General features: G+C 33.8%; 1 protein-coding gene and 1 long non-coding RNA gene across 17 annotated transcripts; both read left to right on the top strand.

Annotated features, from left to right (window-relative positions):
* Positions 1 to 9,024: 9,024 nt before the first annotated feature.
* Positions 9,025 to 11,196, top strand: LOC105341175 (uncharacterized). Its single transcript, XM_011447539.4, has 4 exons — positions 9,025 to 9,147; positions 10,160 to 10,195; positions 10,543 to 10,841; positions 11,146 to 11,196. Exons 1-3 carry the CDS (start codon positions 9,108 to 9,110, stop codon positions 10,815 to 10,817), a joined length of 351 nt encoding a protein of 116 aa, XP_011445841.3. The 5' UTR covers positions 9,025 to 9,107; the 3' UTR covers positions 10,818 to 10,841; positions 11,146 to 11,196.
* Positions 11,197 to 13,472: 2,276 nt separating this feature from the next.
* Positions 13,473 to 46,431, top strand: LOC136270546 (uncharacterized). Of its 16 annotated transcripts, none has more exons than XR_010708320.1 (16): positions 13,473 to 13,826; positions 14,199 to 15,427; positions 16,076 to 16,240; positions 16,613 to 17,841; positions 18,490 to 18,654; positions 19,027 to 20,255; positions 20,976 to 24,153; positions 24,802 to 24,966; positions 25,339 to 28,516; positions 29,165 to 29,329; positions 29,702 to 36,777; positions 37,426 to 37,590; positions 37,963 to 43,089; positions 43,738 to 43,902; positions 44,275 to 45,503; positions 46,152 to 46,431. It is a non-coding gene; the product is annotated as an uncharacterized lncRNA (long non-coding RNA). The 16 variants fall into 16 exon arrangements; XR_010708317.1 differs by having other exon boundaries at positions 19,027 to 22,204; positions 22,925 to 24,153; XR_010708321.1 differs by having other exon boundaries at positions 19,027 to 24,153; positions 25,339 to 26,567; positions 27,288 to 28,516.
* The last annotated feature ends 14,737 nt before the right edge of the window (positions 46,432 to 61,168 follow it).

Here is a 61,168-nt window from a genome sequence, read left to right as displayed (position 1 = left end):
GCTGAAACTTTTGTGGAAGCATCCTCAGGTAGTGTAGATTCAAAGTTGTGAAAATCATGACCCCCGGGGGCAGGGTGGGGCCACAATGGGGGGTCGAAGTTTTACATAGGAATATATAGAGTAAATCTTTAAAAATCTTCTTCTCAAAAACTAAACAGCCAGGAAAGCTGAAACTTGTGTGGAAGCATCCTCAGGTAGTGTAGATTCAAAGTTGTGAAAATCATGACCCCCGGGGGCAGGGTGGGGCCACAATGGGGGTTTAAGTTTTACATAGGAATATATAGAGTAAATCTTTAAAAATCTTCTTCTCAAAAACTAAACAGCCAGGAAAGCTGAAACTTGTGTGGAAGCATCTTAAGGTAGTGTAGATTCAAAGTTGTGAAAATCATGACCCCCGGGGGTAGGGTGGGGCCACAATGGGGGGTCGAAGTTTTACATAGGAAAATATAGAGTAAATCTTTAAAAATCTTCTTCTCAGAAACTAATCAGTCAGGAAAGCTGAAACGTGTGGAAGCATCCTCAGGTAGTGTAGATTCAAAGTTGTGAAAATCATGATCCCTGGGGGTAGGGTGAGGCCACATTGGGGGGGGGGTGTTAAAATTTTACACAGAAATATATAGAGTAAATCTTTAAAAATTTTCTTCTCAGAAACTAATCAGCCAGGAAAGCTGAAACTTTTGTGGAAGCATCCTCAGGCAGTGTAGATTCAAAGTTGTGAAAATCATGATCCCTGGGGGTAGGGTGGGGCACAATGGGGGGTCGAAGTTTTACATAGGAATATATAGAGTAAATCTTTAAAAATCTTCTTCTCAGAAACTAATCAGCCAGGAAAGCTGAAACTTGTGTGGAAGTATCCTCAGGTAGTGTAGATTCATAGTTGTGAAAATCATGATCCCTGGGGGTAGGGTGAGGCCACATTGGGGGGTGGGGTGTTAAAGTTTTACATAGGAATATATAGAGTAAATCTTTAAAAATCTTCTTCTCAGAAACTAATCAGCAAGATGATTCTTTATAATTGTTAAGACTTTGGCTCCAGGACAATTCCTTGGCCTCACAAGAAGGTTCAGAGTTTGATGCAGCTAAATATCTTATATATAAACAATTGTAAAGGATCTTTTTGAGAACTGCAATACTCAACATGTGATATGACTATAAAATTGAAGCAGGCAGCTATTTTTTCATTAGAATCTTTTTGTATTACTGTATTGAGTTATTGCCCTTGATTTATTGATTCTTGATTATTTTAATTAATGCATCCACTGTTAACCAATTATTGTGATAATTATACAATAATAGATATTCAATGTTTATAAGTTCTGCATAAGTAGTTTTGGGTTAGGCCGGATTAGTTTGTTTATTTTTGATTTTCAATTTTTAAAGTTCAAGGAGAGGAACTTGTAAGTTGTTAGAACTTGTTTCTGATCCTTTTGTTTATTCAATAAAATATGTTCAAAACAAACAAAACAATTTTTAGATACTATGAATTATTTTAGGCCGGCACATATATAGGGACAGTGTCTATTGCTTTACGACGAGCTACTGTTTAGGGTTAAATTTGAACTAGTACGGATAGATTGAGTGTGTGGACACCCCTGCTCTATCTAATCTTCGTGATTTCTAACCTATGATACAGAGTGTGCGGTCATTCCTGCCCTGTATCGCATTAATACAAGTGTGCGGTCATACCTGCTTGTGGTGATTGCGGCGGAGCACTAGTGTAAGGTCATCCCGGCTGGTGTTCTGGCCTTTCTAGCGCTAGTGTGCGGCACTCCCTGCTTGCTTTAGGTTGAGCTGTTGGCGCAAGTGTGAGGTCATTCCTGCTTGCGTTATCCCTGCTTGCGTGAACGTTGGTACCTGTTGAGTTGCGTAGGTGTGCGGTCATCCCTGCCTGCGTAACGTTGAGTCCCTATATATGTGCAGGAGCGGTGATTAAAGTCTGCTCTAGTAAATATTGGCAGCAATCAGGGCTATCCGAGTTCCAAGGAGGAAAAATGGATTTTATTTATACAGGATCTACATGTATTATTGTACATTGTCCAAATTGTTTGTATTATGACTCCATTAAGCTGACTTTATCATTCCTATTGTTCCTCAGGTGAGCGATGTGGCCCATGGGCCTCTTGTTTACTTTATTTACATTGAAAGAATTCAGTCTGTCTATTTTTTCAATCAGTGTATAGAGTCAGTATTGTCAAATGTCAGTATTTTCAGTATTGTAAATTTATTTTATTATTTCTTCAGCTTTTTACTAAAAGCGTACTACTACTGAAAGCGTACTACAACTACTACTTGCTGTAGAAAATACCATGAATAAAACTGAACATCAAAAGCCTGAGTTGGTTTCAGTACATTGATGTTATTTTTCTGTCATGATAATTTTTCATTATGTTTGCAGAAATAACTAACTTCTCACTAGCAAGAGAATAAACTTTCTCCATTCTTTCCTGTAACAAATAAGCATACTCAGACATGTTTATTTCTATGTTTTCAGGCTCCTGAGGTCGTCCCATCACCAAATCTGTAGGTAACCAGGCTCCGATTTCACAAAAAAAAACTTAAGTTTTTACCTAAGTTTAATCTCAAATCCTGCTTATTTACTCAGCTGAGATTTTTCTCAAATTGCATTTCACAAATCAAACTTAGTCATTTCTCAGCTGAGTCAAATTTTTTACTTAGCTGAGTCAAGAGTTTTTATTGGCACAAGTGGCCCCTTAAAACTTCTCCTGTTTTTATTTTATTTATTCTAAATAAAAACAATCGTCTGCTTATGATTTCAACAGAGGAAAATCGGATTAATTTAAGAAGAGTCATAAAATGTTAATCAGTCATGAAATGTACACTTTGTTATGCTAAGTAAAGATGACATATCTACATGATCTTATATATTATATAGCAAACATGAGACCACATTAAATACATTATGGTTACCTTAAAATCATTGGAAAGTAGAATCACCGCACAGTTATTCCATTTAACACAAACAAATGAATTAGTTCCCTTTGTTTACATTTTTGTCAAGAGAGATAACTCCGCCAAAATTATTATTTTTTAATGAAAAAAATATTTATCAAACCTGCATGAAATATTGCATATACGCTGATTATTGAGTGGAATAGAATTATATAAATAGTGCCTGTTTGGGAGGGTAACAGTTGAAATTGACACCCCGAAAAAACCATTGTCAACCGACGCGAAGCGGAGGTTGACAATGGTTTTCGAGGGGTGTCGATTTCAACTGTTATCCTCCCAAACAGGCACTATTTATTTTGTTATACTGAATGTCTTTTTTAAAATTTTTAAGAAAATTTTACTGCTTTTATATAGGAATAACGTGAATTCTACAGCGAACCGTACGCGCATAATTTTCGCGCATGTAACATTTTTTAATGTTACCCGTTGCCAAGTGCGTTGCTAACGCTGAGGGTAATAGTAAATATTATTAACTGCGTCTTAACCAATCAGATTTCAGTATCTAACATGAAAGTATAACAATAAGAAATGAACATTACAGACAATATAATACACATGTACTGAATTAATGATGTTAATGACATATTCATATTTGAGATTTGACTCAAGTCTGCTATGGAGGTAACTTAAGTTTTTTCTCAAATTGAGTAAAAAACATGACTACGATTTTTTTGTGAAGTGCAGAGATTTGAGTTTTCTCAAATTTGAGAAAAAACTCAAATATTTGAGAAAAAAACTCAGACTTAAGTCTGAGATTTGACTTCAGTTTTTTGTGAAATCGGAGCCTGGTCTCTCTTGCAAGCATTAACATACTAGGTGATACCCCTGTGACTTCATGTACAGAACTTCTATACACCATCATCAAAAGAGGAATATGCTGATCCCAGTCTTTCTGGTTTTTGGATACATAGGACATTATCATATTTTTAAGAGTACGGTTCATCCGCTCTATCATCCCATCCGACTGTGGGTAATAAGGAGAGGTTCTAGTCTTGACTATGCCTAACAAGGAACATACTTCTTTAAAAAGAGATGATTCAAACATTGCTCCCTGATCTGTATGAATTTCATCGGGAACCCCCAAAGGACATATAAATCTTTCAACCAAAACTTTTGCTACAGTCTTAGCTTCCATATCTTTAATAGGGTAAGCATCAGCCCATTTCGTAAAGTAATCACCAATTACTAGGATATGTTTATTTCCAGAAGTACTTCTTGGTAAACCAGACATAATATCTAGAGCTATGCGTTCAACGGGATACCCTACAGTGTAGATTTTCATGGGAGCTTTGGTTACTTTTCCTGGTCCCTTACATTTGCACAAGTATCGCATATTCCAACTAAGTGTTCAATGTCTGCTTTCATTTTATACCAGAAAAATCTCTGTTTCACTTTTTCATAGGTTTTCTTAGTACCTAAATGTCCTGCGGTCACTGAACAATGTAATTGTTCAAAAACTAACGGTAATAATGCTTTAGGGAGGACTATATGCCACTCAACCTTGTTTGGATTTACATCTTCCCATTTTCTGTATAATACATTATCTCTTAGATGTAAGGTGTCCCATAAGTGATAGTAACACTTCACACCTAGACTATGTGAAGATACTTCTGACCATTCAGGTTTTTCACCTGCCATTTTCCATTTATATATGAATTTTATATCTGGATCAGACATTTGTAAATCAACTATTTGTGCTTTGTCAAACTCTTCAATACTATCGGAACTTGTAGTCACTTTGCTAACTGCAAAAGAGTCAGGACACTCATCTTCCTCTGAATCTTTGAACTCATCAGTTATTTCATTTTTATTCAAACAAGTATTTTCTGTCTTAATCGGGGAATCAATATCAGTCACTTAAATGGACTCCTCAGAGTTCACATTTAAATCTAGGTTTTCTTTAATTTCCTGTAAGGTACAATCTACACTAGTTCATGTCCTAGGTAATATATTAACGCTAGGAGAGCAGTGGTTGGTAGGTGTTACTGTACAAGTATCACTAATATACTTCTCAAAGTTGCCCTCTGACCTACTTGTAGATTCTTAGGTAAAGTCATATCTATTCTCATTTCTATAGCAAAGAGTACATCCTGTATTTGAACAGGGACGTCTTGACAGTGCGTCAGCATTTAGGTGCTGTCTACCAGCACGGTATTCAATAGTCAAGTCATAAGTAGAAAGTATTTCTAGCCATCTTGCTAGTTGTCCCTCTGGATTCTTAAATCTCATGAGCCAAGTAAGGGCTCCATGATCGGTACGAATTTTAAATTTTCGCCCGTACAAATAAGGGTGAAAATGTTTTACAGCTAACATAATTGCTAAAAGTTCTCTCCTTGTAACGCAGTAGTTACGTTCAGATTTACTAAATGATTTTGAAAAGTAACTAATCACTTTCTCCTCTCCCATCCGTATTTGTGAAAGAACATATAAGTAGTATACTAGCCACCTTGTTTTAGTTTATCAATATATTTTGAAAATTAACATACCTGGGATATATACTCTGTATGGGAGATGTGCACCTTTTTCTCAGTAGCAGGCTATACACTCTGTTATGAGATATAGGTCTTGTGCTAAACTATAGGACTAAGAGTCCATTCCAAAAGATTGCAGGCAGGGAGGTGGATGTCATTACAATATTATAATTTTATACATGCGCGGATCCAGAATTTCCTTGCGCGGGGGAGGGGGGGGGGGGTTCGGGTGGTTATTTCAGTTAGCCGGGGGGGGGGGGGGAGGGTTGGAGGCATATTTTTGTTATTTTTATAATGTAATTTAAAGAAATTTGAATTTTACCGGACCCCCCTAACCCTCCCTCTAGATCCGCGCATGTTATACTCCAAAATGAATCTCAATTAAATGCATTTATGTGGCTCCTCCAGTATGGGCTATGGTACTCAGGTGACCGCTCAGGCCTATTGTTTCAATCACTATACATTATGAGAACTAGAACCTAAGAGTTCACTGTGTATGGCCTAATATCAAGAAGTGGAACGGAAATTGATATGCTTATTGTAAAGACAGAAACCAATACCGGCCGTATAGGTCAAGTCTTTGGTTATATACAAGTGTTCCTTTTCAGTTTATATACATTGGAATGGGAAACTTTTGTAAGTGTGTGAAAGTTGGTGCTGGCTGGCTTGCATATGGTCTACAAAAACATTCATAGTATTTTGATGTTTCTTTCGCTAAAAAAACCCAGATTTCTACAACAGAGCTCTGGTAACGATATGAATTAAAATTAGATCTCTACAGTAGCGCAATTGTAGAGATGTATGTATTTATTATTTATACAATAAGCATAAAAAGCAAAACAAATTCAAACAAACAATCAAACAAAAAAACCCACCAAACAAAGCAACCGGAAAACACCCCTCTCTCAATGATCACATGTTAATAGAGAAATGGATAAATAAATGAAATAAAAACAACGGATACAATACAATTAAAAATGTAATTATTATACTCTGTACAATTGTTCATAAATATTCTATTTAATAATAAATTACTTCGCACCTTATGCCCAATTTTGTTTTTAACAGATAACATTTGATTGAGTGAATATTTTTAAAAATATGAAAATATTCGACATATCATCTAGATAAGACGCACTGAATCAAGAACACTCTCAGTTCCTATATTGAAAGCAACTGTTCCGCTTTTGGTGGATTTGATATCTAGCGCAAGGGGAGGGAGGTTCGAACATAGTAAAAATCGCCGGAAAAGGGCGAAAAAATTGCACAAAACCATCTATTGTATGTTATAGACCTTTGATTATAATGTTATTTTTCAATACCCACTTTTAGAGGTAACGGCTATTGAATATTTGGTTAACAATTAAGAATAATATTTTTAACTTTTTGCACAGTTGACTATGATTGAGATTTTCTTATATCTGAATATACTACACTTGAAAACTACGGTGTTCAAAAGAAAATAAATCAAATGAAAAAGAGAAAAAAAGAATTACGCGTTGAGTCAACACAAAAATAGTGAGTTTTCCTTCCGCTTCATAGCCACGCAAGCGCAGGGGAATGTAAATACTGCAGCATGGCATACATCATGAGCCAGAAACCTCTCACTGAAAAATGATGTCTTCAAGAACTATATATCTATTTAGATGCATTCTCTTTAAATGCATATTTCTTACCACATTCATCGAATAGCTTCAAATTCAAATTCTTTTTTTTCATTGTGTCAATCACATTGTAACTACTTTAAGACAGAAATCGCAATAACGCGACACTAAACAAATGTCCAAAACAACTCGGTTTGCAATTTCCGGATGAGTTTTAATGACCTGTAAATTAATAGGTGATGACTTTTGATGCGCGAAACTTTTCGCGTGATGCAATTTCGAGTAGCTCTCTCTATTTCCGTTGTCATAATCAAAAAGTAAAACATCTATTTTGAGTCACCGTGCCACTTTAATTGGACATGGGAAACATAGAATATTTTAAATTCTTTAAAAATTCAGTTATATAATTCGATAATACGTTATATACCGGTATTAACTACGAACACACAGACTAACACAGGTTCTTGCTTAAAAGGACAATTCAACAAACCGGTAGTGTTCGAGTATCAAAGCATATTATGGCCATATACAAAGTAATCGCACACAAAAAATACAAAAACATAACAGCTCCAATCTCTATGGTACAGTTGAAATCAAAAAGTCTGCGAAAAAAAGAGGGTGAGAAGATTTTATTAGTGCCCTCTGTTTATAAAAATGGCCTGAGTTTTCTTAACAGGCACTTGTTTTTAAAAAGTACAAGAGTTTACGGTGTTTTACGTAGTAGTACTTTGAGAAGTGAATAAGTGTTCTGTATGAAACCGGCGCTGTATGTACTGGTTTATTTTTCTTCATGGAATTCCATTTCCTGGAATGAAACGAATTATGGAATTATAATGTACTTCCCATGACATGCTTAAATATCTAAAACATTGTCAATGTTCAGTTTTAAACATAAAGAAACAATAACTGCCACACTTGTCTTCACGATTTTAATCGTCTATTTGTGTGCAATTGTTCGCCAAATCAAATCTCTCTCTCCTCTCTCTCTCTCTCATCCATTTATATAATACGAATTTTTGTAATTTTTTGGCCACGTTAAAGTAATAAAAGTGCTGTAAAATGTCAACCTGAAAGATAAAAGCAAAAAAAAAAAAAAAAAAAAATAATCCCCCCAAAAAACCACACACTTCCTGTCAACCTAAGAATTTGTTTCTTCATATTTTATCGTAAAAGAATAAAAGAATTTGGAATGATTCTTTACCATGGCTTCGAGGTGTCCCAGGGCGACTTGAGACCGAGTGGAACACACTAGCCACCCTATCAATGCACGCTGATTGGAATCTTTTTAATTAATGTATATTTATTGTGAAATCACCAAAAAATACATTCTGCCTTTTCGAATTCACTCTTTTTTGTGGAAATAATTTTTAAATATTTTTTAAAAATTTGCAAAGTTTAGATCTGTTGTAATTTTATTAACTGTGAAATAGAAAAAAGGGTAAAAACGATCGATTAAAATCTGACCAAAGAATGTTTTAAAATGAATTATTACTGGCTAACGATGAAATATAAGGAAACAATATAAAACAGGTCTGCGAATTAGATAATTTATCTAAAAAATTAAAAAAAGATTATTTTAAATGTTTGTTAGCAAGGTTGTTAATTTTCGTTACATAAACAACAATTATGAAAGATCATTATCGAAAATAAAAGGTAAAGAGCAATTAACTTGAGACAAAGGTTAGCTATTGGTGAACTTTTGAGGAAAGTGCTTAAAAAAACAATTAAAACACCTAAAACGGAAAAGACACGTGAATTTTTCTAACAAAGAAATCACTGGAATTGTTTAATGCGCACTTTTTATGATGTCCAACATGTAAACACAGAGCTATTGACAAGGTGAGCAGGGTTCATACAAGGACATGGGAGAGGTTCAAACTTAATATGTTCATTATTCAATTAAAAAAATGATATTCCCATCATAAAAACAACATCGAACATCTTTTGATGATTTATTTACAAAACAATGAACTGCGCATGAGTTGTTTTAGAGGGGCTATAAATACGGAGTCGGTCCGGAGTCCGGTACATCGGTAATCAGCCCAGATAACCAGCAGCAAACATGATCCGAACTCTCCTTGTCCTGGCTCTGTCCCTCTACGGTGAGCAATCTTTTATTTACACTCTGTTCAGTTAGTGTTAATACGATAAGCAATCTTGTCTGATAAAGTAACACATAAAGTTTTACGTTAAGAAATTAACGGCACAGTTTAGATTCACTAATATCAATTTAATTTAAGTTCATTAAAGAGTAATTTGCCTTCCTTTCGTACAAAGTAAATGCTTACCGAATTTCTATTTTGATTAATTTGCTTATTTTGGGAAGAGGATCGGGGGAAAAGATTTGTTTTCGGCAGATAAAAAGTTGCACTTTGTATTAAAGCAATATGAGCTGCAATTTTCATGCTGAATTTTTTTTACTAAAATGTTATTTTCTACTAAACTTACAAAAAATATCATGGTTTTTAATTTCTGTAAGCCATATTTTTGTGGAAAAAGCTGTTAAGAAGCCTTAATTGATGCAAAATTGAATTATTGTCGTCCTGTACAAAAATTGAACTGCTATATATTCCTTAGAAGAGAAGTCTTCTGACAAAAATTAATGATTTTTTCAAATCTTATTTATCATAAAAGTTTAAGTTACATACAGACTTAGCATACTAGCAAGTTTTTGCAGCAAAATAAAATTCTAAAAAATACAGCTCATATTGCTAATAATATGAGTTATAACTAGTAATATAATTTATCAGTTAGACAATGCCAGTTTATCTAATTTGAATGCTCTAATTAATAGTAAGAGTTTTCAGAACACCAGCTTGTCGTCTTACCGAAGTATTATTTAAGGAGACTGGATAGTCAACAAATTGCCAAATCTATTTTAATAGTTTAAATATGAATTTTTTAGCCATTATCAAACTATAATCAAGTAATAAAAAAATTGCAAATATTTCGGCTTTATAATTGAAAGATTTGTTCTTTATCTTTATGCGGAACTCTTCTTCTCAAGGAGTTCAATATGGTTTATAAATGCCCAAGACCATCCAGCCCTCTTTACTGTGCATTTTGAATCTAAAATATGAATTTTATTAACAATACTCCTTTCTATTTCTACAGCTGTGAACGCAGCCGGTTACTATGGAGGCGGATATGGTAAGACGCACATTATTAGGTCTCAAAGTAAAGTTTCGAAGTACAGTGTGTAAAATGCGAGAATATTAATCAACAATTACACGTAATGACAAGAATAATGAACTGAAATTGAGTCATTGATGCCGTAAAAGATATTTAAAATCCCTCTGTGTCTGTCTCTGTCTGTCTGTCTGTCTGTGTGTCTCTCTCTCTCTCTCTCTCTCTCTCTCTCTCTCGTTAACAGTTCTGCTGAAAAAGATGACCAAATGACCATGCAATAAATTAACAAACAAAAATTGTTACCTCTTCTAATTCTCCGTATACTAGACCATGCAAATAAAATATGCTCTGTTACTATTTGCCTTCAGGATATAGAGGTGGATACGGGTACGGCGGATTAGGCGGACTAGGAGGAATAGGAGGCGGTGGACTAGGCGGTCTAGGTGGTATCGGCGGTATTGGCGGAATCGGTGGTATTGGTGGAATCGGAGGCGGTCTCGGTGGATTAGGCGGTCTTGGTGGAATCGGAGGCGGTCTTGGTGGAATCGGAGGCGGTCTTGGAGGAATCGGAGGCGGTCTTGGCGGAATCGGAGGCGGTCTTGGCGGAATCGGAGGAGGTTTTGGTGGAAAAGGCTACTACTGAGGCTCAGGTCGTATAGAAAATCCGGTAAGGATTCAAATACTCATGAGAAACATACATTATAAATTGTCTGCTTGAATGAATTGACATTTTTCATGAAGACAATACTTTTTAGAAAATAAATATACCATTGACGAGAACCAGATGAGCTTTACGAAATTAGCATTAATTTTTCATTATCCTTCACAAAATAATAAAGTTGTATATCTTTTGATGCATTATTGACATTGAGTTATGGACACAAAGGAATCTTAAATTTTTACGTAAGTCTCATATACCTGGGTATACTTTGAGCGGTTATTTAATTTTAATGTTTTTTTTTCTCTTGTAGATGATGGTTGTGCACAACGTATTGTAAAATAAAACCTCTGAAATATGCTTATCAAGTATTGTCTTTCATATTTATCATATTAGTAACCGGCCCTGTTGTTATACACAATCTAAATTAATAACTTTGTGATCAACTCATCCTCCCCTTCTTTTTACGAGTAGTGGAGCATTATCATTTCAAGCGAAGAGTTTTACTCTCACATTTGAGTGTTGATAAAATAACAACTTCATTTAACAGTAATGGTACAATTTCAATATAAATATATGGACAAAAAGAGGTCTTACAACGAAAAAACAAAAACATGCGACTGCGACTAGTATGAAAAAATATGTCTTAGAATTAGCAAACAAGTATACGAGTTATCGTTCTTCACTTATAACGCTCAATACAATAATAGTTCGTGTTCCTTTCATAACAATAATAAATGTACGTTGAATTCCTATCCATGATCGTTTGAGGAACTCGCTTTTAGCCGTGAACGAATCTTTCGACCAAGATTAGGCATGTTTATTTGTATGGCGGGCCACATTGCCCACGTATGCGAAATGATCCAAAGCTGAAGTTATTCTAAATAACACATGGTTGAAGAAGCAGTTCTTTTGCAACCTTACTTGATAACCTAAATGACAGTAATCAGCATTCGTCTATTCTTACACAGCTTTAACGTACTTCGTGCAATACAAACCTAAGTTAGCTGTGATAAAGTACCTTGACCAGGGCTGCGTTCATGACCTAGCTCTACATAGCCGATATGGTCTTTTATTGAACGATAAGCTAGCTTAATTAGCATTAACAGCATTATTTCTTTCAGTCCTCTTAAATGCAGCTCTGAACTTTTTAAAGGATTGTAGTAATGCGATATTTGTATTATTTCTTCACTTTTGTATTCCTCAACTGAACCACACCCTTGTGCAAACTTCAACATGCTTGAATCACAAATTGAATGAAAAATAAAATCAACTTTGCTGATGATAGGTGTAAGAGGTGGGCTATAGAAAAATAAGCCAGTTTTTGGAAGATGCATAACAATTGAAATAATACTTTTTATTTTCTCTTATGAATACAACTGGTTCAAATTCAAACCATCTGTAAGTGATTCGCAGCACAGAAAAAGTTTCAATAACAAAATTCCAAAAGGTTCATGTTTCAGATCCCATCTACATATTTCAGCAATTAAACAGCAATTGAAGTGGTTGCTTTTGGAAACCGAAAAACTCATTGTATTGAAGCAGCTATCACTGGAGGTTATAAACCCAGAAGTTAAACCTTGACAACATTGCTGTCGGCTGTACCCGGTATTCTTAGCCATGCTACATGTATAACAGGAACGAATGATCGTCTAACACATCTAAATGGCTAAAGATGATAGACATGTCACTTATACATGCACACTATCCTAAGGTAAAATAAGGGAATGCGCTTCATATAGATTTCTTCTGACGAATTCATGAAATATACAAGACATAGATACGACTCTTACTTCTAACGTATAGGTGGCACGAAAGAACTGCGAACGCTAACGCCCGTTTCCCGCCTACATTTTACATCCAAATACATGTATTTCGGAATTCCTGTCAGATATTCAAAAAACTAAGTTCTCTACTAAAGAGTATAATCTAATCCTAATCAAATTATATCAAAATAAAATTTGTAATCAAATTATTCATTTTTAAACAAAAGTTTTGCTAACACGGGGTCTAAAAAATTTTCATTGAAATCGGTCTCTATGAGTGAGGAAAATATTATTTAGCGGCCAATATGTGCATAAAAACTTAATAATAACATATTTACGATATATATTAAAGTAAAATTTCATATTAATTCAAATCTGTTAATTAGTTTTCAAAAATTTACAAAGCAAAATTCTTTTTTTTGGAATGTATTGCGGTCTGTAGACAAATGTCCCCCCCCCCCCCCCCCCCCCCGTGAAACAACAAACCATTTAGTAAAAAATATGCTAAATAACAATAATTAAAACCCCTCAAAAAGGAATTTTTGTTTCACAGGGGGGGGGGGGTGTTTTAAAAAACATTTCCGTTTTCCGGTATTTTCTATTATGGAATGAGCTATTTTAACCCAAAACACAAAGTTATCTCTCTTTGTTTGACCAAATCATATATATTAAATGGAAATATACATAAATGTTTACATTATAATAGAAAAATTTACTTTAATTAGACAACTTTCAAAAAATGACTTTTAGTTAGGCGGCTAGACAATGCTATCAGTCCTTTTATACAGTTCACTATACCCAGGAGATGTGTCCTCAGAAATCTGTATCTAGAATTTCCTCAGTTCCCATTCAGCACAAATACCTTTAATTTACTTCTTCAAGGTATCACACCGGTAATCGGCCAATCAAAATGAACTTAGTCAATTGTAGTTCCATATATACTTCAGAATTATTTTTTTCCTTGACTGAATTTTTACATTTTCCTTTACTCAGTTTTAAAAATTTTTGTACCACTGAGTAGGATATTTCATGTATTTTGTTAGGTGATGATTTTTTTTCACAGGGACTACTTCTTTCATGGCACATGCAGCAGCTTCCTGGGGAGTGTGCAGTCTGTTTACATACAAATGGAAAACACGTGGTTTTGAGGGTAGACCTGTTTGGAGCTAGATATTTTGAGAAAATGCAGTATCGCTTGCCCTTTTTATGGTGTTAGCTGATGAGATAGGTAACAAATAACATTTCCTCCGAATATTTTGTCATGAAAAATACAAACTGATTTTTAAGAATTTTTTCCCCTCTATAGTGTTATATAGTGAAAACAATTACCGGTGTGATACCTTGAAGGGCTGTGTGTCAAATTGAAAAAATGCATGCAGGTGCCAGTTTTCAGTATTTTATGTCAAATCTTGTTAACATAAATTAGTTTCTGTAGTCTGAAGATAGAAAAATGCTTTTAAAATTTTGTAATGAAAAAAATATGAAAAAGGATGATTTTTGGTGTGGAAAACATGTAATTTTTAATATATAATAATAAAAACCTTTAAAAATGGGTGATATGAAGTCACTGGAGCTTAGAATATTGGTTTCTGTGTTCTAGATGCTGTAAAAGTGTGCAGATCAGTTGTCGCAGTCATATATGATGCCCTCAGACTTTGTCGTAAGAGCACGCAGCGACTAGTTTTTCATCGAATGACCAATTTTGAGTTTACGTGCAAGTCTCAGAATTAAGCGACAAGTGCGAAACATTGCGAAGAAGAACATGAACAGTCTATCGAAGGATTATTTTGACAAAAACTTTAATTTCTTTGATTTCTGCTCACCTTATGTGAGATTTAATTTCATTTCCTACATAGTCATGATTCAAGGAATTAAGGGATTTGGGCAAATATGTGCTATGTTTATGTTTATTTTACACTGAATTATCCATTTGTAATAGTTTAAGGCAAAAACATGCTTTAACACCATTTACAAGATCACACAGATGCATATTTTGTGTAGAAAAGAGGTTTCATGCATTTAGTTGAGAAGGTCATTATGAGTCAAGTATATATAATATCATCATGATTGAATCTAGGAGCTTTTCATGGTTTTCATCCTTAAAAACTGATGAATTTCAGCTTACCAGAAAGTGATTTTATGCATTATAGCCCAAAAATCAGTTTCTTCCCACATTTTAAGGGGATTTCCTTATTTACAAAATACAAATACTGATATTTATGTTTGAATGACCTAAGATATTGAAACATTAGTCATTGTTAAAATGTTTAGAAGGAGATATTACTATTTTTTATATGGTAACCTCAGCACACCTGTCCTATTCTATGTAATGAAAATCAAAATTTGAATGAAATCATATCATGTAACATGTATGGGTACAATATAGATGCCCCACCCATATCCACAACTATGGGGGTTGGTATGATTCTTGTTTTAGTATTGTGATATGGCATGCACTTATGTGATTTCTCTTGTAAATATGCATCAGAAATGCATTGCTTTATTGAATTACATCATGTATATGCTTATTGCTCTTGCTGTAAATTATCTAACATGTGTCAATCATCATTGATCAGTAATTCTCTTCAAATTCTATAGGGATAGCCTGATGAGGGGTATAATTAAGTGTGTCCAATTGAAATTTCATGGCTACTTTTGCTCTACAGACAGAATGTTACATAAATCACAGAATGAAGTTGCATCCCAGTTGTTTCTTTTACATTTCTTATCATCAAAGCAAGATTTATGTTTGTCAGAGCAGATCTGAGCTCCATTACATGCTGATATCATTTGGGCTGTCCTGTGTTACCATGCTGCTTTTAGATAAAAGTGAGTATGGCAGTGTGTAGACAAGTAAACAGGCTTTACCTGATATATAAATTTACCAGATACAGATTTCATTTTTGACCTGATAATTCACAATATAGTTATGAAATGTGTGAACAATAGGGGTAAATTTCTTCTTTGTTATGCAATGATTGCATAATGAAGTGACTCTAATGGAATATTTTTATTTTGATGTAAAGAAAAATGTATATGCTCTGATTTGGTACCAAGATGATTTTGTATCTTGTTGTTTTAAGGATAAAAATTGGCTTCAGGTCATGCATGGTGTGAGGCTCCAAATGTGTTTCATCTGTGCTATTTTCTTCAGTCTGAGTAAGGGAGATAAATCCTCAATAGCTTAAGAAATATTGGGAGCTTGGGGACAGGGTTTTAGGGATTTGGTGACAGTTGATTGGGAATTCTCAGGTGCAAATTTGAAAGGGATCTGGCATCTTTAGAGTCTCTTCAAGGTATCACACCGGTAATCGGCCAATCAAAATGAACTTAGTCAATTGTAGTTCCATATATACTTCAGAATTATTTTTTTCCTTGACTGAATTTTTACATTTTCCTTTACTCAGTTTTAAAAATTTTTGTACCACTGAGTAGGATATTTCATGTATTTTGTTAGGTGATGATTTTTTTTCACAGGGACTACTTCTTTCATGGCACATGCAGCAGCTTCCTGGGGAGTGTGCAGTCTGTTTACATACAAATGGAAAACACGTGGTTTTGAGGGTAGACCTGTTTGGAGCTAGATATTTTGAGAAAATGCAGTATCGCTTGCCCTTTTTATGGTGTTAGCTGATGAGATAGGTAACAAATAACATTTCCTCCGAATATTTTGTCATGAAAAATACAAACTGATTTTTAAGAATTTTTTCCCCTCTATAGTGTTATATAGTGAAAACAATTACCGGTGTGATACCTTGAAGGGCTGTGTGTCAAATTGAAAAAATGCATGCAGGTGCCAGTTTTCAGTATTTTATGTCAAATCTTGTTAACATAAATTAGTTTCTGTAGTCTGAAGATAGAAAAATGCTTTTAAAATTTTGTAATGAAAAAAATATGAAAAAGGATGATTTTTGGTGTGGAAAACATGTAATTTTTAATATATAATAATAAAAACCTTTAAAAATGGGTGATATGAAGTCACTGGAGCTTAGAATATTGGTTTCTGTGTTCTAGATGCTGTAAAAGTGTGCAGATCAGTTGTCGCAGTCATATATGATGCCCTCAGACTTTGTCGTAAGAGCACGCAGCGACTAGTTTTTCATCGAATGACCAATTTTGAGTTTACGTGCAAGTCTCAGAATTAAGCGACAAGTGCGAAACATTGCGAAGAAGAACATGAACAGTCTATCGAAGGATTATTTTGACAAAAACTTTAATTTCTTTGATTTCTGCTCACCTTATGTGAGATTTAATTTCATTTCCTACATAGTCATGATTCAAGGAATTAAGGGATTTGGGCAAATATGTGCTATGTTTATGTTTATTTTACACTGAATTATCCATTTGTAATAGTTTAAGGCAAAAACATGCTTTAACACCATTTACAAGATCACACAGATGCATATTTTGTGTAGAAAAGAGGTTTCATGCATTTAGTTGAGAAGGTCATTATGAGTCAAGTATATATAATATCATCATGATTGAATCTAGGAGCTTTTCATGGTTTTCATCCTTAAAAACTGATGAATTTCAGCTTACCAGAAAGTGATTTTATGCATTATAGCCCAAAAATCAGTTTCTTCCCACATTTTAAGGGGATTTCCTTATTTACAAAATACAAATACTGATATTTATGTTTGAATGACCTAAGATATTGAAACATTAGTCATTGTTAAAATGTTTAGAAGGAGATATTACTATTTTTTATATGGTAACCTCAGCACACCTGTCCTATTCTATGTAATGAAAATCAAAATTTGAATGAAATCATATCATGTAACATGTATGGGTACAATATAGATGCCCCACCCATATCCACAACTATGGGGGTTGGTATGATTCTTGTTTTAGTATTGTGATATGGCATGCACTTATGTGATTTCTCTTGTAAATATGCATCAGAAATGCATTGCTTTATTGAATTACATCATGTATATGCTTATTGCTCTTGCTGTAAATTATCTAACATGTGTCAATCATCATTGATCAGTAATTCTCTTCAAATTCTATAGGGATAGCCTGATGAGGGGTATAATTAAGTGTGTCCAATTGAAATTTCATGGCTACTTTTGCTCTACAGACAGAATGTTACATAAATCACAGAATGAAGTTGCATCCCAGTTGTTTCTTTTACATTTCTTATCATCAAAGCAAGATTTATGTTTGTCAGAGCAGATCTGAGCTCCATTACATGCTGATATCATTTGGGCTGTCCTGTGTTACCATGCTGCTTTTAGATAAAAGTGAGTATGGCAGTGTGTAGACAAGTAAACAGGCTTTACCTGATATATAAATTTACCAGATACAGATTTCATTTTTGACCTGATAATTCACAATATAGTTATGAAATGTGTGAACAATAGGGGTAAATTTCTTCTTTGTTATGCAATGATTGCATAATGAAGTGACTCTAATGGAATATTTTTATTTTGATGTAAAGAAAAATGTATATGCTCTGATTTGGTACCAAGATGATTTTGTATCTTGTTGTTTTAAGGATAAAAATTGGCTTCAGGTCATGCATGGTGTGAGGCTCCAAATGTGTTTCATCTGTGCTATTTTCTTCAGTCTGAGTAAGGGAGATAAATCCTCAATAGCTTAAGAAATATTGGGAGCTTGGGGACAGGGTTTTAGGGATTTGGTGACAGTTGATTGGGAATTCTCAGGTGCAAATTTGAAAGGGATCTGGCATCTTTAGAGTCTCTTCAAGGTATCACACCGGTAATCGGCCAATCAAAATGAACTTAGTCAATTGTAGTTCCATATATACTTCAGAATTATTTTTTTCCTTGACTGAATTTTTACATTTTCCTTTACTCAGTTTTAAAAATTTTTGTACCACTGAGTAGGATATTTCATGTATTTTGTTAGGTGATGATTTTTTTTCACAGGGACTACTTCTTTCATGGCACATGCAGCAGCTTCCTGGGGAGTGTGCAGTCTGTTTACATACAAATGGAAAACACGTGGTTTTGAGGGTAGACCTGTTTGGAGCTAGATATTTTGAGAAAATGCAGTATCGCTTGCCCTTTTTATGGTGTTAGCTGATGAGATAGGTAACAAATAACATTTCCTCCGAATATTTTGTCATGAAAAATACAAACTGATTTTTAAGAATTTTTTCCCCTCTATAGTGTTATATAGTGAAAACAATTACCGGTGTGATACCTTGAAGGGCTGTGTGTCAAATTGAAAAAATGCATGCAGGTGCCAGTTTTCAGTATTTTATGTCAAATCTTGTTAACATAAATTAGTTTCTGTAGTCTGAAGATAGAAAAATGCTTTTAAAATTTTGTAATGAAAAAAATATGAAAAAGGATGATTTTTGGTGTGGAAAACATGTAATTTTTAATATATAATAATAAAAACCTTTAAAAATGGGTGATATGAAGTCACTGGAGCTTAGAATATTGGTTTCTGTGTTCTAGATGCTGTAAAAGTGTGCAGATCAGTTGTCGCAGTCATATATGATGCCCTCAGACTTTGTCGTAAGAGCACGCAGCGACTAGTTTTTCATCGAATGACCAATTTTGAGTTTACGTGCAAGTCTCAGAATTAAGCGACAAGTGCGAAACATTGCGAAGAAGAACATGAACAGTCTATCGAAGGATTATTTTGACAAAAACTTTAATTTCTTTGATTTCTGCTCACCTTATGTGAGATTTAATTTCATTTCCTACATAGTCATGATTCAAGGAATTAAGGGATTTGGGCAAATATGTGCTATGTTTATGTTTATTTTACACTGAATTATCCATTTGTAATAGTTTAAGGCAAAAACATGCTTTAACACCATTTACAAGATCACACAGATGCATATTTTGTGTAGAAAAGAGGTTTCATGCATTTAGTTGAGAAGGTCATTATGAGTCAAGTATATATAATATCATCATGATTGAATCTAGGAGCTTTTCATGGTTTTCATCCTTAAAAACTGATGAATTTCAGCTTACCAGAAAGTGATTTTATGCATTATAGCCCAAAAATCAGTTTCTTCCCACATTTTAAGGGGATTTCCTTATTTACAAAATACAAATACTGATATTTATGTTTGAATGACCTAAGATATTGAAACATTAGTCATTGTTAAAATGTTTAGAAGGAGATATTACTATTTTTTATATGGTAACCTCAGCACACCTGTCCTATTCTATGTAATGAAAATCAAAATTTGAATGAAATCATATCATGTAACATGTATGGGTACAATATAGATGCCCCACCCATATCCACAACTATGGGGGTTGGTATGATTCTTGTTTTAGTATTGTGATATGGCATGCACTTATGTGATTTCTCTTGTAAATATGCATCAGAAATGCATTGCTTTATTGAATTACATCATGTATATGCTTATTGCTCTTGCTGTAAATTATCTAACATGTGTCAATCATCATTGATCAGTAATTCTCTTCAAATTCTATAGGGATAGCCTGATGAGGGGTATAATTAAGTGTGTCCAATTGAAATTTCATGGCTACTTTTGCTCTACAGACAGAATGTTACATAAATCACAGAATGAAGTTGCATCCCAGTTGTTTCTTTTACATTTCTTATCATCAAAGCAAGATTTATGTTTGTCAGAGCAGATCTGAGCTCCATTACATGCTGATATCATTTGGGCTGTCCTGTGTTACCATGCTGCTTTTAGATAAAAGTGAGTATGGCAGTGTGTAGACAAGTAAACAGGCTTTACCTGATATATAAATTTACCAGATACAGATTTCATTTTTGACCTGATAATTCACAATATAGTTATGAAATGTGTGAACAATAGGGGTAAATTTCTTCTTTGTTATGCAATGATTGCATAATGAAGTGACTCTAATGGAATATTTTTATTTTGATGTAAAGAAAAATGTATATGCTCTGATTTGGTACCAAGATGATTTTGTATCTTGTTGTTTTAAGGATAAAAATTGGCTTCAGGTCATGCATGGTGTGAGGCTCCAAATGTGTTTCATCTGTGCTATTTTCTTCAGTCTGAGTAAGGGAGATAAATCCTCAATAGCTTAAGAAATATTGGGAGCTTGGGGACAGGGTTTTAGGGATTTGGTGACAGTTGATTGGGAATTCTCAGGTGCAAATTTGAAAGGGATCTGGCATCTTTAGAGTCTCTTCAAGGGCTGTGTGTCAAATTGAAAAAATGCATGCAGGTGCCAGTTTTCAGTATTTTATGTCAAATCTTGTTAACATAAATTAGTTTCTGTAGTCTGAAGATAGAAAAATGCTTTTAAAATTTTGTAATGAAAAAAATATGAAAAAGGATGATTTTTGGTGTGGAAAACATGTAATTTTTAATATATAATAATAAAAACCTTTAAAAATGGGTGATATGAAGTCACTGGAGCTTAGAATATTGGTTTCTGTGTTCTAGATGCTGTAAAAGTGTGCAGATCAGTTGTCGCAGTCATATATGATGCCCTCAGACTTTGTCGTAAGAGCACGCAGCGACTAGTTTTTCATCGAATGACCAATTTTGAGTTTACGTGCAAGTCTCAGAATTAAGCGACAAGTGCGAAACATTGCGAAGAAGAACATGAACAGTCTATCGAAGGATTATTTTGACAAAAACTTTAATTTCTTTGATTTCTGCTCACCTTATGTGAGATTTAATTTCATTTCCTACATAGTCATGATTCAAGGAATTAAGGGATTTGGGCAAATATGTGCTATGTTTATGTTTATTTTACACTGAATTATCCATTTGTAATAGTTTAAGGCAAAAACATGCTTTAACACCATTTACAAGATCACACAGATGCATATTTTGTGTAGAAAAGAGGTTTCATGCATTTAGTTGAGAAGGTCATTATGAGTCAAGTATATATAATATCATCATGATTGAATCTAGGAGCTTTTCATGGTTTTCATCCTTAAAAACTGATGAATTTCAGCTTACCAGAAAGTGATTTTATGCATTATAGCCCAAAAATCAGTTTCTTCCCACATTTTAAGGGGATTTCCTTATTTACAAAATACAAATACTGATATTTATGTTTGAATGACCTAAGATATTGAAACATTAGTCATTGTTAAAATGTTTAGAAGGAGATATTACTATTTTTTATATGGTAACCTCAGCACACCTGTCCTATTCTATGTAATGAAAATCAAAATTTGAATGAAATCATATCATGTAACATGTATGGGTACAATATAGATGCCCCACCCATATCCACAACTATGGGGGTTGGTATGATTCTTGTTTTAGTATTGTGATATGGCATGCACTTATGTGATTTCTCTTGTAAATATGCATCAGAAATGCATTGCTTTATTGAATTACATCATGTATATGCTTATTGCTCTTGCTGTAAATTATCTAACATGTGTCAATCATCATTGATCAGTAATTCTCTTCAAATTCTATAGGGATAGCCTGATGAGGGGTATAATTAAGTGTGTCCAATTGAAATTTCATGGCTACTTTTGCTCTACAGACAGAATGTTACATAAATCACAGAATGAAGTTGCATCCCAGTTGTTTCTTTTACATTTCTTATCATCAAAGCAAGATTTATGTTTGTCAGAGCAGATCTGAGCTCCATTACATGCTGATATCATTTGGGCTGTCCTGTGTTACCATGCTGCTTTTAGATAAAAGTGAGTATGGCAGTGTGTAGACAAGTAAACAGGCTTTACCTGATATATAAATTTACCAGATACAGATTTCATTTTTGACCTGATAATTCACAATATAGTTATGAAATGTGTGAACAATAGGGGTAAATTTCTTCTTTGTTATGCAATGATTGCATAATGAAGTGACTCTAATGGAATATTTTTATTTTGATGTAAAGAAAAATGTATATGCTCTGATTTGGTACCAAGATGATTTTGTATCTTGTTGTTTTAAGGATAAAAATTGGCTTCAGGTCATGCATGGTGTGAGGCTCCAAATGTGTTTCATCTGTGCTATTTTCTTCAGTCTGAGTAAGGGAGATAAATCCTCAATAGCTTAAGAAATATTGGGAGCTTGGGGACAGGGTTTTAGGGATTTGGTGACAGTTGATTGGGAATTCTCAGGTGCAAATTTGAAAGGGATCTGGCATCTTTAGAGTCTCTTGAAGGGCTGTGTGTCAAATTGAAAAAATGCATGCAGGTGCCAGTTTTCAGTATTTTATGTCAAATCTTGTTAACATAAATTAGTTTCTGTAGTCTGAAGATAGAAAAATGCTTTTAAAATTTTGTAATGAAAAAAATATGAAAAAGGATGATTTTTGGTGTGGAAAACATGTAATTTTTAATATATAATAATAAAAACCTTTAAAAATGGGTGATATGAAGTCACTGGAGCTTAGAATATTGGTTTCTGTGTTCTAGATGCTGTAAAAGTGTGCAGATCAGTTGTCGCAGTCATATATGATGCCCTCAGACTTTGTCGTAAGAGCACGCAGCGACTAGTTTTTCATCGAATGACCAATTTTGAGTTTACGTGCAAGTCTCAGAATTAAGCGACAAGTGCGAAACATTGCGAAGAAGAACATGAACAGTCTATCGAAGGATTATTTTGACAAAAACTTTAATTTCTTTGATTTCTGCTCACCTTATGTGAGATTTAATTTCATTTCCTACATAGTCATGATTCAAGGAATTAAGGGATTTGGGCAAATATGTGCTATGTTTATGTTTATTTTACACTGAATTATCCATTTGTAATAGTTTAAGGCAAAAACATGCTTTAACACCATTTACAAGATCACACAGATGCATATTTTGTGTAGAAAAGAGGTTTCATGCATTTAGTTGAGAAGGTCATTATGAGTCAAGTATATATAATATCATCATGATTGAATCTAGGAGCTTTTCATGGTTTTCATCCTTAAAAACTGATGAATTTCAGCTTACCAGAAAGTGATTTTATGCATTATAGCCCAAAAATCAGTTTCTTCCCACATTTTAAGGGGATTTCCTTATTTACAAAATACAAATACTGATATTTATGTTTGAATGACCTAAGATATTGAAACATTAGTCATTGTTAAAATGTTTAGAAGGAGATATTACTATTTTTTATATGGTAACCTCAGCACACCTGTCCTATTCTATGTAATGAAAATCAAAATTTGAATGAAATCATATCATGTAACATGTATGGGTACAATATAGATGCCCCACCCATATCCACAACTATGGGGGTTGGTATGATTCTTGTTTTAGTATTGTGATATGGCATGCACTTATGTGATTTCTCTTGTAAATATGCATCAGAAATGCATTGCTTTATTGAATTACATCATGTATATGCTTATTGCTCTTGCTGTAAATTATCTAACATGTGTCAATCATCATTGATCAGTAATTCTCTTCAAATTCTATAGGGATAGCCTGATGAGGGGTATAATTAAGTGTGTCCAATTGAAATTTCATGGCTACTTTTGCTCTACAGACAGAATGTTACATAAATCACAGAATGAAGTTGCATCCCAGTTGTTTCTTTTACATTTCTTATCATCAAAGCAAGATTTATGTTTGTCAGAGCAGATCTGAGCTCCATTACATGCTGATATCATTTGGGCTGTCCTGTGTTACCATGCTGCTTTTAGATAAAAGTGAGTATGGCAGTGTGTAGACAAGTAAACAGGCTTTACCTGATATATAAATTTACCAGATACAGATTTCATTTTTGACCTGATAATTCACAATATAGTTATGAAATGTGTGAACAATAGGGGTAAATTTCTTCTTTGTTATGCAATGATTGCATAATGAAGTGACTCTAATGGAATATTTTTATTTTGATGTAAAGAAAAATGTATATGCTCTGATTTGGTACCAAGATGATTTTGTATCTTGTTGTTTTAAGGATAAAAATTGGCTTCAGGTCATGCATGGTGTGAGGCTCCAAATGTGTTTCATCTGTGCTATTTTCTTCAGTCTGAGTAAGGGAGATAAATCCTCAATAGCTTAAGAAATATTGGGAGCTTGGGGACAGGGTTTTAGGGATTTGGTGACAGTTGATTGGGAATTCTCAGGTGCAAATTTGAAAGGGATCTGGCATCTTTAGAGTCTCTTCAAGGTATCACACCGGTAATCGGCCAATCAAAATGAACTTAGTCAATTGTAGTTCCATATATACTTCAGAATTATTTTTTTCCTTGACTGAATTTTTACATTTTCCTTTACTCAGTTTTAAAAATTTTTGTACCACTGAGTAGGATATTTCATGTATTTTGTTAGGTGATGATTTTTTTTCACAGGGACTACTTCTTTCATGGCACATGCAGCAGCTTCCTGGGGAGTGTGCAGTCTGTTTACATACAAATGGAAAACACGTGGTTTTGAGGGTAGACCTGTTTGGAGCTAGATATTTTGAGAAAATGCAGTATCGCTTGCCCTTTTTATGGTGTTAGCTGATGAGATAGGTAACAAATAACATTTCCTCCGAATATTTTGTCATGAAAAATACAAACTGATTTTTAAGAATTTTTTCCCCTCTATAGTGTTATATAGTGAAAACAATTACCGGTGTGATACCTTGAAGGGCTGTGTGTCAAATTGAAAAAATGCATGCAGGTGCCAGTTTTCAGTATTTTATGTCAAATCTTGTTAACATAAATTAGTTTCTGTAGTCTGAAGATAGAAAAATGCTTTTAAAATTTTGTAATGAAAAAAATATGAAAAAGGATGATTTTTGGTGTGGAAAACATGTAATTTTTAATATATAATAATAAAAACCTTTAAAAATGGGTGATATGAAGTCACTGGAGCTTAGAATATTGGTTTCTGTGTTCTAGATGCTGTAAAAGTGTGCAGATCAGTTGTCGCAGTCATATATGATGCCCTCAGACTTTGTCGTAAGAGCACGCAGCGACTAGTTTTTCATCGAATGACCAATTTTGAGTTTACGTGCAAGTCTCAGAATTAAGCGACAAGTGCGAAACATTGCGAAGAAGAACATGAACAGTCTATCGAAGGATTATTTTGACAAAAACTTTAATTTCTTTGATTTCTGCTCACCTTATGTGAGATTTAATTTCATTTCCTACATAGTCATGATTCAAGGAATTAAGGGATTTGGGCAAATATGTGCTATGTTTATGTTTATTTTACACTGAATTATCCATTTGTAATAGTTTAAGGCAAAAACATGCTTTAACACCATTTACAAGATCACACAGATGCATATTTTGTGTAGAAAAGAGGTTTCATGCATTTAGTTGAGAAGGTCATTATGAGTCAAGTATATATAATATCATCATGATTGAATCTAGGAGCTTTTCATGGTTTTCATCCTTAAAAACTGATGAATTTCAGCTTACCAGAAAGTGATTTTATGCATTATAGCCCAAAAATCAGTTTCTTCCCACATTTTAAGGGGATTTCCTTATTTACAAAATACAAATACTGATATTTATGTTTGAATGACCTAAGATATTGAAACATTAGTCATTGTTAAAATGTTTAGAAGGAGATATTACTATTTTTTATATGGTAACCTCAGCACACCTGTCCTATTCTATGTAATGAAAATCAAAATTTGAATGAAATCATATCATGTAACATGTATGGGTACAATATAGATGCCCCACCCATATCCACAACTATGGGGGTTGGTATGATTCTTGTTTTAGTATTGTGATATGGCATGCACTTATGTGATTTCTCTTGTAAATATGCATCAGAAATGCATTGCTTTATTGAATTACATCATGTATATGCTTATTGCTCTTGCTGTAAATTATCTAACATGTGTCAATCATCATTGATCAGTAATTCTCTTCAAATTCTATAGGGATAGCCTGATGAGGGGTATAATTAAGTGTGTCCAATTGAAATTTCATGGCTACTTTTGCTCTACAGACAGAATGTTACATAAATCACAGAATGAAGTTGCATCCCAGTTGTTTCTTTTACATTTCTTATCATCAAAGCAAGATTTATGTTTGTCAGAGCAGATCTGAGCTCCATTACATGCTGATATCATTTGGGCTGTCCTGTGTTACCATGCTGCTTTTAGATAAAAGTGAGTATGGCAGTGTGTAGACAAGTAAACAGGCTTTACCTGATATATAAATTTACCAGATACAGATTTCATTTTTGACCTGATAATTCACAATATAGTTATGAAATGTGTGAACAATAGGGGTAAATTTCTTCTTTGTTATGCAATGATTGCATAATGAAGTGACTCTAATGGAATATTTTTATTTTGATGTAAAGAAAAATGTATATGCTCTGATTTGGTACCAAGATGATTTTGTATCTTGTTGTTTTAAGGATAAAAATTGGCTTCAGGTCATGCATGGTGTGAGGCTCCAAATGTGTTTCATCTGTGCTATTTTCTTCAGTCTGAGTAAGGGAGATAAATCCTCAATAGCTTAAGAAATATTGGGAGCTTGGGGACAGGGTTTTAGGGATTTGGTGACAGTTGATTGGGAATTCTCAGGTGCAAATTTGAAAGGGATCTGGCATCTTTAGAGTCTCTTGAAGGGCTGTGTGTCAAATTGAAAAAATGCATGCAGGTGCCAGTTTTCAGTATTTTATGTCAAATCTTGTTAACATAAATTAGTTTCTGTAGTCTGAAGATAGAAAAATGCTTTTAAAATTTTGTAATGAAAAAAATATGAAAAAGGATGATTTTTGGTGTGGAAAACATGTAATTTTTAATATATAATAATAAAAACCTTTAAAAATGGGTGATATGAAGTCACTGGAGCTTAGAATATTGGTTTCTGTGTTCTAGATGCTGTAAAAGTGTGCAGATCAGTTGTCGCAGTCATATATGATGCCCTCAGACTTTGTCGTAAGAGCACGCAGCGACTAGTTTTTCATCGAATGACCAATTTTGAGTTTACGTGCAAGTCTCAGAATTAAGCGACAAGTGCGAAACATTGCGAAGAAGAACATGAACAGTCTATCGAAGGATTATTTTGACAAAAACTTTAATTTCTTTGATTTCTGCTCACCTTATGTGAGATTTAATTTCATTTCCTACATAGTCATGATTCAAGGAATTAAGGGATTTGGGCAAATATGTGCTATGTTTATGTTTATTTTACACTGAATTATCCATTTGTAATAGTTTAAGGCAAAAACATGCTTTAACACCATTTACAAGATCACACAGATGCATATTTTGTGTAGAAAAGAGGTTTCATGCATTTAGTTGAGAAGGTCATTATGAGTCAAGTATATATAATATCATCATGATTGAATCTAGGAGCTTTTCATGGTTTTCATCCTTAAAAACTGATGAATTTCAGCTTACCAGAAAGTGATTTTATGCATTATAGCCCAAAAATCAGTTTCTTCCCACATTTTAAGGGGATTTCCTTATTTACAAAATACAAATACTGATATTTATGTTTGAATGACCTAAGATATTGAAACATTAGTCATTGTTAAAATGTTTAGAAGGAGATATTACTATTTTTTATATGGTAACCTCAGCACACCTGTCCTATTCTATGTAATGAAAATCAAAATTTGAATGAAATCATATCATGTAACATGTATGGGTACAATATAGATGCCCCACCCATATCCACAACTATGGGGGTTGGTATGATTCTTGTTTTAGTATTGTGATATGGCATGCACTTATGTGATTTCTCTTGTAAATATGCATCAGAAATGCATTGCTTTATTGAATTACATCATGTATATGCTTATTGCTCTTGCTGTAAATTATCTAACATGTGTCAATCATCATTGATCAGTAATTCTCTTCAAATTCTATAGGGATAGCCTGATGAGGGGTATAATTAAGTGTGTCCAATTGAAATTTCATGGCTACTTTTGCTCTACAGACAGAATGTTACATAAATCACAGAATGAAGTTGCATCCCAGTTGTTTCTTTTACATTTCTTATCATCAAAGCAAGATTTATGTTTGTCAGAGCAGATCTGAGCTCCATTACATGCTGATATCATTTGGGCTGTCCTGTGTTACCATGCTGCTTTTAGATAAAAGTGAGTATGGCAGTGTGTAGACAAGTAAACAGGCTTTACCTGATATATAAATTTACCAGATACAGATTTCATTTTTGACCTGATAATTCACAATATAGTTATGAAATGTGTGAACAATAGGGGTAAATTTCTTCTTTGTTATGCAATGATTGCATAATGAAGTGACTCTAATGGAATATTTTTATTTTGATGTAAAGAAAAATGTATATGCTCTGATTTGGTACCAAGATGATTTTGTATCTTGTTGTTTTAAGGATAAAAATTGGCTTCAGGTCATGCATGGTGTGAGGCTCCAAATGTGTTTCATCTGTGCTATTTTCTTCAGTCTGAGTAAGGGAGATAAATCCTCAATAGCTTAAGAAATATTGGGAGCTTGGGGACAGGGTTTTAGGGATTTGGTGACAGTTGATTGGGAATTCTCAGGTGCAAATTTGAAAGGGATCTGGCATCTTTAGAGTCTCTTCAAGGTATCACACCGGTAATCGGCCAATCAAAATGAACTTAGTCAATTGTAGTTCCATATATACTTCAGAATTATTTTTTTCCTTGACTGAATTTTTACATTTTCCTTTACTCAGTTTTAAAAATTTTTGTACCACTGAGTAGGATATTTCATGTATTTTGTTAGGTGATGATTTTTTTTCACAGGGACTACTTCTTTCATGGCACATGCAGCAGCTTCCTGGGGAGTGTGCAGTCTGTTTACATACAAATGGAAAACACGTGGTTTTGAGGGTAGACCTGTTTGGAGCTAGATATTTTGAGAAAATGCAGTATCGCTTGCCCTTTTTATGGTGTTAGCTGATGAGATAGGTAACAAATAACATTTCCTCCGAATATTTTGTCATGAAAAATACAAACTGATTTTTAAGAATTTTTTCCCCTCTATAGTGTTATATAGTGAAAACAATTACCGGTGTGATACCTTGAAGGGCTGTGTGTCAAATTGAAAAAATGCATGCAGGTGCCAGTTTTCAGTATTTTATGTCAAATCTTGTTAACATAAATTAGTTTCTGTAGTCTGAAGATAGAAAAATGCTTTTAAAATTTTGTAATGAAAAAAATATGAAAAAGGATGATTTTTGGTGTGGAAAACATGTAATTTTTAATATATAATAATAAAAACCTTTAAAAATGGGTGATATGAAGTCACTGGAGCTTAGAATATTGGTTTCTGTGTTCTAGATGCTGTAAAAGTGTGCAGATCAGTTGTCGCAGTCATATATGATGCCCTCAGACTTTGTCGTAAGAGCACGCAGCGACTAGTTTTTCATCGAATGACCAATTTTGAGTTTACGTGCAAGTCTCAGAATTAAGCGACAAGTGCGAAACATTGCGAAGAAGAACATGAACAGTCTATCGAAGGATTATTTTGACAAAAACTTTAATTTCTTTGATTTCTGCTCACCTTATGTGAGATTTAATTTCATTTCCTACATAGTCATGATTCAAGGAATTAAGGGATTTGGGCAAATATGTGCTATGTTTATGTTTATTTTACACTGAATTATCCATTTGTAATAGTTTAAGGCAAAAACATGCTTTAACACCATTTACAAGATCACACAGATGCATATTTTGTGTAGAAAAGAGGTTTCATGCATTTAGTTGAGAAGGTCATTATGAGTCAAGTATATATAATATCATCATGATTGAATCTAGGAGCTTTTCATGGTTTTCATCCTTAAAAACTGATGAATTTCAGCTTACCAGAAAGTGATTTTATGCATTATAGCCCAAAAATCAGTTTCTTCCCACATTTTAAGGGGATTTCCTTATTTACAAAATACAAATACTGATATTTATGTTTGAATGACCTAAGATATTGAAACATTAGTCATTGTTAAAATGTTTAGAAGGAGATATTACTATTTTTTATATGGTAACCTCAGCACACCTGTCCTATTCTATGTAATGAAAATCAAAATTTGAATGAAATCATATCATGTAACATGTATGGGTACAATATAGATGCCCCACCCATATCCACAACTATGGGGGTTGGTATGATTCTTGTTTTAGTATTGTGATATGGCATGCACTTATGTGATTTCTCTTGTAAATATGCATCAGAAATGCATTGCTTTATTGAATTACATCATGTATATGCTTATTGCTCTTGCTGTAAATTATCTAACATGTGTCAATCATCATTGATCAGTAATTCTCTTCAAATTCTATAGGGATAGCCTGATGAGGGGTATAATTAAGTGTGTCCAATTGAAATTTCATGGCTACTTTTGCTCTACAGACAGAATGTTACATAAATCACAGAATGAAGTTGCATCCCAGTTGTTTCTTTTACATTTCTTATCATCAAAGCAAGATTTATGTTTGTCAGAGCAGATCTGAGCTCCATTACATGCTGATATCATTTGGGCTGTCCTGTGTTACCATGCTGCTTTTAGATAAAAGTGAGTATGGCAGTGTGTAGACAAGTAAACAGGCTTTACCTGATATATAAATTTACCAGATACAGATTTCATTTTTGACCTGATAATTCACAATATAGTTATGAAATGTGTGAACAATAGGGGTAAATTTCTTCTTTGTTATGCAATGATTGCATAATGAAGTGACTCTAATGGAATATTTTTATTTTGATGTAAAGAAAAATGTATATGCTCTGATTTGGTACCAAGATGATTTTGTATCTTGTTGTTTTAAGGATAAAAATTGGCTTCAGGTCATGCATGGTGTGAGGCTCCAAATGTGTTTCATCTGTGCTATTTTCTTCAGTCTGAGTAAGGGAGATAAATCCTCAATAGCTTAAGAAATATTGGGAGCTTGGGGACAGGGTTTTAGGGATTTGGTGACAGTTGATTGGGAATTCTCAGGTGCAAATTTGAAAGGGATCTGGCATCTTTAGAGTCTCTTCAAGGGCTGTGTGTCAAATTGAAAAAATGCATGCAGGTGCCAGTTTTCAGTATTTTATGTCAAATCTTGTTAACATAAATTAGTTTCTGTAGTCTGAAGATAGAAAAATGCTTTTAAAATTTTGTAATGAAAAAAATATGAAAAAGGATGATTTTTGGTGTGGAAAACATGTAATTTTTAATATATAATAATAAAAACCTTTAAAAATGGGTGATATGAAGTCACTGGAGCTTAGAATATTGGTTTCTGTGTTCTAGATGCTGTAAAAGTGTGCAGATCAGTTGTCGCAGTCATATATGATGCCCTCAGACTTTGTCGTAAGAGCACGCAGCGACTAGTTTTTCATCGAATGACCAATTTTGAGTTTACGTGCAAGTCTCAGAATTAAGCGACAAGTGCGAAACATTGCGAAGAAGAACATGAACAGTCTATCGAAGGATTATTTTGACAAAAACTTTAATTTCTTTGATTTCTGCTCACCTTATGTGAGATTTAATTTCATTTCCTACATAGTCATGATTCAAGGAATTAAGGGATTTGGGCAAATATGTGCTATGTTTATGTTTATTTTACACTGAATTATCCATTTGTAATAGTTTAAGGCAAAAACATGCTTTAACACCATTTACAAGATCACACAGATGCATATTTTGTGTAGAAAAGAGGTTTCATGCATTTAGTTGAGAAGGTCATTATGAGTCAAGTATATATAATATCATCATGATTGAATCTAGGAGCTTTTCATGGTTTTCATCCTTAAAAACTGATGAATTTCAGCTTACCAGAAAGTGATTTTATGCATTATAGCCCAAAAATCAGTTTCTTCCCACATTTTAAGGGGATTTCCTTATTTACAAAATACAAATACTGATATTTATGTTTGAATGACCTAAGATATTGAAACATTAGTCATTGTTAAAATGTTTAGAAGGAGATATTACTATTTTTTATATGGTAACCTCAGCACACCTGTCCTATTCTATGTAATGAAAATCAAAATTTGAATGAAATCATATCATGTAACATGTATGGGTACAATATAGATGCCCCACCCATATCCACAACTATGGGGGTTGGTATGATTCTTGTTTTAGTATTGTGATATGGCATGCACTTATGTGATTTCTCTTGTAAATATGCATCAGAAATGCATTGCTTTATTGAATTACATCATGTATATGCTTATTGCTCTTGCTGTAAATTATCTAACATGTGTCAATCATCATTGATCAGTAATTCTCTTCAAATTCTATAGGGATAGCCTGATGAGGGGTATAATTAAGTGTGTCCAATTGAAATTTCATGGCTACTTTTGCTCTACAGACAGAATGTTACATAAATCACAGAATGAAGTTGCATCCCAGTTGTTTCTTTTACATTTCTTATCATCAAAGCAAGATTTATGTTTGTCAGAGCAGATCTGAGCTCCATTACATGCTGATATCATTTGGGCTGTCCTGTGTTACCATGCTGCTTTTAGATAAAAGTGAGTATGGCAGTGTGTAGACAAGTAAACAGGCTTTACCTGATATATAAATTTACCAGATACAGATTTCATTTTTGACCTGATAATTCACAATATAGTTATGAAATGTGTGAACAATAGGGGTAAATTTCTTCTTTGTTATGCAATGATTGCATAATGAAGTGACTCTAATGGAATATTTTTATTTTGATGTAAAGAAAAATGTATATGCTCTGATTTGGTACCAAGATGATTTTGTATCTTGTTGTTTTAAGGATAAAAATTGGCTTCAGGTCATGCATGGTGTGAGGCTCCAAATGTGTTTCATCTGTGCTATTTTCTTCAGTCTGAGTAAGGGAGATAAATCCTCAATAGCTTAAGAAATATTGGGAGCTTGGGGACAGGGTTTTAGGGATTTGGTGACAGTTGATTGGGAATTCTCAGGTGCAAATTTGAAAGGGATCTGGCATCTTTAGAGTCTCTTGAAGGGCTGTGTGTCAAATTGAAAAAATGCATGCAGGTGCCAGTTTTCAGTATTTTATGTCAAATCTTGTTAACATAAATTAGTTTCTGTAGTCTGAAGATAGAAAAATGCTTTTAAAATTTTGTAATGAAAAAAATATGAAAAAGGATGATTTTTGGTGTGGAAAACATGTAATTTTTAATATATAATAATAAAAACCTTTAAAAATGGGTGATATGAAGTCACTGGAGCTTAGAATATTGGTTTCTGTGTTCTAGATGCTGTAAAAGTGTGCAGATCAGTTGTCGCAGTCATATATGATGCCCTCAGACTTTGTCGTAAGAGCACGCAGCGACTAGTTTTTCATCGAATGACCAATTTTGAGTTTACGTGCAAGTCTCAGAATTAAGCGACAAGTGCGAAACATTGCGAAGAAGAACATGAACAGTCTATCGAAGGATTATTTTGACAAAAACTTTAATTTCTTTGATTTCTGCTCACCTTATGTGAGATTTAATTTCATTTCCTACATAGTCATGATTCAAGGAATTAAGGGATTTGGGCAAATATGTGCTATGTTTATGTTTATTTTACACTGAATTATCCATTTGTAATAGTTTAAGGCAAAAACATGCTTTAACACCATTTACAAGATCACACAGATGCATATTTTGTGTAGAAAAGAGGTTTCATGCATTTAGTTGAGAAGGTCATTATGAGTCAAGTATATATAATATCATCATGATTGAATCTAGGAGCTTTTCATGGTTTTCATCCTTAAAAACTGATGAATTTCAGCTTACCAGAAAGTGATTTTATGCATTATAGCCCAAAAATCAGTTTCTTCCCACATTTTAAGGGGATTTCCTTATTTACAAAATACAAATACTGATATTTATGTTTGAATGACCTAAGATATTGAAACATTAGTCATTGTTAAAATGTTTAGAAGGAGATATTACTATTTTTTATATGGTAACCTCAGCACACCTGTCCTATTCTATGTAATGAAAATCAAAATTTGAATGAAATCATATCATGTAACATGTATGGGTACAATATAGATGCCCCACCCATATCCACAACTATGGGGGTTGGTATGATTCTTGTTTTAGTATTGTGATATGGCATGCACTTATGTGATTTCTCTTGTAAATATGCATCAGAAATGCATTGCTTTATTGAATTACATCATGTATATGCTTATTGCTCTTGCTGTAAATTATCTAACATGTGTCAATCATCATTGATCAGTAATTCTCTTCAAATTCTATAGGGATAGCCTGATGAGGGGTATAATTAAGTGTGTCCAATTGAAATTTCATGGCTACTTTTGCTCTACAGACAGAATGTTACATAAATCACAGAATGAAGTTGCATCCCAGTTGTTTCTTTTACATTTCTTATCATCAAAGCAAGATTTATGTTTGTCAGAGCAGATCTGAGCTCCATTACATGCTGATATCATTTGGGCTGTCCTGTGTTACCATGCTGCTTTTAGATAAAAGTGAGTATGGCAGTGTGTAGACAAGTAAACAGGCTTTACCTGATATATAAATTTACCAGATACAGATTTCATTTTTGACCTGATAATTCACAATATAGTTATGAAATGTGTGAACAATAGGGGTAAATTTCTTCTTTGTTATGCAATGATTGCATAATGAAGTGACTCTAATGGAATATTTTTATTTTGATGTAAAGAAAAATGTATATGCTCTGATTTGGTACCAAGATGATTTTGTATCTTGTTGTTTTAAGGATAAAAATTGGCTTCAGGTCATGCATGGTGTGAGGCTCCAAATGTGTTTCATCTGTGCTATTTTCTTCAGTCTGAGTAAGGGAGATAAATCCTCAATAGCTTAAGAAATATTGGGAGCTTGGGGACAGGGTTTTAGGGATTTGGTGACAGTTGATTGGGAATTCTCAGGTGCAAATTTGAAAGGGATCTGGCATCTTTAGAGTCTCTTCAAGGGCTGTGTGTCAAATTGAAAAAATGCATGCAGGTGCCAGTTTTCAGTATTTTATGTCAAATCTTGTTAACATAAATTAGTTTCTGTAGTCTGAAGATAGAAAAATGCTTTTAAAATTTTGTAATGAAAAAAATATGAAAAAGGATGATTTTTGGTGTGGAAAACATGTAATTTTTAATATATAATAATAAAAACCTTTAAAAATGGGTGATATGAAGTCACTGGAGCTTAGAATATTGGTTTCTGTGTTCTAGATGCTGTAAAAGTGTGCAGATCAGTTGTCGCAGTCATATATGATGCCCTCAGACTTTGTCGTAAGAGCACGCAGCGACTAGTTTTTCATCGAATGACCAATTTTGAGTTTACGTGCAAGTCTCAGAATTAAGCGACAAGTGCGAAACATTGCGAAGAAGAACATGAACAGTCTATCGAAGGATTATTTTGACAAAAACTTTAATTTCTTTGATTTCTGCTCACCTTATGTGAGATTTAATTTCATTTCCTACATAGTCATGATTCAAGGAATTAAGGGATTTGGGCAAATATGTGCTATGTTTATGTTTATTTTACACTGAATTATCCATTTGTAATAGTTTAAGGCAAAAACATGCTTTAACACCATTTACAAGATCACACAGATGCATATTTTGTGTAGAAAAGAGGTTTCATGCATTTAGTTGAGAAGGTCATTATGAGTCAAGTATATATAATATCATCATGATTGAATCTAGGAGCTTTTCATGGTTTTCATCCTTAAAAACTGATGAATTTCAGCTTACCAGAAAGTGATTTTATGCATTATAGCCCAAAAATCAGTTTCTTCCCACATTTTAAGGGGATTTCCTTATTTACAAAATACAAATACTGATATTTATGTTTGAATGACCTAAGATATTGAAACATTAGTCATTGTTAAAATGTTTAGAAGGAGATATTACTATTTTTTATATGGTAACCTCAGCACACCTGTCCTATTCTATGTAATGAAAATCAAAATTTGAATGAAATCATATCATGTAACATGTATGGGTACAATATAGATGCCCCACCCATATCCACAACTATGGGGGTTGGTATGATTCTTGTTTTAGTATTGTGATATGGCATGCACTTATGTGATTTCTCTTGTAAATATGCATCAGAAATGCATTGCTTTATTGAATTACATCATGTATATGCTTATTGCTCTTGCTGTAAATTATCTAACATGTGTCAATCATCATTGATCAGTAATTCTCTTCAAATTCTATAGGGATAGCCTGATGAGGGGTATAATTAAGTGTGTCCAATTGAAATTTCATGGCTACTTTTGCTCTACAGACAGAATGTTACATAAATCACAGAATGAAGTTGCATCCCAGTTGTTTCTTTTACATTTCTTATCATCAAAGCAAGATTTATGTTTGTCAGAGCAGATCTGAGCTCCATTACATGCTGATATCATTTGGGCTGTCCTGTGTTACCATGCTGCTTTTAGATAAAAGTGAGTATGGCAGTGTGTAGACAAGTAAACAGGCTTTACCTGATATATAAATTTACCAGATACAGATTTCATTTTTGACCTGATAATTCACAATATAGTTATGAAATGTGTGAACAATAGGGGTAAATTTCTTCTTTGTTATGCAATGATTGCATAATGAAGTGACTCTAATGGAATATTTTTATTTTGATGTAAAGAAAAATGTATATGCTCTGATTTGGTACCAAGATGATTTTGTATCTTGTTGTTTTAAGGATAAAAATTGGCTTCAGGTCATGCATGGTGTGAGGCTCCAAATGTGTTTCATCTGTGCTATTTTCTTCAGTCTGAGTAAGGGAGATAAATCCTCAATAGCTTAAGAAATATTGGGAGCTTGGGGACAGGGTTTTAGGGATTTGGTGACAGTTGATTGGGAATTCTCAGGTGCAAATTTGAAAGGGATCTGGCATCTTTAGAGTCTCTTCAAGGTATCACACCGGTAATCGGCCAATCAAAATGAACTTAGTCAATTGTAGTTCCATATATACTTCAGAATTATTTTTTTCCTTGACTGAATTTTTACATTTTCCTTTACTCAGTTTTAAAAATTTTTGTACCACTGAGTAGGATATTTCATGTATTTTGTTAGGTGATGATTTTTTTTCACAGGGACTACTTCTTTCATGGCACATGCAGCAGCTTCCTGGGGAGTGTGCAGTCTGTTTACATACAAATGGAAAACACGTGGTTTTGAGGGTAGACCTGTTTGGAGCTAGATATTTTGAGAAAATGCAGTATCGCTTGCCCTTTTTATGGTGTTAGCTGATGAGATAGGTAACAAATAACATTTCCTCCGAATATTTTGTCATGAAAAATACAAACTGATTTTTAAGAATTTTTTCCCCTCTATAGTGTTATATAGTGAAAACAATTACCGGTGTGATACCTTGAAGGGCTGTGTGTCAAATTGAAAAAATGCATGCAGGTGCCAGTTTTCAGTATTTTATGTCAAATCTTGTTAACATAAATTAGTTTCTGTAGTCTGAAGATAGAAAAATGCTTTTAAAATTTTGTAATGAAAAAAATATGAAAAAGGATGATTTTTGGTGTGGAAAACATGTAATTTTTAATATATAATAATAAAAACCTTTAAAAATGGGTGATATGAAGTCACTGGAGCTTAGAATATTGGTTTCTGTGTTCTAGATGCTGTAAAAGTGTGCAGATCAGTTGTCGCAGTCATATATGATGCCCTCAGACTTTGTCGTAAGAGCACGCAGCGACTAGTTTTTCATCGAATGACCAATTTTGAGTTTACGTGCAAGTCTCAGAATTAAGCGACAAGTGCGAAACATTGCGAAGAAGAACATGAACAGTCTATCGAAGGATTATTTTGACAAAAACTTTAATTTCTTTGATTTCTGCTCACCTTATGTGAGATTTAATTTCATTTCCTACATAGTCATGATTCAAGGAATTAAGGGATTTGGGCAAATATGTGCTATGTTTATGTTTATTTTACACTGAATTATCCATTTGTAATAGTTTAAGGCAAAAACATGCTTTAACACCATTTACAAGATCACACAGATGCATATTTTGTGTAGAAAAGAGGTTTCATGCATTTAGTTGAGAAGGTCATTATGAGTCAAGTATATATAATATCATCATGATTGAATCTAGGAGCTTTTCATGGTTTTCATCCTTAAAAACTGATGAATTTCAGCTTACCAGAAAGTGATTTTATGCATTATAGCCCAAAAATCAGTTTCTTCCCACATTTTAAGGGGATTTCCTTATTTACAAAATACAAATACTGATATTTATGTTTGAATGACCTAAGATATTGAAACATTAGTCATTGTTAAAATGTTTAGAAGGAGATATTACTATTTTTTATATGGTAACCTCAGCACACCTGTCCTATTCTATGTAATGAAAATCAAAATTTGAATGAAATCATATCATGTAACATGTATGGGTACAATATAGATGCCCCACCCATATCCACAACTATGGGGGTTGGTATGATTCTTGTTTTAGTATTGTGATATGGCATGCACTTATGTGATTTCTCTTGTAAATATGCATCAGAAATGCATTGCTTTATTGAATTACATCATGTATATGCTTATTGCTCTTGCTGTAAATTATCTAACATGTGTCAATCATCATTGATCAGTAATTCTCTTCAAATTCTATAGGGATAGCCTGATGAGGGGTATAATTAAGTGTGTCCAATTGAAATTTCATGGCTACTTTTGCTCTACAGACAGAATGTTACATAAATCACAGAATGAAGTTGCATCCCAGTTGTTTCTTTTACATTTCTTATCATCAAAGCAAGATTTATGTTTGTCAGAGCAGATCTGAGCTCCATTACATGCTGATATCATTTGGGCTGTCCTGTGTTACCATGCTGCTTTTAGATAAAAGTGAGTATGGCAGTGTGTAGACAAGTAAACAGGCTTTACCTGATATATAAATTTACCAGATACAGATTTCATTTTTGACCTGATAATTCACAATATAGTTATGAAATGTGTGAACAATAGGGGTAAATTTCTTCTTTGTTATGCAATGATTGCATAATGAAGTGACTCTAATGGAATATTTTTATTTTGATGTAAAGAAAAATGTATATGCTCTGATTTGGTACCAAGATGATTTTGTATCTTGTTGTTTTAAGGATAAAAATTGGCTTCAGGTCATGCATGGTGTGAGGCTCCAAATGTGTTTCATCTGTGCTATTTTCTTCAGTCTGAGTAAGGGAGATAAATCCTCAATAGCTTAAGAAATATTGGGAGCTTGGGGACAGGGTTTTAGGGATTTGGTGACAGTTGATTGGGAATTCTCAGGTGCAAATTTGAAAGGGATCTGGCATCTTTAGAGTCTCTTCAAGGGCTGTGTGTCAAATTGAAAAAATGCATGCAGGTGCCAGTTTTCAGTATTTTATGTCAAATCTTGTTAACATAAATTAGTTTCTGTAGTCTGAAGATAGAAAAATGCTTTTAAAATTTTGTAATGAAAAAAATATGAAAAAGGATGATTTTTGGTGTGGAAAACATGTAATTTTTAATATATAATAATAAAAACCTTTAAAAATGGGTGATATGAAGTCACTGGAGCTTAGAATATTGGTTTCTGTGTTCTAGATGCTGTAAAAGTGTGCAGATCAGTTGTCGCAGTCATATATGATGCCCTCAGACTTTGTCGTAAGAGCACGCAGCGACTAGTTTTTCATCGAATGACCAATTTTGAGTTTACGTGCAAGTCTCAGAATTAAGCGACAAGTGCGAAACATTGCGAAGAAGAACATGAACAGTCTATCGAAGGATTATTTTGACAAAAACTTTAATTTCTTTGATTTCTGCTCACCTTATGTGAGATTTAATTTCATTTCCTACATAGTCATGATTCAAGGAATTAAGGGATTTGGGCAAATATGTGCTATGTTTATGTTTATTTTACACTGAATTATCCATTTGTAATAGTTTAAGGCAAAAACATGCTTTAACACCATTTACAAGATCACACAGATGCATATTTTGTGTAGAAAAGAGGTTTCATGCATTTAGTTGAGAAGGTCATTATGAGTCAAGTATATATAATATCATCATGATTGAATCTAGGAGCTTTTCATGGTTTTCATCCTTAAAAACTGATGAATTTCAGCTTACCAGAAAGTGATTTTATGCATTATAGCCCAAAAATCAGTTTCTTCCCACATTTTAAGGGGATTTCCTTATTTACAAAATACAAATACTGATATTTATGTTTGAATGACCTAAGATATTGAAACATTAGTCATTGTTAAAATGTTTAGAAGGAGATATTACTATTTTTTATATGGTAACCTCAGCACACCTGTCCTATTCTATGTAATGAAAATCAAAATTTGAATGAAATCATATCATGTAACATGTATGGGTACAATATAGATGCCCCACCCATATCCACAACTATGGGGGTTGGTATGATTCTTGTTTTAGTATTGTGATATGGCATGCACTTATGTGATTTCTCTTGTAAATATGCATCAGAAATGCATTGCTTTATTGAATTACATCATGTATATGCTTATTGCTCTTGCTGTAAATTATCTAACATGTGTCAATCATCATTGATCAGTAATTCTCTTCAAATTCTATAGGGATAGCCTGATGAGGGGTATAATTAAGTGTGTCCAATTGAAATTTCATGGCTACTTTTGCTCTACAGACAGAATGTTACATAAATCACAGAATGAAGTTGCATCCCAGTTGTTTCTTTTACATTTCTTATCATCAAAGCAAGATTTATGTTTGTCAGAGCAGATCTGAGCTCCATTACATGCTGATATCATTTGGGCTGTCCTGTGTTACCATGCTGCTTTTAGATAAAAGTGAGTATGGCAGTGTGTAGACAAGTAAACAGGCTTTACCTGATATATAAATTTACCAGATACAGATTTCATTTTTGACCTGATAATTCACAATATAGTTATGAAATGTGTGAACAATAGGGGTAAATTTCTTCTTTGTTATGCAATGATTGCATAATGAAGTGACTCTAATGGAATATTTTTATTTTGATGTAAAGAAAAATGTATATGCTCTGATTTGGTACCAAGATGATTTTGTATCTTGTTGTTTTAAGGATAAAAATTGGCTTCAGGTCATGCATGGTGTGAGGCTCCAAATGTGTTTCATCTGTGCTATTTTCTTCAGTCTGAGTAAGGGAGATAAATCCTCAATAGCTTAAGAAATATTGGGAGCTTGGGGACAGGGTTTTAGGGATTTGGTGACAGTTGATTGGGAATTCTCAGGTGCAAATTTGAAAGGGATCTGGCATCTTTAGAGTCTCTTCAAGGGCTGTGTGTCAAATTGAAAAAATGCATGCAGGTGCCAGTTTTCAGTATTTTATGTCAAATCTTGTTAACATAAATTAGTTTCTGTAGTCTGAAGATAGAAAAATGCTTTTAAAATTTTGTAATGAAAAAAATATGAAAAAGGATGATTTTTGGTGTGGAAAACATGTAATTTTTAATATATAATAATAAAAACCTTTAAAAATGGGTGATATGAAGTCACTGGAGCTTAGAATATTGGTTTCTGTGTTCTAGATGCTGTAAAAGTGTGCAGATCAGTTGTCGCAGTCATATATGATGCCCTCAGACTTTGTCGTAAGAGCACGCAGCGACTAGTTTTTCATCGAATGACCAATTTTGAGTTTACGTGCAAGTCTCAGAATTAAGCGACAAGTGCGAAACATTGCGAAGAAGAACATGAACAGTCTATCGAAGGATTATTTTGACAAAAACTTTAATTTCTTTGATTTCTGCTCACCTTATGTGAGATTTAATTTCATTTCCTACATAGTCATGATTCAAGGAATTAAGGGATTTGGGCAAATATGTGCTATGTTTATGTTTATTTTACACTGAATTATCCATTTGTAATAGTTTAAGGCAAAAACATGCTTTAACACCATTTACAAGATCACACAGATGCATATTTTGTGTAGAAAAGAGGTTTCATGCATTTAGTTGAGAAGGTCATTATGAGTCAAGTATATATAATATCATCATGATTGAATCTAGGAGCTTTTCATGGTTTTCATCCTTAAAAACTGATGAATTTCAGCTTACCAGAAAGTGATTTTATGCATTATAGCCCAAAAATCAGTTTCTTCCCACATTTTAAGGGGATTTCCTTATTTACAAAATACAAATACTGATATTTATGTTTGAATGACCTAAGATATTGAAACATTAGTCATTGTTAAAATGTTTAGAAGGAGATATTACTATTTTTTATATGGTAACCTCAGCACACCTGTCCTATTCTATGTAATGAAAATCAAAATTTGAATGAAATCATATCATGTAACATGTATGGGTACAATATAGATGCCCCACCCATATCCACAACTATGGGGGTTGGTATGATTCTTGTTTTAGTATTGTGATATGGCATGCACTTATGTGATTTCTCTTGTAAATATGCATCAGAAATGCATTGCTTTATTGAATTACATCATGTATATGCTTATTGCTCTTGCTGTAAATTATCTAACATGTGTCAATCATCATTGATCAGTAATTCTCTTCAAATTCTATAGGGATAGCCTGATGAGGGGTATAATTAAGTGTGTCCAATTGAAATTTCATGGCTACTTTTGCTCTACAGACAGAATGTTACATAAATCACAGAATGAAGTTGCATCCCAGTTGTTTCTTTTACATTTCTTATCATCAAAGCAAGATTTATGTTTGTCAGAGCAGATCTGAGCTCCATTACATGCTGATATCATTTGGGCTGTCCTGTGTTACCATGCTGCTTTTAGATAAAAGTGAGTATGGCAGTGTGTAGACAAGTAAACAGGCTTTACCTGATATATAAATTTACCAGATACAGATTTCATTTTTGACCTGATAATTCACAATATAGTTATGAAATGTGTGAACAATAGGGGTAAATTTCTTCTTTGTTATGCAATGATTGCATAATGAAGTGACTCTAATGGAATATTTTTATTTTGATGTAAAGAAAAATGTATATGCTCTGATTTGGTACCAAGATGATTTTGTATCTTGTTGTTTTAAGGATAAAAATTGGCTTCAGGTCATGCATGGTGTGAGGCTCCAAATGTGTTTCATCTGTGCTATTTTCTTCAGTCTGAGTAAGGGAGATAAATCCTCAATAGCTTAAGAAATATTGGGAGCTTGGGGACAGGGTTTTAGGGATTTGGTGACAGTTGATTGGGAATTCTCAGGTGCAAATTTGAAAGGGATCTGGCATCTTTAGAGTCTCTTCAAGGTATCACACCGGTAATCGGCCAATCAAAATGAACTTAGTCAATTGTAGTTCCATATATACTTCAGAATTATTTTTTTCCTTGACTGAATTTTTACATTTTCCTTTACTCAGTTTTAAAAATTTTTGTACCACTGAGTAGGATATTTCATGTATTTTGTTAGGTGATGATTTTTTTTCACAGGGACTACTTCTTTCATGGCACATGCAGCAGCTTCCTGGGGAGTGTGCAGTCTGTTTACATACAAATGGAAAACACGTGGTTTTGAGGGTAGACCTGTTTGGAGCTAGATATTTTGAGAAAATGCAGTATCGCTTGCCCTTTTTATGGTGTTAGCTGATGAGATAGGTAACAAATAACATTTCCTCCGAATATTTTGTCATGAAAAATACAAACTGATTTTTAAGAATTTTTTCCCCTCTATAGTGTTATATAGTGAAAACAATTACCGGTGTGATACCTTGAAGGGCTGTGTGTCAAATTGAAAAAATGCATGCAGGTGCCAGTTTTCAGTATTTTATGTCAAATCTTGTTAACATAAATTAGTTTCTGTAGTCTGAAGATAGAAAAATGCTTTTAAAATTTTGTAATGAAAAAAATATGAAAAAGGATGATTTTTGGTGTGGAAAACATGTAATTTTTAATATATAATAATAAAAACCTTTAAAAATGGGTGATATGAAGTCACTGGAGCTTAGAATATTGGTTTCTGTGTTCTAGATGCTGTAAAAGTGTGCAGATCAGTTGTCGCAGTCATATATGATGCCCTCAGACTTTGTCGTAAGAGCACGCAGCGACTAGTTTTTCATCGAATGACCAATTTTGAGTTTACGTGCAAGTCTCAGAATTAAGCGACAAGTGCGAAACATTGCGAAGAAGAACATGAACAGTCTATCGAAGGATTATTTTGACAAAAACTTTAATTTCTTTGATTTCTGCTCACCTTATGTGAGATTTAATTTCATTTCCTACATAGTCATGATTCAAGGAATTAAGGGATTTGGGCAAATATGTGCTATGTTTATGTTTATTTTACACTGAATTATCCATTTGTAATAGTTTAAGGCAAAAACATGCTTTAACACCATTTACAAGATCACACAGATGCATATTTTGTGTAGAAAAGAGGTTTCATGCATTTAGTTGAGAAGGTCATTATGAGTCAAGTATATATAATATCATCATGATTGAATCTAGGAGCTTTTCATGGTTTTCATCCTTAAAAACTGATGAATTTCAGCTTACCAGAAAGTGATTTTATGCATTATAGCCCAAAAATCAGTTTCTTCCCACATTTTAAGGGGATTTCCTTATTTACAAAATACAAATACTGATATTTATGTTTGAATGACCTAAGATATTGAAACATTAGTCATTGTTAAAATGTTTAGAAGGAGATATTACTATTTTTTATATGGTAACCTCAGCACACCTGTCCTATTCTATGTAATGAAAATCAAAATTTGAATGAAATCATATCATGTAACATGTATGGGTACAATATAGATGCCCCACCCATATCCACAACTATGGGGGTTGGTATGATTCTTGTTTTAGTATTGTGATATGGCATGCACTTATGTGATTTCTCTTGTAAATATGCATCAGAAATGCATTGCTTTATTGAATTACATCATGTATATGCTTATTGCTCTTGCTGTAAATTATCTAACATGTGTCAATCATCATTGATCAGTAATTCTCTTCAAATTCTATAGGGATAGCCTGATGAGGGGTATAATTAAGTGTGTCCAATTGAAATTTCATGGCTACTTTTGCTCTACAGACAGAATGTTACATAAATCACAGAATGAAGTTGCATCCCAGTTGTTTCTTTTACATTTCTTATCATCAAAGCAAGATTTATGTTTGTCAGAGCAGATCTGAGCTCCATTACATGCTGATATCATTTGGGCTGTCCTGTGTTACCATGCTGCTTTTAGATAAAAGTGAGTATGGCAGTGTGTAGACAAGTAAACAGGCTTTACCTGATATATAAATTTACCAGATACAGATTTCATTTTTGACCTGATAATTCACAATATAGTTATGAAATGTGTGAACAATAGGGGTAAATTTCTTCTTTGTTATGCAATGATTGCATAATGAAGTGACTCTAATGGAATATTTTTATTTTGATGTAAAGAAAAATGTATATGCTCTGATTTGGTACCAAGATGATTTTGTATCTTGTTGTTTTAAGGATAAAAATTGGCTTCAGGTCATGCATGGTGTGAGGCTCCAAATGTGTTTCATCTGTGCTATTTTCTTCAGTCTGAGTAAGGGAGATAAATCCTCAATAGCTTAAGAAATATTGGGAGCTTGGGGACAGGGTTTTAGGGATTTGGTGACAGTTGATTGGGAATTCTCAGGTGCAAATTTGAAAGGGATCTGGCATCTTTAGAGTCTCTTCAAGGTATCACACCGGTAATCGGCCAATCAAAATGAACTTAGTCAATTGTAGTTCCATATATACTTCAGAATTATTTTTTTCCTTGACTGAATTTTTACATTTTCCTTTACTCAGTTTTAAAAATTTTTGTACCACTGAGTAGGATATTTCATGTATTTTGTTAGGTGATGATTTTTTTTCACAGGGACTACTTCTTTCATGGCACATGCAGCAGCTTCCTGGGGAGTGTGCAGTCTGTTTACATACAAATGGAAAACACGTGGTTTTGAGGGTAGACCTGTTTGGAGCTAGATATTTTGAGAAAATGCAGTATCGCTTGCCCTTTTTATGGTGTTAGCTGATGAGATAGGTAACAAATAACATTTCCTCCGAATATTTTGTCATGAAAAATACAAACTGATTTTTAAGAATTTTTTCCCCTCTATAGTGTTATATAGTGAAAACAATTACCGGTGTGATACCTTATAGGACCAACCATCAAATTTCGAAGAAAATTACAAGTCAGATCATGTAAAACTTTTTACATAGTGGTTTTTCTGAGATTTCGCCCCTTTCATATTTCGCACAATGTTCATGATTTTCCAGCTTTTTAGACCTCCCCAGCTAATTCCATGGCGATGCAATTGGTTGACATTCCTTACCGTGTGCATGTTGCACCATCACATGTCAGAAACTTACCGGTCTATAGTTTACTATGTCACATCCACATACTTTTCGAGTTATTTTACCTCCCGTCTGTAACCTGCAATTTTACTATGTAAAGTCAACACAACAGTCATAGCTGAAGTTTCTGATTTTCATGTACAAGTTTAACAATGTAGGCCTACATATTGCATACCAATTTCAACAAGAGACATCCCTCTAACTAATGATAATCATTATAAATTATTTGATGATATTAAGTAACACTTGAAAGTCTCAAGGTACAGCAACTCTCAATTTTTCAAAAATATTTCAGAGTACAAAACTGTCCCTTGCTACCTAAATGATTCTTCCTGAGATGACGCGTACACATACAGAAGAGATAACAACAAATACAGCATATCAATTGAAGATGGTAAGATGGTGAACAAGACGATAAAATAATATTGAACCAAATGATAATTTAAAAAACTTTAAATTGTCCTCGGTTCTAATTACTCCTCGTTGCAGTAAAAAAAAAACCTTTTTCGCCCTAATTTGTAAACTTTAATATGTACAGTAACTAGTCTGAGATTACTTAATTTGTGTACTTAGTTTATGCTTAAAATTCATACCATATAAACAGAGGGCAGTTTCAAAAATATTCTCTTCTTACACTTCTGCGTGAGCTAGTTTATACGACATTTAATGGAGTTATGTAATTATACAATACCATGTTATTGTTTTAACAAGCGTTTGCTCAATATAGTAAAAGGAACAACAAAAATTTTCAATGCATTCTTTTTCCAATTTCGGGGCCAGTGATATATGAGCAAATCTAACTACTCCTTTATTCTTAGTGATGAATTCTATCGTTACACCTAGTTTATGGAACCTTTCAGGAAAAAAGCGGGATTTTTGTTCTGTTATACGGGAAAGAATTGAATTAAAACTAACAAACTAAACCCCCCACTTAGCGATGTGAGAAAATTGGCTTTCTGAGAAGCATGGGGAGAAAAATGATATCTAAAAAAGGAAAATGGTTAAAACCAAGGGGAGATTGGTGGGAAAAGCCATTAAATCATGTATGTTTGATGACCGATTCGTTACATTCGGTGACGCCATTTTACAATGAGATTTCCCTTAGCCTCGTTTTAAAGAAGTTAGCGCCTTACACAAATTAATGAAAGCATCACCTTGGAAATAATTTTCATCTCTCTTTAAAGCCTTTAATTTGATTGCTGAAGGAGTCGTAAATATCCCTTTACAATGACGACAGTGCTAGATCCCATCCCCCTTCTACTGTTCTCTATCCCCCTGCTGCATCCCTACACCATTACCATCAAAATATTTAAAGCTCGCTGAAAACAGTATTTTATTCTAATGGCAATGTAATCTAATTGGCTGCAGCCCCGGGGACACATATACTTCTTGCTGGCACTACTAATGACGCCCAAGAACTTTCATTGTCACTGATCAACCCATTAGCACTGTCTCCGAATCTCTCCTGCACGACGTTTTAAACTTTAAACTCGTCTGTAAAACAGTAAATTCTAAATGAGCAGTCGCTGAAAGTTTTTGTTGAAGAAGAAAGCCATTAGTATTCACAATTCCCAGCGTAGCTCTTGAACATCCAGAAAGGTGTGGGACCGAGTCATTCGGGGACGCGGGCCCTAAATTGTAAATGTTTCCATTATCCAACGATCCTTTTTGTTGTTAATTACTGCAACCAAGTGTCGTTTTGAATCCGTACCCTAAGAAATTAGGACTTTGTAATCTAATTACAGTTTATTCCTGGATGCATGGTAATGCTTTGCGTCTTTTGCTGGTGGTGAAGTCACGCTAGTTGACAATCAAACAGAATGTAATCCTTTTAAAGACAGGGGCCTACACGACTAGAGTCATATAAAGCAAATGCTTACCTTTCAAAGCTCTAAAAACAAAAACAAAAAATATGAATGTCACCAAATTATCACAAAGTTAACATTAATCTATAATATAAATGAACTGAACAAAAAGTACCCAAAATGCCAGGTGATGATACACGTAAAATGCATAGTAGTATATACTAATATAAGTAATATATTTTCAGTTACATATTTATCATGTAAATAATATCAGTTCTAAGACTGAAGTTAACAACTTGTCCCTAATCTACCCGAATAATCTCTCGTCGTTTGTAGGAAGATATGCTCGTTGATAGTTAAATAATGGTGGAATCGCAGAATTACATGCAAGTCCTGCCGTAAAAAAAGAGATTTATAGTTGTGTATGATAAAAAAGAAGCTACTGTTGACAGTCTTCTATGCAATAATAAAGAATCTACAGTTGTGTTAGGATACGAATCCCATTACTGTCTATCGATGCAACACCTATTTATTTAACTGAATGACCAAAAGCTGCGTTGCTTGTAGTCAGGAGACGGCCAGAAAAAGCACGGTCCAAATCTATATATATATTTGTTTAAATATACCAATATAGAGCACATCTATTCACGGCGGGCGTCATCGATACGTTCATTTTATTATCGGCTAAAACATTCTCGATGGGAATTTAACAACATATTGATAAAATGAGACATTCTAAACATTGTACATAGATGGTAGTCAAACCGGAGCACTTTGATTTCTCTGATGAAAAATTTACATTAAACTAAGAGCAAAATCATAGGCACAGAAACGTCTTACAATGATCGCTCCTTTTACGTAACAGTTTTTGTATGTGATAGATCGTTTCGACAATTTGATTTAATTCTTGAGATCTTTCATCTGTCATGATATCCCTTTACTGAGCGAGTGTTGGTTCGGAGCTTGGCTTCAATATCCTAGCCCTGTAATCGGATTTGACAGAATATGCTTTCTTGGCGTGAGGAACTATCGGCCCTGTATAGCTGCTAGGCCTCGCCTCATTAATGAGTTTCCTCGTCTGCTATTACCACAGAAGTGTGAATGATTCCTGCAAATCATAGAAACCATTTGTACACACATCATCAATCGTTACAAATATGACAGATAGAGATTTCGCGTCACTTTATATCAAGGATAATAACAATCGCACTCACGCACGCGGGAACAGGCGACCAACAGTTCCCGCGCTAGCCTCGTTTTCAGCAAGAAGTTCAGGATCTGTGTGATGGCTGTTTTTACAAAGAAAGACAGGGCTATCAAATATTAATGCAACATATTGATTTGATTACGAGAAAGTGAGAAACTGACGGTTTGAATTACACTCTATCTTAAATTTTTAAGGGACGGACTCGGAAATAACGAGAGAATCAAACATATAAAGCCTATCCTCAACCTTTGGTATATGTAAAATGTCAGGAAATGGTAAATATGAAATGTTTCATGTCAAAATGTATATGATTTTGCTATCAATAAATTCGTTAATCTAAAAATATAGCACTATTCCGTGTAAGTCTCAAAATAATATAAAACTTGACACTGTAAAAACCATGTCAAAAAGTCATGCAATCTTCATGAAGGGGTGATTTGAAGAATATGGCGATTTTTAATTTAGAAGTACATGTAAATATTTTTTAATCGTATTCATTAAAATGATTAAAAATATGATGTTTTATACACGTATTTGCGCTGTTATTAAATTACAGTTATAAATGTAAAACTGAATATAGGGTCATTTATGCATGTACAGGAAAGTTTCTCGATCTTATACATACTTCAAATCTCGCATTGATGACACTGTGACATGTGCAGTCAGTACATCTGTCATCAGAGCGTTCATTAACAGTCTGGCAGCAAGGCCCAACTACTTATCGTAATGACTGACTAATTAGTACACAATCTCAACAACTGTTATCTTAAACTCTGTAACAAAACATCCTAATCACGACGGGCCCTCTTCTTATGGCAGGTGATGATATCTTTATCTTTTCAGGGTCCCACGGGTTTCTTAATTCCGGAACTCGACGTATATCGGCCATTTAATGCCACATCGTTTAGCTGACCATGACTTCACTGGACCCACTCAATGACAGAACTCATTTCTTTAAATGAAACCGAATGCGCTGTTCATACTTCTTGTCAATTTTTTTTCGTCTATATAAGAACGAACAAGATCTTTTTTTGTTTTATTATCAATGTTTTTTTCTATTCGTATGCCGTTTTTGATTTCATGGATTTTTCACATCTCATATCTTTCCTGTCTAAGAGAGGGATTAATATCATTATGCTTCCTAAAATTTTGTTTATATTGTCTAATGAAAATGCATACTGTTAAACCAATAAATATTGTTGTAACTAAACAATAATGAAACTCCTTCAACCATTATATTGCATATGATTTTCCTTATTTCGTACATAAAAGAATATGAAGATTTTATCAAATGCATGTAACTCGAATACCTCGACAACTTTACCATTTTTTTGGGGTCATGTTTTTCAAAATCTTAACCAATCAGCCTGAAATGGCTTCTTTTAGCCTTTTTAATGAATGGGGGGCTAATAAGACAAAGTAAAGAGCATGTGCGATTCGAACGGAATATTTACACAATGTCTGACACATATCATTGGCAAGAAGAACTGATGTCCCGTCAACTTGGAAAGGGTATTGCCTCGGTAATTGAGTAAGTCTAATGTATTGTGAAATAGATTTTCGCACGTCGTAAAAGTCCCTTACATGTCTGTATACCCGTTAGAGACCAGGGGAAAAAAACCCAAAATGGTTTGACTGTCCAAAACTTTGCTCGTGATTAATCAATTTGTCTCCCCACAACCATTCAAAGCGAGCCCCGGTGATTAGCTCTCCCTTACATCACAATAAACCCGCTCCACCTTACTGACAGATTAAACGTTTAACAAATCAAAACGACAGAGTTAATTTGGACTAGCTTTCCTGAAGGTGTTATCTCCCCTGAGTTCTTAGAAAGCGAGAGTATCACACGTTTTTCCAAAAAAAGTCCAAGTAATCAACTTTTCCCTCAGTCTGGCTATTAAAGCTTGTATTGTCTTCTCATCCCACATGTCATCTTCACTTAGAGACCTTCAGCTCATGGAAATTAGTGGGGTGAAAGGTCGGGCTGTCGCAATTACGGTAAGCCCGTATGATTACATTAGACAGAGTGTTAATTCAATCTTCATTGAGGACAGTATGTAGTGCTCGCTGATCTTACTGTCAATGGCTCTAATCTCCCGTCTTTTCAATGCCTGCATCCTTATTACCAATGACAGACATATGTTTCATTGTCATGTAGTATGCCTCTCAAGAAACTTTACCAGAACAAGACATAAAGAGTTAAAACTCCCAACTTGACGTCCGCATGCATGCTTTCGTACATTGCTTATACAGTAATTCAAACAAACCGTCAAATATCGCAGGATGCTGTAAAGAAACAAAACAAAAAGACAAAAAATGTAGTTTGATACAATATGTTATTTTTTTTTACATAAAAATTTATTTTATTTTATTTATTTGCACTTACTGGCAGTATACGAGTTCAGAAAACGCTATTTTTGTAATTCAATCAAAATCAGTCAAAAAAAAATTCTTGTCTTTTTTTTGGAATGGAAAATAAAGAGCGACACTTTGATCAAGAACAAAATTTTGTCACTTATGCGTCTTGGATAGATATATCTTTGACTAAAATACTTTGTTTGCTAAAGCAATCGCTCAATGTTTTCTGAGATAAAAAATTTCTTGAAGGCAAGCCGTTTTATGCTAAAAATGCGAAAATGTCGTAAAAAAGTTAACTTTATGATATGATGTCATATTTAAAATTGTGGGAAAATAATTAAAAAACTTCAATTGTATATCTGTAAAATGGAACCAAAGAATGGGAGTATATCGGTGATGTTCATTTTAGGGGTCCTTACTAGGCCAATATCATATACAATCTTTTGAAATTTATTTTGACTTTTAAACAGAATTCTTCATCTACGATTTAAATCTCTATTCAATATCGCAACTCTGTCACTTAAACTTCGTTATACCTTGCCTACATCAAGAGGACTGAATGGCCGTGCCAATTTTGGACTGTATTGATCTCCTTCAGAAGAAGAGCTCTGTATAAACTAATATTGATAAGATTTTTTCTAAATATAAATACTCCATCATATTTACTTTGAAATTTTTAAAGATGATTTCTTTAACTATCAATTTTAATTAAGTAAAGAAGAAAAACAGAAATTGAACTTTAAGCTTTATTATTTTTTTTTTTTACAATTTTAAAGAACTCTTCTTCTCAGACTCATAAAGGAAGATTTGTCTACAAAAGGCAATGAACATCCAGACGAGGTTGGAGATAATCATGTTAAGTCTGCATAATCTTAATTGTCCTGACTTTTGTAAAGAACTGAAATTGCACCTCGAATGTCAGTTTTCTGCAGTGTGTTTTAGATGAGATGTTAACTTTGTCAATTCCTTTATCAGTAGCGAACAGATGTATGTCACGTTCTATAAACTGATTCGACATTATCTTTAGAAACAACAAAGTTGTTTTATTACGCTTATAACACTATCTAAATATACTGCCTACAACTATAAATATATATTTTCGCAAAAATAAAATATTAAAAAATAAACCCACTAAAATGTCAAAAGCATTCGGCGCTGCCCCATCAACTGTTGGCACTCCATGTTTTTGCTAGCAACAATTTGGCTAGGTTAATGATGATCTCTTGTTCTTCTTGTACTACACATTCCAAGAACTGATCATAATACAATAAATCAGCTCATACGTCTTTCAATCTCTATAGCTCCCTTCAACTACCAGTGATTAATCAATATCTATGGATCATTATAATCAGTTTATTGTACAAAACAACACTGCCATGCTATCAGAGATTTGGCAGACCTAGGTATATATACCGTTTCTGGATATTTAGAGACGTGATCGATGCCTTCTCTCTGACCACAGAAGAGCATTACACCTCTGGCCATAAAGCGGCTCTGTATTCTCAGATAAAGTGACAGATTTGGGTGTCACAATAAGTGTTTATCCACTCTCGTAAACACTGGCCGTAGTCTCGTCAGACGAGAGGTCTGAACGAGACTTATCAGTCGAGACGTTTTTGTATACCATATATGTTTTTCTGGTATTGATAAAGATGATTGATTATCGATGAGTGACCACTGAACTGTGTAGGAGGGGGACTAATCAGTGCCCGGATGACAACTCGCTACTGATTTATCCCATTATGCCAATAACAGTTGACCACACGACAGTTGAGCACATCGTAAACTGGAGTCAGTATATGACCAATTGGCTTTAGATAGGCTATTTATGGTTTATCCATAGTGTCACAAACTAGATGTAACAAATAGACGACCCCCAAAAAATGAAAGGTCTGATCAGTATATCATTAATAGAAGGACAATGTTTGGTCATAACAAATAATTGGTATACGTTTTCTTACACATTGTTGCTCCAAAAAGCCACATCAGAAACCTCGAATTGGCTAGGCAACCACTACACTGTGGTTTTAACCTAGGTACAAATAATTATCAATATGCATTTGCAAAAAGTACACATTCCTTGATTTCCTTTGTTGTGTTAAGATTGCTTTTTTCGGATCAAAGGTCTTTTATGAAATGAGCTGCAATAAAAAAGGACCAATGACAAATTCGTTTAGCTCACTTGTTTTACTAGACAGACAACACGCGCGTTCGGAATTGTTACGCAGAACATTCAATCATATCATCAGTTAATTTGTTTGGAAGTAAACGTAGTTATCAATCTTTTGAACCCGTTGTTTTGTGCCTTCTTCAATAGTATTTCTTCAGCTTTTGATATAATCTGACAGATTAATAGACAGACAAATGGATACCCGTCTAATGAATCGATTAAAATTAACCACCTTTGGACAGTAAATCAGGAAATGGCGACTTTCTCCCTTGTGTTTGCGTCATGCCGATGTAACAGATCCCTAGTTGGTCCGCGGACCATATGCGCGTGGGTCCATGACAACTACATCATTAGACCGGGGGATTACAGGTCTACAGTCCCACACAATGGAAGGGGTGTGTCCCCCCGATTCGCTGTCTTCTATTACTGGAAGGAGAACCTGCAATTTGAACAGTTATTGTGGGTTATTAGTCATGGCTTCTGATCAGAAAGCAATCCACAGACAGCATGATATCTATACAAACTGGACATCATTTCTCGCGAGCTCTCGCTGCTGGCGCGTGATTTAATTGACACTTACGACGCATGATCAATTACGGGACAGTTCTTCATAGTTGAGAAGCAAGAAGTCACCAGCAAGAAACGATTACTTCTAAATCAAATCATTTTCCAGCAACGATAAAATATTTTTATCGGCAACACGAGATATTTATGAGTGGTTTTGGAAAATTAAGTTTTAATTAACTGGTGAAAGGTTATGTTGCTCTTTTAAATTAAACACTCATAAAATGCATGTTAGAAAAACAAAAGATACTGTGTTTGGAGTTGGAAGTTGAACGTGATACGGTTGTCGTAATTAGTTGACAGGTGGTACGGATATTGATGTGACACACAGTTTGTCATTTAACTCACAAATGACCCTAAATTATCTTCTGTCCTTACACATTTAATTGAAATATTGAGTGCATCAAATCATAAACCACGCCTATCCAAGCATCAGATAAAGTAATTAAAATTCAATAATAAAGGGATTCCTTGTCCCCTGGTTGCGATCGGACATATCGAATGGCTAACTGTTACAGCGCACCACCAAACAAACTGTTTTCCAAATCATGCCAGTCTCCTTGGGTCGACTCCTCCATATAATTAATAAACATCTAACGTCTCAAATGTTTCACGTTGAATTTCTAAGGAAGATATTTTTTCCTTGAAATTTGGTTAGTTATCTCTCTTGTTCTTTACGCTTTTCGAAACGCTGGAACAATTGTAACGGAAAAACTTAAACAACGAACATCTGTTCACTTTCAGTTCTATATCATACTGAGTACAAAGAGAAAACCCAATAACTCCGGTGATTCTTAACTATATAATAAATTCTGACTTTTATTATTAAGATTATATCATTTTATTTGAAACATGCTTAAAAATATTTTTGAAAGCAATATTGTCATCAAAAATCAATACTGAATTCTATTTTTAAATCATAAATGTGTAAGTGATTTTTTTTTTTGTTGACGGTAGTGACTGGGTGGACACCTTTAAGCTTTCCACAGACAGAGGAGGGTATTGTATCAAAGAAACGCGACAGAAAATGCGTAAATAGGTGCATATCTCCCAATCAAGGTTCCCTCTCTCACCTCACCGACGTCAGCATGGGTCCTCGGGAGAATTGTTCTTCAAAAGTGTCAAAGTTTTTCTCAACCCTTCATAACGATGTGGAAATCATAACTGTTTCTAAGCCTGATCGCTTTTATGACAAAGTTTGAAAGCGTCACAGTTGAAATGCGGTGATTTAAGGTTTTCTTAGTTACTTTATATAATTTTTGTGATATATAAAGCCCATTAAATTGCCATTATTATCTACCGCATCGAAAGAATCCACGCCCACCCTCTTTTTAATTTCTCACATTTTGTAAGATAGGGTTTTTACGACAGTTAATTTTAGAAACATTGCCAGAAACAATCTGAGAAGTTGAACGTTATTGAGTTGGCCGGTTATAGTGTTCATCATACGGCCTCACGATTTACGAGGCACTATGTAATATACTGAAGAAAAAACTGCATAATGTGATCCTTGGGATGCACATAAGGCTGAACTTTCATGCATGTTTTATCGAGGAAAACTAATGAAACACTATCCCCCTCGCAGCGCATTGTAAACATGGGCTCTGGGCGAAACTAGAATGACTAAACACTGAAATTCTTTTCTCTGACTTGTCTTTTGGAGTTATTTTTCAACTTCACGATATGGAACTCCCATCTATATAGCATGTTTTCATTGAATTGATTTTTTTCTACAAACTTATGCAAAAGCAGTGTTTTAAAAATGGAGAGAAAAAAAACTCCATATACCTAAATATAACAGACACATTGACCTTCATTGAAAAAAAATATTAAATAATACACCTTAATTTGTACACTTACTCCCTTTTAAAAAATTTTTTTTTATACAATTAAGTATAAGTTTGATCTATGGTAAGATTGTACCAGAAATAAATTTATGTGAAAAAAGAAATGGAATAGGATTTAAACTGAAATCTGAACTGAGAAATAGTATGTAGCATGTGCATGTAGTTTTTGCTAAGTTTATTTTTAATGAACTTTTGAATTGCTAAAGAGATTTTATTACCTTTTTTTACCTCTTTCATACAATGGACATAAATATCTGTTGAATTATAACTTCTCATCAGGCTTACCTTATGCATGCACATTAAAAGGATTGGTCTTTTTAAAAGCAAAAGTAGATTTACACGAATAAAAATTACGAATTAAAAAAATTCATTAATTTTAAACTTCATAGTCGTAATACTACTTAAAAATGCGATACGCATTTTGAAAGCATCATAATTAATGATTTTACATTAATATTAAAAACAAATAAATTAAAGTTTTATTTATTCATTTTTGTTTGTTTTGTTTTTGTTCCCGTTTTATATTTTATTTTTTACCACGGCTTCCTGGGCTTGTGAAAAGCTTTTCTGTTATTAACACTTTTTGGCTTAATAGAAAGTACGGTCTTCGTAAATGCAATATCATCGCTATCCAGATTATAATTTACAGCAAAGGTAAAAAAGTAAATTAATTGCTTCTCTTTTTTCAACATGTTTCTGCTGGAAACCAAAGCAATGTTTCTGACTGATCAAAGACGGAAAACAACGAAGTATGAAGAAACTTTTTGACCATGAGCTTATTTTATTATTTTTAACACGATGAAGGTAGAGATGCTCCGAGTGTGTCTCTCTTGTTTTTGCATAAACACTACGGCTACTATTACATCGTGAACCATCGAAAAAAAAAACAGGCTAAAAAAAATAGATTTTTAATTAAAGAGGACGTGTTTAGATAAAATAATATTTAGAGGTATAATCATTTTTATATGAATATTAATTATTGTCTACATCAGTACTCCTATGACGTCACAATTTAAACATTATCACTCGTTGGTCGTGATGGATCCGTATCGTGCCTATTACTACATGGTGCGACACGTGATCTTGGGGATTTATATCTATTCATATATAACTCAGAAACTATCTATTCATATTTAATAATTAAAAACGAAAAAACCCAATAGATGTTTCACCTTGACCTGTACAAAGGACATAAGTGTATACAGTTTCCATGACTCAGCCAGATGTTATTAAGTAGGTTCTGAACTGGCAGGCATCAAGTTTTGAACATTGCAGATACGTATATACCTGTATTTATATTGATTGGAAACCAGTTCTGGCGATAAATATTTACTTACCTTTAATATGTAACAAATAATTGTCATGCATGAAAAAGCATATATTATATCTTGGAAGTACATGACTAGTTGAACCTACAAGATGAAGCCTGCCATTTAGGAGTTTGGATAGTGAATACATGTAAGTCCATACTTAATGAATTTATTTATCACAACTGTTATTTTGACACAGTTGTATATTCAATATTCATAAATAGATACAATTATCAAACCTTGCTGATATCCATAGAAAGACAAATACTGTAAAATTGTTTACCTTTTTCTGATAAAAATGTTTTAGGATTGTTTCAGATTTATCGATTCTGATTGGCTGACGTCGGTCACGTGCACGTGATGATAATTATGTACCTTGGCGACGTCAAATCTTTTTAACCAGTTTCTAAGACTAAACTTCTTTTTTAACTCTGAAGTCTTTAAACATATAATAGCATTATCAATTTGGACAGCTACATTGTACAATGTATTACGCAAATCGTCAACAAAAAAATTGTTATAATTATTATGGATCTTTAAAATATCTTTTATAAACATATTTAGTTTTATTATAAAAACTACTTTCAAGAGCCAAGAAAAAAAGTTGCATGCAAGCCTGTGTATATCCACTTTAGCTTATGTCCCAAATGTGGACTCTCTCTCTCTCTCTCTCTCTCTCTCTCTCTCTCTCTCTCTCTCTCTCTCTCTCTCTCTCTCTCTGTATGTATGTAACCCATCGCTTTATTCTGAATGAACATAAATCCTGACTAGTTATGTCTGGAAAACGCTGCATTGATCGATACATAAATGGTAGGAATTTGCCTCATGGTTTCCAGAAAAAAGTTCTATTAATGGTTCTATTATAAAATGATTTTATGTACACGTGTATGAATTTAAATATACACTTTTGTGTAACCCATCGCATTATTCTGAATGAACATAAATCCTGAATAGTTATGTCTGGGAAACGCTGCATTGATCGATACGTAAATGGTAGGAATTTGCCTCATGGTTTCCAGAAAAAAGTTCTATTAATGGTTCTATTATGAAATGATTTAATGTACACGTGTATGAATTTGAATATACACTTTTGTGTTTGATAAAGTTTTTATTGATCCACGAATGAGTATACCCTGGTATCTTAATCCAATCTGGACATTATTCACTTAAACATTCCTGTGAAGCTTGTACTAACAACAACTTGTACCATTCTATTTAACAGGCCCAGAGATGGATCCTAACATTTATTGCTTTTTAAATAAAGTAATTGGCAAGATTTACATGGCGATTCCATCATGGCCTGCAGGAAGACTTGTTTTTCCGACTTCGTGACTTCGTACGAGATTTCATTCCTCGCCGGACGGAGATAAATAATGCCGCTAAGTAGTCTTCGGCAGAATCGCGAAAAGGGATAATGCTGTCACAGACCTAGATTTTGTCAAGCAATGAAAAATGAGTGTGACTAGTTCATATGTCCGAAAGGGAGGAATAGTTTGAATTCAATGATAAAAAAAAGAACATTGTCACTTATATTTATAAGGAGTAAATTAAATATGAACTGATACAGATGAAATGCAGAGCGTTGGTTGTGTTTTATTGCTTTGACTTCTCGTGTTCATAGGAAGATGATCACAATGAAGATTATTCATGTGGTTCATGTGTCCATACGTCTTCTCCCTCCATGTATAGTGAAATATAAAGCATACACACGCAAAACCAGCAAGATACGTGCAACGAACTACTAGACCATGTAGCATTCTTGAAACTTTCTAACAAATCAGTGACAAATGACACTGTGACAAGTGACAAATCAGACTTAAAGACTCAATCCCAACAGGTCATACTGTAAACATTTTTTTACTATGCACAACCAGGACATACTGTAAAACAACTGGACAATCGACAACCTGTACATACTGTAACACAACTTGACAATCTACAACCAGGACACACTGTAACACAACTTGACAATCTACAACCTGTACATACTGTAACACAACTTGACAACCTAAACCTGTACATACTGTAACACAACTTGACAATCTACAACCAGGACATACTGTAACACAACTTGAAAAACTACAACCATGACATACCGTAACACAACTTGACAATTTACAACCTGTACATACTGTAACACAACTTGACAATCTACAACCAGGATATACTGTAAAACAACTTGACAATCACAACCAGGACTTATTGACAATATACAACCTATACATACTGTAACATATCTTGACAACCTAAACCTGTACATACTGTAACACAGCTAGACAATCTACAGCCAGGACATACTGTAATACAACATGACAATCTACAACCAGGACATACTGTAACACAACTTGACAATTTACAACCTGTACATACTGTAAAACAACTTGACAATCTACAACCTGAACATACTGTAAAACAAATTGACAATCTACAACATGTACATAATGTAAAACAAATTGACAATCTACAACCTGTACATACTGTAACACTACTTTACAATCTACAACCAGGACATACTGTAACACAACTTGACAATCTACAATCTGTACATACTGTAAAACAACTTGACAATCTACAACCTGAACATACTGTAAAACAAATTGACAATCTACAACATGTACATAATGTAAAACAAATTGACAATCTACAACCTGTACATACTGTAACACTACTTTACAATCTACAACCAGGACATACTGTAACACAACTTGACAATTTACAACCTGTACATACTGTAAAACAACTTGACAATCTACAATCTGAACATACTGTAAAACAACTTGAAAATCTACAACATGTACATAATGTAAAACAACTTTACAATCTACAACCTGTACATACTGTAACACAACTTGACAATCTACTACGAGGACATACTGTAACACAGCTAAGACCTAAACCTGTACATACTGTAAGACAACTTGACAACCTAAAACTGTACATACTGTAACACAACTAGACAATCTACTACCAGGACATACTGTAACACAACTTGACAATCTACTACCAGGACATACTGTAAAACAACTTGACAATCTACTACCAGGATATACTGTAAAACAACTAAGACCTAAACCTGTACATAATGAAACACAACTAGACAATCTACAGCCAGGACATACTGTAACATAACTTGACATTCAACAACCTGTACATACTGTAACACAACTTGACATTCAACAACCTGTACATACTGTAACACAACTTGACAACCTTAACCTGTAAATACTGTAGAACAACTTGACAATCTACTTCCAGGACATACTGTAAAACAGTTTGA

The sequence above is a fragment of the Magallana gigas genome, chromosome 8 (assembly GCF_963853765.1).
Source record: "Magallana gigas chromosome 8, xbMagGiga1.1, whole genome shotgun sequence".
NCBI classification, from domain to species: Eukaryota; Metazoa; Mollusca; class Bivalvia; order Ostreida; family Ostreidae; genus Magallana; species Magallana gigas.
The sequence above is the reverse complement of the archived record's forward strand: the minus strand, read 5'-3'. Positions and strand labels throughout refer to the sequence as shown.

Bases quoted from the DNA above. Each gene is read 5' to 3' on its own strand.
- LOC105341175 (XM_011447539.4), top strand. From the start codon at position 9,108: ATGATCCGAACTCTCCTTGTCCTGGCTCTGTCCCTCTACG. The intron at 9,148-10,159 runs GTGAGCAATCTT...CTATTTCTACAG, and splicing joins CCTGGCTCTGTCCCTCTACG to CTGTGAACGCAGCCGGTTAC. The intron at 10,196-10,542 runs GTAAGACGCACA...ATTTGCCTTCAG, and splicing joins TTACTATGGAGGCGGATATG to GATATAGAGGTGGATACGGG.